At 46.2% G+C, this 71,717-nt stretch overlaps 1 protein-coding gene across 1 annotated transcript; it reads left to right on the top strand.

The window, feature by feature from the left end:
- Positions 1-50,675: 50,675 nt before the first annotated feature.
- On the top strand, positions 50,676-68,348 carry TGFA (transforming growth factor alpha). Its single transcript, XM_060116947.1, has 4 exons — positions 50,676-50,815; positions 63,304-63,453; positions 66,260-66,369; positions 68,330-68,348. The coding sequence occupies exons 1-4, from the start codon at positions 50,676-50,678 to the stop codon at positions 68,335-68,337; spliced, it is 408 nt and encodes a 135-aa protein (XP_059972930.1). The 3' UTR covers positions 68,338-68,348.
- Positions 68,349-71,717: the final 3,369 nt, after the last annotated feature.

Here is a 71,717-nt window from a genome sequence, read left to right as displayed (position 1 = left end):
GCCCCCGAACTGTACACTGAAAGACGGTTAAGATAGTAACTTCTATGTATGTTTGACCACAATAAAAATATTTATAAGGTGTTTTTAAAAAGACAGAAACAAGAAACATCATGACAAGTGGAGACAGAGAGACCAGGAAAGGAAGGGAAAAGCTTGATATTTTAGTAACTTCGAGTGCCCATTAGATAGGCACTTTTTCCCTGCTTTTTGGACAGAGGGTCCAGAGGGTCCCACATCTTCACTTTGCACTGAGTTCCCCAAAGTATGTCACCAAGCCTGCCTTTGGCCACCTTGTGAAACTACCAACTCTCCCTTGCGAGGGCCCACTCTCGAAGCCTGAGAACGTGGGCTGCTGGCCAGACTCTCACCTGTCCTCTCTTCTTCTCCTCACAGGTCTTTTGTTGGCTGTGTGCCAGGCCCTGGAGAACAGTACGTCCGCTCTGAGTGGTGAGTCCCGTCCCCTTGGTGTGGGGTGGTGTGCGGAGCGTTGCATGGCGGCAGACCCTGGCTGCCTTGTGGAGCCTGAGCTCTAAGCACAGCTGTCCCCGGCACCCTCTCTGTCCTCTGTCCCAGGGGCCCAGGGAGCGCTCCTGGGAGGTCTTAACTGCTGGCCTCAGGGCTCGCCCTCTCCCTTCTCTGATCAGACAGTCACTGTGAGCAGGGGTGCTGGAAAGCAGAGCCTGCACGACCCACAAGCTGGGAACCGTCACATTATAGTCCATCTAAAGAAGAACCCAGATTCCTAAACCCTCTTGTCTCCTTCTGCCTGGTGATTTTGTTTAGTTATTTTCCAGTTTATCTTTTGACATTTGTAGTCATATTTCCCTGGTTTCGTTTGCAAGATCCTCGATCAACAGATTGGAAAGTTGGGAAACGTGGGAGGCAAACCATTCACGGGCAGAGGATCACAGGAGGCATCGGCTTTTAGCATTTGTCCATGCGTGCTAATATTTTTATACAGTTAGTCATGATGGGGAAACTATTTGGATTCCTGCTTTTTAAATTCAAGGTTTGGAGTTGTGCGTTTTTCCATGTTGCTAGAAAGTCTTGAAATTTATCCTTTTAAAATGTCATGATGTTCCATTAAAACGGGCATATGTGGTTTAATTAGGCATTTCCCATGGGATATTTGTGTCGCCTCCAGTTTAAATTATAATGCTACATCTTGATGCCTAGAAGGTGTTTCCTTCTTCTGGATTCTTTCCTTAGGACGTATCTCCAGGAGCAAGGATAAATATATTTATGAACCTTTTAACAAGTTGCCAAATAGCTTTCCAAGTGAATCGAGCTGATTTCTACGCCAGCAATGCGTGAGTCTGCCAGTTTCACTGTTCCCTCGTTGACATGGAGTATGCTCCCATCTGTTTTGCAGTGGCCCCTGCTGTGTTTCCCTAGTTACCTCACGGAGGTGCCTGGGCAGGAGGTGGTCCTATGCATTCATAAATTCTCTAACCAACCACACAGTGTCCCTGGAACTTGGCTCTTCTCTTCTTCCAGACCTTTCCGTCCAAACACAGTGGAGGGGATGCTGCCACTCCCACTGAGTACCAGTCTCCTCTTGGAGCTGTTATTCTTTCTTTTTTTTTTTTTTTTTTTTTTTTTTTGCGGTACGCAGGCCTCTCCCATTGCGGAGCACAGGCTCCGGACGCGCAGGCCCCGCGGCCATGGCTTACGGGCCCAGCCGCTCCGCGGCATGTGGGATCTTCCCGGACCGGGGCACGAACCCGTGTCCCTTGCATCGGCAGGCGGACTCCCAACCACTGCACCACCAGGGAAGCCCCAAGGAGCTGTTATCCTTGATGCACTTGAACCATTAAGGTGTCCAAGCCACTTGGTGGCCCATGTTGCCACAGATGCCTTTCTTCCTCTGTGTTATTCTTTTCTGGGACTCAGGGTAGAAGGATCTGTCCCTCCCAAAGCAGTGCTTTTAGAGTCCAGGGTCTGCCAGAGTTTCCATGAAGTAGTTCTTTCACGTTTTAATTACTTCCCCCATCACAAAGGGCTCAGATATGCTATACAGGGAGGGGGAGATAGCTTTGTGACTCCCCCATGCTGTTTTCAGAACTGCCCCGCCCCCCGTCCTGGGATGCATTTACCCCCCAGATGCATCTCCAGCCCCTCCTGGTCCTCACTGTAGGACGTGGCAGGCCAAGAGCCGGGGTCTCCACCAAGTCACTTGTAGGTGACAGTTTGTGGTGATGGCAGATGTTGATGCCACCTCCATGGGGATGGGTACTCCTGGTTATTTTATCCCCTCCTCCCATTGCATCCATTTGTACAAGAAAGGCCTAGGGGATGTCGTACCTCAGCCAGTCCCCTCAGAGGCCTGGCGTGGCTCCTGCTGAGGCCCTTTGTGGTTTCACAGGCTCTTCTGGGTAGAAATGGGAAAACCTGTGACACTTATCCAGAAAATGACTGTCCTTGCTGCAGTAGTGACCAACCTCTCTTCCATCTTTCCTTTCTGGACTTGCTTCTGTGAGATAGTCTCAGGTCCTTGTTGATATCAGAGACATACTCTCCCTCATGATGATGTATGTTCAGAAAACAGTAGTTGTGTCATGCCCTTTTGCACATGACCCTGTAACTGGCTGAGTGCCACTCTGTAGCCCAGTGTGGTGGGTCAGGGTAGAGGCAGTGCCACACCTTCTAGTGTCCAGGGGGCCTTAAGATCTTGGAGTTGGTTGGTGATATGTGGAGAAGGGAGGTGGGCTGCCAATCTGGCCTCTGCATTGCTCTCTGTTTGATGGGTTACTTAGCTATGGGACTTGTGCCCCAGAGAGGTTAATGGAATAGTTCTTTCCATGTTTGCTTACTCTCTACCCTACTCCATTGGACCGAGACATGAGTCCAGAGAGGGCTGGGCTAGTTAGTAGACAAGTCCAAATGGTGATGGCCATGTTATAGCCACCCCTCCAAGGGCTAGGGCTTTGTGACTAAATCAGGCTGGTTTGCTCAACTTTCTCTTCTTTAGGGTGGCCTTCCTGGCTCCTAGAAGACTCCCCAGGCCCTGGTAGGCCTTGACCGTCCCATCCCACCCCCACTCTGTCTTCTCCAGACATGGCTAAAATCCTGCTGTGGATGCAGCTCAAACTGGGGACAACCCCTGCCAGCCACACTCACTACCCCAGCACTGGGGTATGTGTGTATTTAATTCTTGACTAATTCAGGAAGTAGAACTATTTGTTACTGTTTATAATAGAAATCTTCATACATAGAAAAGGAGAAATAATAGTGAAATCAATCCCCATATAACCATCACCCAGCTTCAGCAATTAGGATCACTCTGCAATTTTCCTATCATCTTTCTCTCACCTTTTTGAGTTTTATCTTTGTTGGGATAGTTTAAAACAAAGTCCATTTCACTTGTGAACACTGCTTATATCAAACAGGTAAGAACTTTAAAAACAAAACCATAGTTCAGTTACACCAACAAAAGCAACAAGAATTTTTTTTTTTGTTAGATCCTTAAATATGGAGGATGGATGATGCTGAATTCAAATTTGTGGCACTTCATTTAATTTGCATTCCCTTTGTCACAAGATTAGACATTTTAGATTTTTTTTGTTGTTCTAGATTTTTTTTTTTTTCCTCACGTGGCATGCAGGATCTTAGTTCCGCAATCAGGGATCGAACCCATGGCCCCCTGCAGTGGAACTGAGGAATCTTAACCACTGGACCGCCAGGGAAGTCCCTAATTTTCATTCCCTTTGATGTTTTCATATTTTGCTTTCTACTTATATTTCCTTTCAGGTCAACACTGCTTTTGTAAAATGTGCTCATTTATATACTGGGTGACTGACTTTCACATCTGAGCCCCTCCTATAACCCTTATGCTCTGGATGTTGGTGCGCTCATTTACTAAATCCTAAAACTCTCCATTTAGGTGTGAAGATGGGTTGTTTTAGGACAGAAGCTATGAGAGCTTCACCCATGGCATAAATATGCAGGTCTCTTCACTCTAAGAGTTGATTAGGATGAGAAACAGTAATGGACATAAGAAGGTTTTGGTACATTCCTGATTGATGGTGCTGGAGCAAAGGACTGCAGGCATACTCAGAATTAAGCTCTAACATTTTGATGGGGCAGCGTAGAGAGAAAATTGCAAACTCCATGTGCCAATCAGGAGTAGAATATGAGCTTGAAGGAACAGGGGCTGATCCCATGTGGCTTTCTTGTGCTTTTCCCCCAAAAAAGTTCAATGTTCTCATGACTTCATGGTTGCTCCTGACTTTCTTGTTGAGGTTTCATTGGTTTCTTCCAATCTTCCTTTTTATAAAGCCCCATATGTGGAGGGTAGATGATGCCAGAGGCATGGAAAACGGGCATTATTGTCATCAGTAAATGCTTTTCAGACATCTGCTTTGGGTGGGACATTGGAGGGATACATGCCTTAGGCTGAAGGTTAGGAATCCTGGGCATTGGGCCCATCTGGTCTGAGTTTTGTCGAGTCCCTAGGCAACTTATTCATCTGGTTCCTGCTTGGATCTTAGTTTCCTCATCTGTTGGCCTTGAATCAGAAATAATCTGTGAAGTTTTTCACATGATCACTCTGATGGATAGATAGAGACTACTTGGAAAGCTTTGCTGAGGATTATAAGGCTGCCTTCAGACTGTTAGGAAATATGGCAGTGATCAACTGGCGATGCCTGCCACAGGCCTCAGATAGGCTGGTGGTAGTGTGACCGCCATGTATCTCATTCTATTGGAGCCAGGTGGTATTTTACATTCAGGTTCTAACATTATAGTTACTGGGCAACTTCTGTGTCCTTGTCCCCACTACACAGGTGAACCCATAATGAGAACCCATAATGAGAGCCTCATAGTGACAGAAGGCAACCACAGCTGACTGCTTAGTGCATGATTTAGAAAATAATTGCTACAAGAGGAAGTCAGTAGTCTGGGGGTCAGGACAGAAAATTTGTATCTGGTTGGTTGTCAACTTGGAAAGCATGCAGAGAATCATTAGCTGCAGGCAAGGTGAGGGTGGCAGGCAGCACCTACAGCTTAGAGTTTCGCATCCTTCACAAAGAGTTACAACCTACCTTCAAAGGCACCTTTTAATGCCCCTGACAAGGGACAGAATGCATCCTGGTTAAGTTGTTGGGTGGCTGCTTGCTTAACCCTCCAAAATGTTGCGTAGTTCCCAGGCTGCCCACGAGGTTCTCGTTTTCGTGAGACTTGCTCTAATGACTGAGGGGTGTGGTGAGGGCCTTGCTCAGGCACCTGGGAGCCAGGCTCCCTGTGCTATCTTCCTTGCACGATCTGGGTACTCGGGGTGGCTCTTTAAACCTCTGAATTCGGCTCCTTCCTCTAGCCTGTGTCTAATGACCCCCACCGGGAACCGGGCAGTGTTGGAAGCCTTACTTAATTTAGCATCTGGGAGACTTCAGAGGCGATGATAAAAGACCATGGAAAATTCACAGTGCTGTTATTCCTGGGGAAGGTCACTCTTATCGGCTTGCTTGGGGAGATGACGGTCAGATTTTGGTGGAGACTTTGGGCTTAACTATGTTGAGAAGGGCGAGTTTGGGCTGAGGGTGCAGTGGGAGGGCAAATCCGATTATAGGGAGCAGTCTTTGAAGGCGTTACTTGTTTGGAAAACAGGTAGAACATGGATCAGCCAGCAAGCAAGGGATCTGTTTATTGCTCATCTCACCTAACAAAAGCTTTTCAGAGCTGCAAACCACTTCCCCGTTCCATTGTCTGGAGTTTTCCCACGTGGAGCTGAAGTCATTCTAAAATTAGAAAGCTCACGTGTTCTACCCAGGTACGTGGTTCACTGTTTCAAATATGTGTCTGTAGCACAAGAGACTTGGTATGACTCTGTCAGGGGCTAAAGGCACAGACAGCCGTAGGTGCTGGGACTAGCTCACTTCAGAGGACACTTAGTGGACCGTGGAGCCTCAGGAGAGAAAGAGGGACTCTTTCTCCTTTCCTCATTTTACCTTTTACTTTCTGCAGAGGAAACTGTGCTGGATCAGAGGGCAGTTTGGGGTAGTAGACAGGCCATAGGATGTGGAATCCAGGATCGTAATTCTGACTCACTAGCTGTGTGACATCTGTAGTGCTCCTAAATCTCCCTGAACCCCAGCTCCCCTTCAATAAAATTAAGGAGTTGGATTAAGGCAGTCTTTTCAAACTGTGAGTCACAAAATCACTTTAGTGGCTCACAACCAACATTTTTTAAAAGGAGATCGAATAGTTTAGACTAGAGAATTTCAGAGTGCATTACATGAAGGAAAGTCAGGTAATGTTTCATGATACTCTTTGTTTTGGTTATTCACGGATTTATATATTGGCATTCTGCATTCGTTTACTTGTGTAAGCTGCACCCATACTGCGTCCTCTGTAATTTCCATATTTGATTTCTTCAGCGTAAGAACTTAGACGCTTGCAAAGTAAGTGCTGTAAATCTTTGTAGATTTACCTGTACTTTTCCCCCCATACACCTACTCTTTTTTAGTTGTCTTGTTCACCCCTAATTTGACAGCAGTTCTTTTTTTTTTAACATCTTTATTGGAGTATAATTGCTTTACAATGGTGTGTTAGTTTCTGCTTTATAACAAAGTGAATCAGCTATACATACACATATATCCCCATATCTCCTCCCCCTTGCATCTCCCTCCCACCCTCCCTATCCCACCCATCTAGGTGGACACAAAGCACCGAGCTGATCTCCCTGTGCTGTTCGGCTGCTTCCCACTAGCTATCTGTTTTACTTTTGGTAGTGTATATATGACAGCAGTTCTTTTTATCTACTCACCTTTATCAAGTCTTTCCAGAACACTCCACTTACAATAGAAACAACAGCTCTTTCCTTATGCATAGATATGTCATTAGTTTATGTAATATGTAATTAAATTATGTAAATACAATAATGAGTGCAACTGACATAAACAGGTTTGGGAACAAACACACGTGTCCTCTTGGTAAATATATAGCTTCACTGGTAAGAACAGAAACGGTCTGGTAAGCTAGAGTAGCCAACTAATTGAGCTTTTGCACTCTGAGGACATTGGTCTAGTTGTTTTTTTGTTTTTTTGTTTTTGCGGTACGCGGGCCTCTCACTGTTGTGGCCTCTCCCGTTGCGGAGCACAGGCTCCGGATGTGCAGGCTCAGCGGCCATGGCCCACGGGCCCAGCCGCTCCGCAGCATGTGGGATCTTCCCAGACCAGGGCACGAACCCGTGTCCCCTGCATCAGCAGGCGGACTCTCAACCACTGCGCCACCAGGGAAGCCCGGTCTAGTTGTTTTAACAAAGGAATGGAGAGGATGGATTGGGTAAATCAAGGCCCTGGTTTAAGTTGAGCTCAGATAAGAGAGCATCTACCAGCTTTGAAAAAAGCAAAGCAAGTGACACAACTCCTGGATTTCTAAAAATCAAGGCCTGTAGAAGCCTACTGTTCTCCCACTTTTTAGTTTTCAACTTTTATTTAGCACACACTTATTAAGTACTACCTTATACCAGGCATTGTGCTAGGCCCTGGAGATACACATGAGAAGTAACTATGAGCGCTGACATCAGAGAATATAGGGTCAGGCAGATGATGATGATAATTTTTACATCTCAAAGTAAATCATAAACATAGACCATGTGATCTACCATATGGATTTCTTTGAAGAAAACACCTGCTTCTACTATATTCAGACTTCCCATTTTTAATCCAAGCACCAAACTGTATACTTTTTATTTTCTTTGATAAATTGCTTCGTGCTCAGTTTGGCCTGTGGTGCCGAGCTGGTTTTCCATCTGATTGATCACCCGTCTGGGCTGTGGTTGGCATCTGTGGAACTGGCAAAATCCACAGAATTGCTGAGTAGTGAGGCCCCACAGATTGTGGCCATTTACTCCGTACCTACCATGAAGATCATTCTAATACCAGTTCATTCCATCTCTGCGCCACTTAGTTCAGAGTCTCAAGAGAGAGAATTGGATCGGTTTGTCCCCTTTGGTCAAGTTGTAACCCAACAGCTGTGGCAGGACTGGGAAGGGGAAGCTGCAGGTAACAAGGTGCCAAAGATCAACAAGGATTTATTGAGCACTTATTATGTGCCAGGCCCTGATCAAAATAAAGTTTTTGTTTTTAAGAACCTTATACTCCGCTGGGAAAGATAGACATACTATTAAATTTTTATCAAATCGGTGCATTTTTGAGAATGGCAACACTGAGTGCTAGTGTGTGTGAGGTGAGACAGCTACATATATTGCTTACAGATGTGCATATTGACTTTCTAGGAAAGAGCTTAGTATCAATGGGGAACTTGATTCCTTAGTATTAGTAAGAACCTTAAAATTGTCCATGCCCTGTGACTCAACAGTTACACTTTTAGCCATCTATTTTACAAAAATAACCAGAGATGTTAGGTTATTCTCCATTATAGTAAAATATAGCCAATTTAAATGTCAGCAAGAGGGAAATAGTTATGGGACAGGTGGGTAGATTTTAAATGAAAGCCCTTTAAAATCATGCTGAAGGATATCTAATGATATGGGAGAATGCACATGTAAATAAACAGAAAAAGTAGTATATAAAATTGAATATAATATATTCAAAATTGTACAGAGAGATGCAAAAATAAAGGGCAAACATCATATGGTATTAACATTAATTATCTCTGGCTAATGGGAATATAGCTGATTTTAATTTCCTTTGTACTTTCCTTGTCTACAGCAAGCATGTTTTAATACTATAGTCAGAAATAAAAGGAGCTACATTTTTTAAAATAAAAATTTACTTGTATATTTATTTATTTGGTTGTGTTGGGTCTTTGTTGCTGCACGCGGGCTTTCTCTATTTGCGGCAGCGGGGGCTACTCTTCGTTGTGGTGCGTGGGCTTCTCATTGCGGTGGCTTGTCTTGTTGCGGAGCATGGGCTCCAGGTGCGCAGGCTTCAGTAGTTGTGGCTCGTGGCCTCTAGAGTGCAGGCTCAGTAGTTGTGGCTCACTGGCTTAGTTGCCCCACGGCATGTGGGATCTTCCCGGAGCAGGGATCGAACCTGTGTCCCCTGCATTGGCAGGCGGATTCTTAACCATTGCGCCACCAGGGAAGTCCGGAAAGGGGCTACATTTTTCAAAAGAAAGAAAAGGCTGTGGCTGACATCCTGCCCTGCAGGTCTATTGGCCAGCACAGGTTGAATGCAGGCTGCCTCGGTCTTGCTGTCCCAGGGCTGCAGCTGTCACTGAGGCTCGGGCAGTGCCGCTGTTTCTGGAGCACAGGGACCTGCCATACTGGCCTGCATGAGGGCTGCCCCAGTCCCTGCAGCTTGGCACCCACCCCCAGGGACCTCGCTATCTGGAGATGTTGACCCCAACAGGATAATTGCCAGTTCACCTCTAAGTTCTGGGGATGCTCATCCAAACTCTTCTTGGGTGACACTTTGGCTCCTAAATCCTGATCCACCTTTTTTTTGGCTTCATTGGGTCTTCGCAGCTGCGCACAGGCTTCTCATCGCAGTGGCTTCTCTTGTTGCCGAGCATGGGCTCTAGCCATGCGAGCCCTAGAGCACGCAGGCTCAGTAGTTGTGGCTCACGGGCTCTAGAGTGCAGGCTCAGTAGCTGTGGCACATGGGCTTAGCTGCTCCGCGGCATGTGGGTTCTTCCCGGACCAGGGCTGCTGATCTCCTGCATTGGCAGGCAGATTCTTAACCACTGCGCCACCAGGGAAGCCCCTGATCCAGTTTTATCTCTGGGTTTCAACAGAGAGGCTGGGCTTTTCCAGGCCCTCAGCCCTAGAGTCAGTCTCCAGAATGTGAAAACTCTGGAATTGGACAGAGTTCAGATTCTCCCTCTGCCACTTACTAGCTGTGAGACCTTAAGCAAATCACCTAACCTCTCTGTACCTCAGCTTCCTTATCTACGAAATAGGAATAATAGGACCTGCTCTTAGGGTTGCTGTGAGGGTTAAAAGATCACATGTAAAACACTTGGAGCTGTGTGCACACACACGTAGGTACTCTGCTGCTACCCCTCTTACTACATTATTGGTGATGCACATGTCGTGACGCCAGACCTGTATCTTTATGGGTGCTTTTATCACCTGCAGTTAAGTTCTAAGGCAGTGGTTCTCGTGTTTCAATGTGCAGAATAGTCATCCTGCTGACTGTGTTAAAATGCAGATTTCTGGGCCCCCGTCATCATGTGGCCCAAATCAGCACTTCTGGTCCTCAACCACATTTTGCTAAGGCCCGATGGGAAGAACCTGAGTGGTACACACCCTTGTAGGCTGAGGGGCTTTCTCCATAAGACAACAGCCCCTCCCCGTCCCTGGAGTTCTTGCTCCTTCACTGGACAGAGCCGGTTTCTGGGAGTCTGTGAAATGTTTGTGTTCCAGGACTGACTTTCTAGCATTCACCTGGAAGCTTGATGAAGACAACCCAAAACCTCAGAACTTGGGCCATCACCTCAAAACATCCTCTTTCTTGTTAACCTTGCTGTGACGAAATGATGAACACGGAAGTTTGGGGGTAAGGCATCAGCTTTGTTTTCTGAGAGCCTGACCCAAACCTCCTGCTTCTGAGTTTGGGGAACAGCCTGGGTGTCTGGTTATTTACTAATGAAGGGACCTTTAACTGTTTTGATCGAGCCAGGTTCAGATGTCCTCCTAGCAGCCTCAGTAACTTTGATTTACAGTTTCATTCTGAGTCTCTCTTCTTCGTTTCCTGTCTGGAAAGTTATTGTGCAACTTTCTTATCAGAATGTATAACAGAAGGTGATTTCACATGTTTGACCATTTAATCACTAGGTTGCCCTGACTAAAATGTTTCTTAAATGCCACAACATGCTAGCACTGAACAAGGGAGGAAATGGATAAGATAAAATAGAATGGAGGGCTCAGTTTTACTCGTGCCATGGAGCTCGGTTCAGAAGAAGGATGCTTTTCTTCTCACTTGTCATTTAGCAGCCTGCCTAGGAAGCTCTCTTTCTGGCCCTTTTTGTCCTGACTGTTGGGGGCTTGGGATATAATAAACATCTCTCCCTGCCTTACACAGTAGGTCTAAGAAGGCATTTTTTGAATCTTGAAAGTGAAAAATGTTAGCTCTTACTAGGAAATCTGGCACTAATGAATCTTCCTGGTGCTCTGGGGCGTGACAAATGGAAATATAATCATGAATCACGTAACCATCTACAGGAGCCTCTATAAAAGTCTGGGTCTAGCAGGCTTTCCACCTGATATCCTGTTAAATAACCACAGCCCAGCACAGCGAAAGGCTCTAGAAACCTAGATGCACATCTAACCAGATGATAACCACATCATAGTTGTCATTGTAGGCAGTTTCCTAAGGATTTAACCCTAGGTCGGTGCCTCCCAACATTTTTCAGAATAAAAACCCAATTTGAGGGCTTCTCTGGTGGCGCAGTGGTTGAGAGTCCGCCTGCCGTTGCAGGGGACATGGGTTCATGCCCCGGTCCGGGAAGATCCCGCATGCCACGGAGCGGCTGGGCCCGTGGGCCATGGCCGCTGAGACTGCATGTCCAGAGCCTGTGCTCCGCAACGGGAGAGGCCACAACAGTGAGAGGCCCGCGTACCACAAAAAAACCCAATTTGAACGTCAAAAGTATGTGACACCTCATGGATAGTAGTTGTGCCTTTAATATTAAATTAATTAATATATGAAAGTTGCAGTGAGAACTCAGGAACACTTTGAAGTAAATTTGTATTTTCTCGATCACAACAGAGTTCACATAGTAATGTGACCTAACACTTATAGAACTCTCACTGTATGCTGGATACTTTTCTATATATCTGCATTTAATTCCTAGAACTCTAGGAAGAAGGTACTATTATTAGCCCCATTTTACAGTTGGCAAAACTGAGGCACAGAGAAGTTAAGTAACTTGCCCAAGATCACATAGAAAGTGGCAGAACTCGGCTTTGAACCCAGGTAACAGCATTGTTGTAAGCACTTCACCACTAGGCTTGAAAAATACACACACAGATACACGTGTATCTCATTCAAACCACAGATATTACTTGAGGGAAGATTTACCAACACCTAGCATTAAATAACTCTCTAATTCTCTTTTTTTTCTACCTTCCACAAGACAAATTGGGACCAACTTTCTTGGGTTTTTAATCCTCTTTCCACTAAAAATTAGACCTACATCTTAAAACAAAACATGGGCATGTATATGTGTGTATATGCATGTGCACGTGTGAGTGCTCATGTGTGAGCATATATGTATACATATATAAGCTTCTGTTTAATTTTATATTCTTCTTAACACAAAACTGTGGAATCTTCCTTTACACACTTATTCTTCCATTCAGCGAAGACTGACTCAACCCTAGGATCTGCTGAGTCCCAGGGGAACAACTAAGACATCGTTCCTGCCCTTGAGAATCTCAGCGTCTCAGGGCAGAACTGTCTGGCTAACAGATAATCACACCCTCAGGTGGCACATGTGCTGTCGGGTGGCTGTACAAGGTGCCGAGGGAGAGAGGGAACCTAAACTTGTTCTTTGGGAGGCATCCGGGAAGGCTTCTCACAGGAAGTGACTTTTGAACTGAGTTTTGGAGGCTGAGATGGAGTGAGGCAGGCAGACTTCTGGGGAGAGGACGTGCTTGCAGGTGTGTGGAGGTGAGGTTGGAAGAAAGCGGTAGCCAGCTGAGGAAGACCGTGCGTGGACTTTGTTCTGAGGTGTATAGATTATTATCATTGTAAGTGTTTGCATAGATCTAGTCACAGAAAGGTGCTTCCTAAGGGAACCTTTTCACAGATTTACCTAAGGTGGTTGTAACTCAGCTTTTGAAACACAAGGGGTTAAATCTAGAGAACTCCAAGGTCACAAAGTCCATGTGGGTAATAACGCGGCCCTCCCACTCTTTAGCTTTGTCATGTGTGGTGGCCCCATTTGCTAGCTGCCTTGGGTGTATATCCAGTGGAAGTGGTTAGAAATTCTCAGTTATTCTTGGAGCTTCAGTTTTACTTGATTTCAGCTTCTCATTAGCAGGTGAGGGAATTATGCCTTTTCACCTACTTAAGTGTGGCTTGATGAAAAGGTGCCTAAAAATAAAAATCATAAGGCCGATAGCACAGTAGTTACAGTAGAATCTAGAGTCAGCCTGGATTCAGGTCTTAACTGTGCCCTTTGGGGACTGTGATCTCGGGCAAGTTAACTTTTCTGTGCCTCAGTTTCCCCATCTGTAAAGTAGAGGTAACAACAGAGCGTCCTTCATAGGGTCATTGTGAGGTTTAAAGAGATGACCTGTAAAGTGCACAAACAGGGCAAGGTGCAGAGTAAGGTCTGTGTATTGGTCACAAAAACCTTTTCAAAGATAGTGAAAGCAGTGATATACATGTGAGAAATGGTATTCGAAATACGGAGATGGCCTGAAGCAGTTGGTAGCCAGGACACGAGTTGAGTTTAAAGTTGTAAAGGACGGAGCCAGGGTAAGCCATATAACTCCACGCTCAGGGGCTTGCCCTCGAAACTTAAAGGACAGGTCAGAGGAAGCCCCACTCAGCCTGTTGGGAAGTGGTGTTATAGAACCTGCCACTTAGAAGATCCCAAAATTAAGCTCTCCTTTTAAAACTGTGGTACCCAACGTAGAGGAAACACAGCCTGGCCCTTCGGTGACCGTGATGGGAGACGTGGGATGTCGTGCTCTCTGCTGAGTAGTGAGATTTAGGAGGGACGTAGAGAAGCTGGAGAAACTGAACCACCATGAGAAGCCAAGGCACCGGAGGGCAGACGAGCAAGGCGGAGGTCTCAGCTCCCTGTACGGGGTACCTGGCACAGGCTGCAGAGGCACAGAGGTGGACACGGCACAGTCACATGCTTGAGGGATTCACGTTCCCGCTACGTGGAAGGCCTTTGACACCGTTGTTTAAAATAAAGTGCGAATGGGTTGCTCTCCCTCCTGTGAAGGCTTCAGGGAGAGGCTGGTGGTCCTGTGTGGGACTATTTATAGCTATTAGAAGAGAAGAGTTCAGTCCTAATTCCCCTCTTGATTCTAATGATTTCAGAGTCTAAGTGGAAGCACAGGTTAGAAATGTATAAAGATGGAGAAATAATTAGCTAGTGAAACTGAGAACATACCTAATTGAGGATTGTAAGCTATTGGGATTAAATGGCTTTTAGCTTGAGAAAGAGGATATTACACTGAAGGGATCTTTGACCGAATTTGAGTTGACTTATTTTCTTTTTTAAAAATTTTTGAAAAAATATTCACATGATTGACTGTGAGGGCTTACTACAGACAGCTGTGCTGGGCATCAGAGATGGGCAAGGGACAGTCCCCACGCTCAGGGCCCTTTAACTGGGAAAAGTGAGGAGTAAAACTGCGAACCTTACTTGAGTTAAATGACTGCCCACCAAACTCTGTAATAACCTAAATGGGAAAAGAATTTGAAAAAGAATAGATACATGTATATGTATAGCTAAATCACTTTGCTGTACACTGAAACTAACACAACATTGTTAATCAACTCTACTACAATATAAATTTTTTAAAAATTTGTAAATGACTGCCCACCAGAATTATAAATAAATCCTTATCAGGAAGGGCCAGGTGCAGGCCGTCCTCTGCCCGAGGGCCTGAAGAAGGCTCCTTAGAGGAGTGAATTCTGTGAATAATCTGTGTTCTGCTCCAAGGACAGCCTTCTCAGCTTGGAATCAGCTTCAGCAACAATAGGAGGCTTGAAAATGTGTGTTTGGAGGATCCTGAGTGGTTCAGAGTCGAGGATCTCTCGTCTGTGAACCACGGAAAAGGATACGGCCTCCAGACCATTTTTCAACAAGTGAAATGTAATATTTGTTGAGGATTCTGAAACAACGGGAAGTCTAGGCCCCCCGTTCCCCGTGTACACCTTGGTGTGCCTTGTGCCAGTCATGCCCGCAGTTGGCTCCTCTAGAAGGATGAGGGGCACCTGTGATTAGGGCACAGCGGGGGAGGCACAGACAGCCCGTTTTCACTGTGCTTGAGGGAAGGAGGTCCGCTGAGCAGGCCTTGCTTCCTACTGGTCACGTTTCAAGTTAAAATGATCAACCTTGGTAAAGAGTGTTGGTACTACAGAGCTATGCAAATAGTCACCCTTGTAAAAACTCGTGTTGGCTAATTAAGTCAAAGGAATTCTTCAGAGGTATGTTTTTGCCCATTAATGCTGCAGGTTGACTTTTTTTTTTTTTAACTTGGCTTAAATAGTATAACTTTATGAGTAAATAGAATCCCCTGAACCAGGATGTTGTTTGGGGAGAGGCTTTGACAATGTCAGTATTTTTAACTATCAGTATATTTGTATTGGTCTTCAAAGGCTTATATAATTAAAAATCTGGCACATGGAGCATGCTCAGTTCATGGTTTGCCTTTAAGAGGATGAACGCTCAATGCTCGGTGTATCCTCCTTGAAGAGAGGATGTCTTTAGAAGCCTCTGGCAGCTGTCTAGAACTGCGCTGTCCAATACAGCAGCTGCCAGTGGCTATGGAGCCAAGTTGAGATACGTTAAAATATACAATAAACACCAGATTTTGAAGACTTCTTATTCTTTTTATGTACTATCTTATTAATACCTGTTAATACCTGTCATCTATTGAAATGACACTATATTGACCATATTGGGTTAAATAAAATATTCAAATCAATTTCACTTTTTTTCCTGAAAGGTGACTTTCAGAAAATGCCAAATCACCTAAGCGGCTCCCGTTAATTGCTACTAGACAATACAAACCCCAGGGCCTTGCAGCACATTTGTTCCCACTGACATCACTTCCCTCCATCCTGGGTCTTCCCCTAAAAGCCAGCCCCTTGGTTTATCTCTCATTAGCCTCATCCCAGTATCTTGCTCCAACCCACGTGTCTAGTGCTTTCTTGTGTACCTGTACCTGTAACAATGTTCTGCTTAGGGAATGTGGACTTGGCTTTAAGATCTAAGTCATACATCTCTTCCTTTAGAAAGCTTCTCTGACCATCTTTGGGCAAGATTAATCCGTCCCTCCTCTGTCCCATCCTCTTGTTTTGAAATATTGGAAATATTTGGTTTTTTCCCCCTGCTGCCTTCTCTCCTGTGGTAATCCTTGAGGACAAGGGACTGTCTTGTTCTTCTCTATATAAGGTGAATGCTTAATCCACTCCTGACACAGCCGGTGCACAGTAAAAGTTGAATGAGTAAATGAACACTAGCTCTCTGTAACACCAAGTTCTGTATAAACACACGAAATACAGCAAGTTCACATAGCATTGGGTTTACTTCTAAAAGTGGAGGCCACAGGCTGCTAGCATAACAGTCAGCTAGAGGCTTATAAAAATTAATATTCCCAGGCTTCACTCTAGACTAACAGGTTCAGTCAGGAGAAGTTAAATTATGCTGTAGTAACAAAATTTCATTGCCTTAACAGCAAAATTTTCTCACACATTTAAAGTCCTGTGGGAGACTTCCCTGGTGGTCCAGTGGTTGCAGTGCAGGGGACACCGGTTCGATCCCTGGTCGGGGAACTAAGATCCCACATGCCACGGGGCAACTAATCCCGTGCACCACAACTAGAGAGCCCACGTGCCACAACTACAGAGCCCACGCGCTATGGAGTCTGCGCGCCACAGCTAGAGAGAAGCCTGTGCACCGAAACAAAGAGCCCGTGCGCTGCAACTAAGACCTGACACAGCTGAATAAGTAAATAAAAAGTTCACCGTGGGCCCTGGGTGACTCTGCAGGGAAACCGATGGTTCAGGTTAAACCTCCTGTGGGATGTAAGCTCTAGTGTCCACAGTTGAATGTTCTCACCAAGTTATGGGTCACTTTTCAGTGCTCACATTTCATTGCCTGAAGTAACGCATATGGCCGTACCTATACAATGGCCTGGGGAGACCAAGCCTGTGTGCCTAGAAGTCGAGGGATGCATATATTGATACACAAGCCAAATGCGAATCTTTGAGGTGGAGCTGGGGAATCCACATTTTTAACTCCTTGCTGGTCCATATTCACACTAACATTTGGGGCCCATTGGGTAGGACAGGAGTTCTCAACCTTGGCTGCACATTAGAATTACCTGGGGAGTTTTAATGACACTGATACCCTGGCCCTATCCCCCATAGACCCTAATTCACAGGGGCTGAGGGTGAGGTCCAAGCATTAGTATTTGTTCAGTCTTCCCAGGAGATTCTAGTATAAGGCCAGAGTAGAAAACCACAGGTGCAGGAAAAAGAGCAAGGGCCTTTGAATCCTGACTCCAGTACAGACTAAACCTTTGTTTGCATACCTGTCAGTGGCAGTGAAGATCAAACAAATGTGAAAGTATTTGTCAGCTACAATATTGAACAAATATTGGCTACAATTATACACTGGCAGGTGTGGACTTTTTATAAACTGGATTCATGTACATTCTTATATGCACACATGCCAGTCCTCTCCCTCCCCCACACAAAGCCAGGAGGGGAAGCAAAGCATCCTCCCCACCTTTGCATCTGCCTCCTTTTTTTTTTTTTTTTTTTTTTGCGGTATGCGGGCCTCTCACTGTTGTGGCCTCTCCCGTGGCGGAGCACAGGCTCCAGACGCGCAGGCTCAGCAGCCGTGGCTCACGGCCCCAGCCGCTCCGCGGCATGTGGGATCTTCCCGGACCGGGGCACGAACCTGTGTCCCCTGCATCGGCAGGCGGACCCTCAACCACTGCGCCACCAGGGAAGCCCGCATCTGCCTCCTTTTTACAGTCAGTAAATTGGGGGTGGCGGGGTCCCTCCTCCCTCCTCCCTCCCCCTCCCCTCTGCTTATTTTCATGATAAAAGGAAGCGAAAGAGGGGGAAAAAACGCTTCCCCACTTCTATTTTCCTCTCCCTCATCTGTTCCAGAACCCTTAGCCTAGGGCGCTTATTGTGCCGTCTCCTTTCCCAAGCCCCTCCCTTCACTCTGAGGCCTGTGCCTTATAACTCTAAGCCCCTACAACCATGTTGCCAACCTCTCCCTAAAGCTCATTTCCCACTGACACCCCAGTCCCATGCCAGGGCAGACAGCAAGCACCCTGGCCCTGGAGGAGGCCCCTTCCTGCTTTCTGATGGGTTTGAGCAGCATAGGAAATCCATATTCTCAGAAAATTGGATTCCAAGGCATTGTCCCATAGCAGTATCATTAGGACTGGCAGACTCAGCAGAACTTGAGAGATGAAGTGTGCAATAGGTAAGACCAGCTGGTCTAGCACTCTTACCCACTCTTTATAATATCTTGTTTCCTGTGGTTTAATATTTTATTTCAGGTTAGATCCTGAGATCTCACTAACTGATTTGCAACAACTTCTTGAAATGTTGCCATTCTATAACCTGGGAATGGCCTCCGAAGTCAGTTTTCTTTAGTTTTAACAATACCACATTGGCTTTCTTCCATTGACAGAGCTGAGAGTTTATGCTGGAATAAGCTGTTTTTAATTATTTTTCCTCTCATGTCTAACAATTTCCAAGGCAGAACAATGCAAGAGTACCTCTCAGGAAATAAATGCAGTACCACTTATAAAAATAACCCATTTTGTGCATTTGATGTGAATTGTTCACTTTATAGAAGGATCAAAAGCATCCATCAGCCTAGACAGCTGTGATACAGATCCTTTGAAACGATTCTTACCGGTCCAGCTAATACGGCTGAGGAACTTGTCAGTGGAGGTTTTATGTCAAGCATCAGATTACAGGCCACACTGACCTTTCCAAAAGCTGGAGCCCACTTCCTTCCTGCCCATCAACCAGAGCGTCCTCTCCACCTGAGTTCTTTCTCAGAAGTCAGCAGGGCTGAAGTGCCATGTGCCCAAAGGAAAAGAGCTCCAGGGCTCAGCTCCTTGTCTGCAGGGACTGCAGGTGCAGCTTTTCCTTATTTCCAGTGCCTCCCACATGGTAGGTGCAATTGATGTTTTTCCTTGATTTGTGCATGGTGTCAGGTCTCGTACAGACATCAGAGATTCGTTGAATTAAACAGAAATGCTTAGCAATCTGAAAATGAGCCTGCTTAGGTCAGATCTCCTTGGTATGCTTTCTTGCAAGTGAAGATAGTTGAATAAGTATTTGAGCTCTGGTTTGAATCTCAACCCAATGCAGCATCTCCCATGTCACCATCGGCTATAAGAACTGGCCACCGCAGTAGCAGCAGCCAGAGACCCAAGCCGCTCCTGCCCCACAAGGCCCCACTGCATGCAGCTCCAACCTCCCTCTTCAACTGCAGCAAACGCCTCTTTCCTCTTTCCTCTCCGTGCTCCACGTCTCTGGCCTCCTTTGTTTTCCTCAGAGGTGTCAGACCCTTCTCCATCTCGAGGCTTTTGCACTTGATCTCCCTTCTGCCTGGGATGCTCTCTCCACAGTTTTCCCATAACTGACTTGTCTGTGTCCTGAGGGTCTCAGATCTGCTTCCCCTTCTCAGAGAGCTCTTCCCTGGATGGTGACCTCCGGCGGCAGCTCTCCATCACACCTCTCTTCCTTTCCTTCGTAGCACTCACTGCTGTCTGTAATGATTGCATGTGTTTATTTACTTATCATCTGCCTGCCTTCCCCAGTCACCCTAAGTTCCTTGAGTGCAGGGATCTTGTCTGGCTAGTTCATTAACGGCTCCCTATGCCCAGCCCAATGCTGGCCACGTGGAAGGCACTTGATATTTGTGTAAGTGAATGGAGAAATGAATGAATTTGTGCTTTACGTTACCACTGCATCTTTACAACACTCACTATGGATACATGGGGAAACTGAGGCCCAGAGGGTTTCAGGGACTTGCCCAAGTTCAGAATTAGTAACAAAGAGCTGAGATTTGATCTCAGTCTGCCTGCCTGCAAAAGTTTGTACCAGAGTCAGGTCTGAGGTTATGGTTCAGATTTTTGCCTTATTCTGTACCTTCATGGATTTGTTAATAGCAAGTATTTTGGTTATTCCTGTGGCTCAAAAATTCTTGTCCATGGCCCTTGAAACAGGTCATTTCCTACAGTTTTGTGTAAAAGAATCTGGTGGAAACAAATGTTCCAGCAGAAGCATATTTTGGAGGGAGCTATAGACATTTGCTTGAGCCTGAGGATTATGGATGATTCGAGAAGTAACGCATGTCTTAAAGTCTAGGTTTTGGAAAATAAAAATAATTATGGCAGCAAATGGAAAGCAGGGCTGAGCTCCAGGCAACATTGATGATGCTTGGTAACAACACTTCCCCAGCAGCAGGAGCTTCTGAGGTTCCTCTGAGTGGTGTAGCAGCAGCTTTACAGCAGCACTGAGATCTGTCACAGCCAGACCTCTTAGACTAGAAGACTGACAGAGGGTGCCCAGTAAACTGGTTGGAAAGGAGATAAATTGCTGTCTTTAAAAACTATATTGTTATATACCTGGAAAACACACAAATCACCAGAATGCCTGTTAGAAATATTAAGAGTATCTAGTAGGGTGCAAGTAAGAAAATAATCAGTGGTTTCCTAAAAATCAATTAAAAGTGTGCTGGGGAAGGTCACCTTCAAAATAGTTATGAAACATAGACTATAGACTATGTAGGGATAAACTTTAAGAGATGTGCTCAGAATCTGTTTGAAGGATACCGTAAAGTTTTCCTTTTGAGGTAACTGATTTGACTAAATAAAGAGAGCCATGCCTCCATAGCAAAGCACAATGATATGAACTGTTACCTGCCTATTATTACCTTATAAACCCAAGGCAGTCCTAGATAGTCTTTACACAGGATCAGAATGGGGAAGGGGCAACTTGACTAAATGATTCTGAAGTTTACCTTTAAGAATAAGGCACAAAAAAATGTTGATTTAAAAGGTGGAGGGATTTGTGCCATCAAGTATTAACAATTAATATGAAGCTGCACTAATTAAAACATTATGGCACTGACACAAGAATAGATACATGCGGGACTTCCCTGGTGGTCCAGTGGTAAAGAATCCACCTTCCAATGCAGAGGATGCAGGTTCAATCCCTTGTCAGAGAACTAAGATCCCACATGCCGTGGGGCAACTAAGCCCATGCGCCACGACTGCTGAGGTCCCGCGCCTCAACTAGAGAGCCTGCGTGCCTCAAACTACAGAGCCCATGTGCTCTGGAACCCGCATGCCACAACTTCAGAGCCCACGTGCCCTGGAGCCTGCGCACCACAGGTAGAGAAGAGAAACCCCGCATGCCACTACTAGAGAGAAGCTCATGCACCGCAACAAAAGATCCTGCATGCCTCAACGAAGATCCCATGGACCGCAACTAAGACCCGACGCAACCAAAAATAAAATAAACAAATAATTTTTTTAAAAGCATTAGATTAAAAAAAAAAGAATAGATATATTCATGAGCCAGCGTGGAAGTTTCCAGAAGAGAGCCAATTACGTCTAAGAGGTTGACGTAATACAAAGTGGCATTTCACATCCCTAGGGAAAGAGGGGATGATGTCACAAATGATTCTGGGGTCACAGGCTAAACATTGAAAAAGAGACAAAGTTAGATAGGAAAACCTAATGGCATTCTAAAGTAAGTTCTAGCTGACTAGAGTAACTGTTTAAATGGAAGCAAAAAGTTTATCTAAGAAAATATAGGTGAATATTTATATGACTTACACAAAAGGAGAACTAATCAGAACACTGAAGACAGAAACCATAAAGGAAAATAGATATATATAAATCGTAATTTTCTGAATATCACAGAAAGAACACTATAAAGAAAAGTCATAGATAATACTTGCCAATCGTTAAAACAAAGTACTCTTACAAACCAATAACAAAAATTTTAATATACCAGTAAGAGAACAAGCAAATTATTTGGATAAGTGACAAAATAATAAATACCTGTGGGCAATAAACATAGAAAAGATATCCAGCCTTGCTAGTCATCAAAGAAATGCAGATTAACTCAAGATATCATTTTTATTGATCAAATTAGCTAAGGTAAAAATTGATGTACAAAATAGATAAGGTTGGAGACTCATACCATTGGGTGTGTAAGTTGTAAGTCTCATGTTTATGAGAGCAGTTTCATAATACTCATCGTAAGTCTTTAAAATGCCCTGCTTACCCAATGACCCAGAAATAACACTTCTAAGAATTTATCCTAAGGAAATAAGCGTGGGTAGATTTGTATGACTTAGCTACGATGATGTTCATGGCAGCAAGATATTTTTCAGGAAAACTCCAAGTATTGAGATGGTAAAAGGTGCTGGGGAAGGTTTAGGATTGTGTTGAAATGGTGGGCAGAGCCTGTGTCCATATTACTGGACCACACAGAACCTTTAGCGCTCAGGTCACCGTCTGAGGGGCCAAAGAAGTGTACAAGTAAATGGCAATGATGCATTTGATGGCCTGTTTTTAGGGTTTTGTTTTTTCATTTTGATGGAAGTTTTTCAGGTTTGTGTCTTTCAGGTTACTATGAATTGGGGTCCACATTTCTCATTTATAGTTTTGAACTATTGAACACTTGCTTAGGTTTGTATAGTACCTGTGGACATAGTTATTTGATTGAATTTATAACTGTGTTGGCCCTCGGATTATAATCATACAAGCAAAAAATGTAGGTTTGGACTTCCCTGGTGGCACAGTGGTTAAGAATCTGCCTGCCAATGGGAACCCTGGGACACGGGTTCGAGCCCTGGTCTGGGAAGACCCCACATGCCGTGGAGCAGCTAAGCATGTGTGCCACAACTACTGAGCCTGCCCTCTGGAGCCCGTGAGCCACAACTACTGAGCCCACGTGCCACAACTACGGAAGCCCATGTGCCTAGAACCCGTGCTCTGCAACAAGAGAAGCCACCTCAATGAGAAGCCTGCACACGGCAATGAAGAGTAGCCCCTGCTCTCTGCAACTAGAGAAAGCCCGCATGCAGCAACGAAGACCCAATGCAGCCAAAAATAAATAAATAAAAATTTATTAAGAAAAAAAATATATATGTATAGGTTTCCTTTTCCTCCCGCTCTACCAATTTTTGCATTTTAGAAGGGCCATCAAACTTGCAAATATTTTTCTGCAGACAACAGATTACTGGACAAATAAAATTCTTTTTGTTAGGTATGGTAGCTAAATAATGGTCCCCCAAGGATGTCCACATCCTGAGCCCCAGAACTTGTGCATATGTGACCTTGCATGGAAAAAGGAACTTTGCAGATGGATTAAATTAAGGGCCTTGAAATGGGGAGCTTGTCTTGGATTATCTGGGCAGACCCAATGTAATCAAAAGGGCCCTTATAAGAGAAAGGCATGAGGCCCAAAGTCAGAACAGGAGAGGAGATGCGGGAAGCAGAGATTGAAGTGATGCTGCGTCTAGTCAAAGACTAGTTCTGGCTGATTCTGGAAGCTGGGAAAGGCAAGGAAGCGATTCCCCCCTAGAGTCTTTAGAAGGAACTAGCCCTGATGATGCCTTGATTTTAGCCCCATAAGACTCATTTCAGACTTCTGACCTCCAGAACAATAAAATGATAAATTTGTGTGTTTTTATTTTTTATTTTTTTTATTTTATTTTTTTTTATTATTATTTTTATTTTGCGGTACGCGGGCCTCTCTCTGTTGTGGCCTCTCCCGTTGCGGAGCACAGGCTCCGGACGCGCAGGCTCAGTGGCCATGGCTCACGGGCCCAGCCGCTCCGCGGCATGTGGGATCTTCCCGGACCGGGGCACGAACCCGTGTCCCCTGCATCAGCAGGTGGACTCTCAACAACTGCGCCACCAGGGAAGCCCTGTGTGTTTTTAAAAAGTCACTAGGTTTGTGGTAATTTGGCATAGTGCAATAGAAAACAAATACATTTGGAAAAGGAGGAAAAATCAAACTTATACTTGAGCTGTAGTTATATATTAGTTGGTCCCAGATGAGAAGCTCAGAGACCTAGATTCTGGTCATGACTTTGGGAAGTCACCTCTCTAGATCTCATTTTCTTCATCCTTAAGGTTCACTTCTTGCTATAAAGTTCTGGTCTTCCCCAGCATTTGTTTACCGTCGTTAAATACATCATTATGATGACACTGATAAGTGTGTGAGGCTGGTGAATAAATTTTAGTTGATTTGTTTTGGAAGTTGACTACACTACTGTTAGCATTATCCTTTTTGGGCTGTGTGCCTGGGTGTGTGGTGTGTCCTCATATGGAGGATCTTGAAATATCACAGTGAGTGCTGTGTAGTCAAGTGAAGACACACACAGAGGTCAGAAGCCGTTAGCACTACAACAAATGGATTACAAAGTGACCTGAGATTGGGCATGCAAGCCTGACAGACTCTCCCATGGTGATCCGAGATCTTTCTAGGAGGATTTTCTAGATCTCGCCTACTCAGACCCCTACTCCAAATCACTGCAGAGTTTTGCACATTCAGAATGAGAAGTTTGAGACTATCATGTCACACCACGGCCCTGCCGTGGAGCAGCCCAGGTGTCCATAGTCGCTTGCCCAGCAGACCCACAGGACCTGCCCAGGAGGGAGAAGTGGGCCTTATTCATCTTCTCTCCTCACATGTGGTCTGCTCTCTGGCTCACAGAAGGAGCATAGAAGACATTGCTGAAGAAAACTGTTCAAACCATTAGCAGTGAGAGTTGTCACTTGATACTAGAGTGTATGCATGTTTAATGACTTGGTACATGGGCATTTCGGGATTTTATCACGTACATTCTTTCCTCTGCATATAAACACAAGAACCACAATCAGTATCCATTACTGTTTGAGTATGACTATATTAAAGATAAATACATACACGTAGTTTTCAAATTGAAGTTTGTTCTATGAGGGATCCAAGCTACATTTTAAATTGAGAATGAATTCGTCTTATCACCATTGGGAATGAACTACTGTAGAACTTAGCATGCACACCAGAAGTAAAGCTGTGTTTATCAGGGAATAACTTGATAGAATCTTTGTTTTCAGAGCAATTGGAAGCACAGTTGGTGATTGAGAACCATGCCGGGGTGGGGGGGTGTCGTTATAACTTGTTATCCCAACATGTGAAAACGTGAAATGGAACTGGGGTTTTGAAGTTTAACGTGGGATATCATTTCAGTCATCTAAAGGGATATCAAGGAATGTCAAGGTGAACAAAACAGCCTAGCACAGTAAAAAAAAAAAAAAAGGGAAAAAAAAATCCCTGGCTTGATTAACCAGTCATGGCTGTGCTGCCAACCAGCAGAGCGACCTTGGGCAAATCACTTAACCTCTTGAGTCTGTTTCCTTGTCTATTAAATGGGAAAAAAATAATACCTTCTTGTCTGGTGGTAGTGAGAAATAGGGGTGATGGCTGACACATGCAGCCACCCAACTTGTCCATGATGAGTGACCTCAACAGATGTACAGCCCAGCTGAGAAGATGCCAGCGTGGTGCTCAACTGACCATGATCCAAGATGGAGCTCATTAATTACTGCTCTAGAATCCTCTCCCGTCTCCCCACCTTGGCCAGGTGTGGAGAAGGAGGTGCCACACTCAAGCACCTGTCATGGCCCCGCCCGTGGTGGCTGTGGAAGGCTCCCATCAGTATGAGACAAGCTCTGTTGCTCGTCTTCCCCTTCTCTATCCCTTATTGTGTTGAGACGCAGGGTTTGCCTGTAGTCTTGCCTCCTTTCCTCTCATCCCTCTTGATACCTTTGTTTTTCTCTCCTTTGTATCAGCCCAAACTGGAGTGTGAGTAGTAACCTCACCCGAATATAAGATCCTTGAAGGTAGGGCATGACTTGCTTGTGTTTTTCTCTTCCGTACTAAGTTTTCCTGTACAGGTAAAGAGCTCAGTTAATATTTAGTTTTAAAAACTTGTAGAATTGAAGATCTCACCTCCGAGACACTGGAGAGGTACCTTTGTGCAACTCATTTCCTGGGCTGTGTGAACTCTTAGTCCATGCTGTGTGGACTGGCGCCCTGGGAGTTCCCAAGGGATGAGGGTAGGAAACTGACAGGGTCGTGGTATCTTCCACATGGCGCAGAAGATGTATACGAGCCTTTTCTTAGGGGGTCAGAGGAGAGCAAAGAAACCCTTTCACTCATCAGAGCAGAGCGCTTCTGAGAAGGAAAGTGATACCAACAGTCCTGGGCATAAGACCTTGTTAGGCCACTGTCTTCAGGAAGGGGGCCTGGCTGGCTTGGGGCAGGGTGAGAGGGAGACTTCTCACAGTATATACTTGTGTTCCTTGTGAATTCTCAAGATGAAGGGAGTGAATGTCTTTAAAAACCAACTTTCATAAAGGCCATTTCACAGGCCAAGGAAACTCACAGAAGCACAGGTGGGCTACAGTTCTCCTCTGCACATGTGTGGTGGAGTGACTTCGGGACCGCGCCACACTGGAAAGTTTGGTCTGGTCTGGGAGGTTGTTGGTCCCCTGAACGCTGTAAGCTGCTGGTCCTGGCCAACCTCCTGACACCTAATTGTCACCTTCCTCAACGTGGGTTTGTCCTGGGGGACCCCATTCCAGCACGTTGCTGACCCTGCACACCTGGGGCTGAATAGCCTGAGGGAAGCACCAGCCAGCAGCTCAGGTCCTTGTCCTCAGCCCGGCTCTCAGAGAACGTGCTGGGTTTCTGGTGGGGCATGGGAGCTAACAGTGCCTTCTTTAGGAGTTAAAAGTGGGTGGGTAGGTGGGTGAACTCTGTGCTGCCCCTGGGCTTGAAATACTGACCGTTTTTTCCACTGTCAGTTCCCACTGAATATGGTCATGTCATATGTCAAACCTGATATGATTTGGGAAACCCGAGCCAGGAGCCCCTTTATATTTTCCTGAGTCACTTTTATGAATGGCTTGAATTGAAAGGAAAGACGCTGACTGGTACACAGATATGTCTACACCTTGTTGTGCTGGCTCCAGGGCCAGATAAATGTGCAAAGTGCAGGAAGCCCTGAAAGCCGAGACTTGGCTTTGGGGCTGATGTCCTTCCTGCCTGGGTGGCTGGAACACGAGGGCAGATGCCTTTTCATAGCTCACCTATGAGTTTAAAGCAAAATAAGGCAGGAAGTCAGAGAGAGACCAATTCATACCCCCTTGATTATTTACCCAACATGATGCTGAAAGACATTTGTGTTTCTTGGAAGTTCTGTTCCCTGGCAATGAAATAAAACCTCCTTTCTAGGCTAGAAAGATTGATGTCCAGCTACATTAAAGGAGTATGTGAGTAAAAGGATACTCTGTATTCTGCCAGTGAACACAAGAACTTCCACTGTGCTTATGGGACCGTAGTGCAGAATGTGTTATCAGACCCGAAATTTGCAAGGCAGAAGTAAAATTGTTCTAATAAGACAGGAGCACAAAAATATTCCCACTTGCCATGGTTTGAAAATTGTTGTATGAGGAGGGTTTTCTTTTATTAGTCAGAAGATGGGAGAGAGGAAGTGTTACCTTTTAACTTCACCAAAGAGTATGATTCAACCTTGTTTTTATTTTTCTCTTTCTTAAGAACATCATTTATTGACACCATATAGCAAAGGCACATCACATCAGTGGTTATGTGTCCAGTTTCTTCTCAGTGAATTTTGCTTAGTTGTTTGCAAAGTTTTCTGTGGTTCTGTTTATAGTCCAGGAATTCCAGAAGGAATTTCTTAATTTTTTTCTTTTAATATATTTATGTATACTAGACCATTGGTTCCCAGACTTTACTGCATATTAGAATCACCTGGGGAATCTTAAAAAATCCCATTGTCCCAGCTGCACCCAAGAACAATTAAATTGTCATCTCTGGGGCTGGACCCAGGCATAGGTACTTTTGCAAGGTGGTTCCAATGTGTGGCCAAGACTGAGAAGTGCTGGACCAAAGCAGCACTTAGCAAACTGCAGTGTGTACACAACCCTCTGTGGGGTTGGGGAGGTCTGATTAAAATGCAGATTCTGATTCGGCAGCTCCGGGGTGGGGCCTGACACTGCATTCTAACAAGCCCCTGGGTGGTACCAGTGCTGCTGGTCTGCGGACCGACCACACTGAGCAGCGAGGTCCTAGACTACAGAAGAGGACTTACAGATGCCAGATGGCAGACACAGTGACGATAATATGCTGCTCAGGTTCCCGCTTGTCCCCTGACTGCTGTCCCCTGCTGTGTAAACAAACAGCAAAGCCACCAGAGTTCATCTTCCTTTTCCTATGAGGTTTTTTAAATTATTACTATTTGCAAACCCCAAAGGAAAAACCCCTCTTTCTCAGACCTCCCTTGACGGTTTGTCCTTGAGAACATGAGTCACCCCCGAGGTGGAGATTGGAGTCTGTCACCCCTGAGTGGGTGGCTGGGTGTCACAGTCGATAGGGTGGCGACCTGTGTTCTGTGCTCTGGTGGCTCCCCTGGTTGAGGGAACGTTCCCCAGGCAGCCCCGGGACCGCTGGTCTCGTGTTTCATCTGGTGGGGATGAGAGACCTCGGTAAACACTGCGTGGGAAAAGGAATGAAATGGGCTGAGAATGAGGTTAAGGAATGGGTGTGTGAAACACCAGGTTGAGCGATGCCAGGGTGCCTTGAAGCAGCATTCCAACGCCCGCCTCTCCAGCAGCTCACCTGCCCAGAGAGGCCGGCGGTGCCGAGCACCAGGACGCGGGTGCCCTGGCAGAGCTCTGGGGGCACGGCTGTCTGAGCCTCACTCTGGGGCCTGGGTGTGGACTGGAGGGGCAGCTCCTGCCCACGCCTCCCTGCCTGGGGACCCCACAGACGGTCTCCAGGCCCTGTCCTGTCCCCCAAGCTGGGAAAGATCATCTCGCTCTGTGTTCCCCATGCCCTCTCAGTGCCTGGAAAGGTCTGATTCAAGGCCAAGACCCCTAAATTAATTTACCTGGATTCTTTGACCATCTTTGGACCAAGGAAGTCTTAGGACCGGGCTGGACTTTCTGGACTAGGCCCCTCTATGTAGAGAGTGGGTGAATTCTGTAGAACGGCCGCCCAAGACTGAGCCAAAAGAAACAGACGTAGGAAAACCTGCTCAAATTCTGTCCACTGTGGTTTCGCTCCCCAGACCCATCCGAGCAGATCGAATGTGCCTCCCCCACCGGCTCGCCTACCTCTTGCCTCTGCACCTCTGCGCACGTGTTCCACATCGGGGGACTGACTGCACATATTTGCTCTGCCCTTCTGAAGATCCCACGTTCAAGCTCACTTTCTCCAGCAAGCTTCCTCAGACTAAACTAGCTGCATTTAAATAATCACCTTTTCTTCCTTACTCCTTCAGCATCTAAGCATACCATTATTAACAGACGTTACCTTTTCATTTCTGTGAGACTCCATCCTCCTCCAAGGGCTCTCTCATCCACCATCTCACTTTTGATAGAATCAGAATTTTAATATGAAGGGAACCTTGGGAACCGATTTTACAGAGGAATAAACTGAGAGCCAGGGAAAGGAGTGACTTGGCCAAAGTCATGAAGAGTGGGTGTCCAAGCCACCACTAGGACCCAGGCTGCCACCTCATTGTTTCATGATGCCATCCTTCCAGCCTTGGCGCACCCTTGCAGCTTCCTGCGCACAGGGCTACAGCAGGCCAGCGAGGCTGGAGGCCTTTGCAGATCCTATCAGGGACGGTTCACACCAAGCCAAGGGCATTACACAGCAGTGATGGTTGTTGTGTGCAGAGTTCCACAGAACTAGACTGCAAGATACACAAAGGAGATTTGAATAAATGGAAAAGCATAGCATGTTTGTGACTAGGAAACCGTCATATTATCCAGTTATCGCTACATTAATTTCTTTTTTTATTCTTTTTTTTTTTTTTTTTTTTTTTTTTTTTGTGGTACGCGGGCCCCTCACTGTTGTGGCCTCTCCCATTGTGGAGCACAGGCTCCGGACGCGCAGGCTCAGCGGCCACGGCTCACGGGCCCAGCCGCTCCATATGGGATCCTCCTGGACCAGGGCACGAACCCGTGTCCCCTGCATCGGCAGGCGGACTCCCAACCACTGTGTCACCAGGGAAGCCCCATTCCTATCATTTTAAGGAGCTCTTACAAATAAACAGGAAAGAACATATCAGTACAAAAATGGACAAAAGATATAAGCAGCTAATTCACCAAAGTTGAAACACAAATGCTAATAATAATATGAAAAAAAATTCAACATCATAAATAATCAAGAAAATGCAAATTTATATAAGAGGTTTCCATAAGCCTCCATGAAATTGGCAAGGAGGGAAAGGGAAGGTAATATCCAGTGTTGGGAAGGATAGGAGCATTCATCTCCTCACTGGAGCATAAATTGTTACAAATGTCCTGGAATGCAGATTGACAATGTGCCTCAGAAGTCTTAGAAATGAGCATTCCTTTGTCACACCAATTCTGCTCCCAGGAAAATAATCATAAATGTGCTTGAACAAAGGTCTATGTAGAAGGGTATTCAGTTCTGTATCATTTACAAGAGTGAGTTATTGGGAAGCTATCACAGTGTCCAACAAGAGGAGATTGGTTAGAGAAAATGTATATCAGTGGAAAACTTCAGCTATTGAAGATTACCTTGTACTATAATGTTACTGAGTTGGGGAAATGTTCATGATAGCATCATTTTATTCCTGTTGGGGACAGAGTGGGGGCACAGAATAAAGACAAAGGTTATACTCCCAAGTGCTGATACTGATAACCCCTGAGTGATGGGCCAGCAGTGGTTATCTGTAAGTGGTGGGCTTACAAGTGACTTAGTTTTTTTTTTCCTTTGTGCTTTTCTATTCTCTCAAGTTTTCTGCCTTGAACATATGTTGCTTTTGGAAATTTCAAAAGTTATTAAAACAAGGAAGACAAAAGAAAGGCAGGGGTTGTAGTTGTAAGAATCTGGGTGGGACTTGCCCAGCTGTCTTTGAGAGACTATATAAGTGGCCTGTGGTCGGGGCCTGGTACCACTAGGAGGAGTGCACCCTAGAGGTGCCCAAACCAGGATCAAAGGAGGTAAAATACCCTGCCCTGTTCCCCAGGCCCTCTTTCCCATAAGGAGCAATAGATCAGAGTGTTCGTGGTTTCACTGTCTAGGTCTACAGAGGACATTTCTGCTGCGTTGCCCAGAGGCAAATATAGACCTTCCCCATTCACACAAAGCGTCTCACAAGTGGGTACATGCAGGACAGCTACACTCCAGTGGGTAGTAGAAAGCAATGGCTTCTGACTTGGAAGGCTAGGAAAAATATATTCAGGACAGGTTAATTAAGAGACTAGTTATGTGAGCTTTTGCCTTTCAAATACCATCACCTTGACACCACCTGAAGAGCAGAAGACCCTAAGAGTCCTCAATTCCAGGAGGAAGCAGTACAGTTGTGAACTGTTACATCCTGTTGAAGGGTACAGTCTTGATCCCGGTGTAGCTAATTAGTAGGTGTCTGGTCTTTCTCATATATACGTGTGTGTGTGTGTGTATGTATGTGTATATATATATATATATATATATATATATATATATGACCATGGCCTATAAAGATTTCATCAAGAGATGGACTATAGCATGTATAAACAGGGAAGTAAGCACATGTTTGGCAAAAGAGCCCCCCAGCTAATCAGTATGTCCTTAAACAGAAATTTTGGGGTGAGAAAGATAAAGATTCAAATAAAAATATAAAGCCAGATGCTGCGGAGAGGGTGGCAAGTGTAGTTTGAAAATTAAGCATCACTAAGCTCCTTTGAGTTGGTTCTTAATTCTCAGTCACAATATTGAATTTATTTTTAAATTTCTCAAAACATTAAAGGAGGCCATACAGTTATATTTATCAATTTAGGAAGGGAGAGCTTAGCAAAGAACAAGAATAATGCAGAACACAGCATTACTATCAACAGTACTTAAAACTTCTGGTAACTGTAGTCTCAGAGCTCTCTTTGGGGGCAACGAATAAATTCAACTTGAAATTTTAATCCGGTTTATGCCATGTGGGCTTGTTAGGGGACTGTTTCTGAAAAACAAATAAATGGATGAGTCTAGTGAATTGAATGGGTGATTCCATGATGCTGTGGACATTGGAGACTTGGTGGGAAGAACATCATTGGAATAAGTGATTGGAGAATATTCCTTGACCTGGAGTATAGCAACTAGGGTTTTTTGGTTGCAACAATCAATTCTGGCTACCTTAAACAGAAGCAACCTTGTTGGAAGGCTGTTGACAGCCCACAAAATCAGCAAGAAAGCTGGAGAATCATGCTTGGAAATGAACAGTAACCAAGGTGCCTCCAGGGAGCCAGGCATCTCAGGACAGAACTGTGTTCAACACACTGCCGTTGTAATGCATGACCTCCACCCTCATTATCTCTGTGTCTTCTCAAGATTCAAATTCTGTGAGGGAGGGTAGGTGTCTGGCCATAAACCAGTATAAACCCATGGTGGAACAATTAATTCCCCAAAAGAAAATCTGGGTGCTGTTTGGAAGTGGAGAAATATTTGCCACACAGCCCTAAATTGTTGAGCATGAGCTCAACAGAGACATGGATGTTTAATTCAAGGTTATAAAAAGGGAATACCAAAAGTAATATCATCATGGGTCAATTCTATGGGTAGATGGTTTACCCAAGTAATTAACACTGCATGGATCCTGATTACAAAGTAGTCATAAGGATAGAATGTGGTTTAACAGCAAATGTCAGATTGGTACATTTTCTGGAAGTCTCAATGTGCCACAAATTAAACACCTGAAGATTTCTTTACATACCTGTCAGCTGTCGTATCACTCAGAAAGTAGAGAAGACAGGGACACCTGCTCCTTTGAATGCAGCCTTGACCAGAAAGGATAACAGGCTGGTGTGTCTCTGTGTCATTTTAAAGTTTCTAACAGGAAAGAAGGAAACATTAGGCATAGTTCAACTTCAGAAAAGCAGAGTCTCCAGAAATTCAGAGGAAAACCAAATGTGATCCCGTGAGTAGGATTCTAAAAAGGAATATGGCCTGGGGAGCTTGGAAGGCTCATAATGGTTCCGAGTTTATAGTCAGAGGGTGCATGATAAAGACAAAGAGTAAACATTTGAAGAAGACCCAAGTGCATCTGCAGAGGGAGGTCTCTGAGGTACCATTTAATAAGTGGTGCAGAGAAGATCAAAAGAAAGACATGCCCCAAGAGATGACAAAGACCAGTACTGAATGGCACTTTGTTAAGTGAACAAGCACGTTGGTGCCTCCTGGGTGCCAGGTGTTACTCTGGGCGCTGGCAGGTGTTTACGAGAATGTCAGGAAAACTGAAGGACATGAGAAACAGAGGCTTGCCCACATGGCTATTGGCCACACAAGAAAATGACTTTTTAACCCTATACTTGGGAACAGACAGGTGAAGGAGGAAGAAATATGTCCATTCCTTGGGGCAGCTGGAATGAGGTTAGTGCAGAACCAAGAAAAGACTAGTACTGGCTAAAATTTTAACTATAGATGATAAAACATAGCAAATAAGAAATAGAAAGGCAAATGAGGAACCTAGTAAGACCACCTAAGGCCATAAGTGAATTTATTTTCAGGGGTACAGATGAATTACACCTCCGTATACTGAGGACTCTTGTAGCAAAAATCTTTCTATCCCTGTCGGGAATTTTTAAGAAGTAGTAGGAAATGTAAAAATTGCTCAGTGGGGCTTCCCTGGTGGTGCAGTGGTTGAGAGTCCGCCTGCTGATGCAGGGGACATGGGTTCGTGCCCCGGTCCGGAAAGATTCCACATGCTGCGGAGCGGCTGGGCCCGTGAGCCATGGCTACTGAGCCTGCGCATCCGGAGCCTGTGCTCCGCAACGGGAGAGGCCACAACAGTGAGAGGCCCACGTACCGAAAAAAAAAAAAAAAAATTGCTCAGTAAATGAAAAAAGACAAAGATGTTTCTGACTTTAAATAAGTAAACACCTTAAGATTCTTTAGACTATAGATGAGAAAACTTGATGATACTCTCAGAAAAACTCCAGATCTAACTATTACAGGGGATAGAGAATGAATTCTTGGGCCTCTGAATGAATCCATCAAAAATGAGTTACAGCAGACCAACTTTATTTCCTTTTTGGTGTTATAGATTGATGAGGAAAATGCAGCTAGGACAGTGTTATCAAGGTAACGCAGTTTGATTTCAGCAAGGCACAGGACCAAATCAAAGTATTCAGTAGTACAAAATGGAGAAACGTGAGTTAAAAAGGTGGCTGATCAATAAGATGGAACAATGGTAGAGACCCCCTTAAGTGAGTGAATCCCCAGGCATACCCTACACAGATTCACCAGGTGAACTTTTGGGAAGGACAGGAAGTTTGTAATCAGAACATGCCCCAAAAGTGGTCACTGATGTATTCATATTGACCTGGGAGGGGGCCTCAAGGGTTTGCCAGCAAGATTTGTCCTCCTTTTCTGTTGAGGTTTTTATGAGCAACTTGAAAAAAGACATATAAGTCAAATTTATCAACTTTAGAGGTGACGAAAGCCCAGAATGATAGCTGAAGCATTGGATGATAGAATAAAGACTCAAAAGGAGAAAAAAAAAAAAAAGTATCGAGCTAGAACAATGGATCAAAGCCAACCAACCAGGTTAAATTGAACAGTGACACATTTAACAGTATCTAGGTTAAGAATAACTATTTAATTAGGAAGGATATGAGGCCAAGTCTGACAATCGTATATGTGGAGAAAAGCTAGAGGCTTTAGTTGACCACAAGCTTATATAAGCTCTAGAACTGCTAGCAAATTGATGGGGAATTGAGTTATATTATTGTAGAAATCAGATCATAGGAGATTGATTCCTGCTGTCCTCCGTTCCCATAGCCCAGAGCTTTAGGGTGTGGGCTCTGGGGTCACACCCCCTGTTTTTGGATTTCCCCTCTGCCTATTCCTAGTTCTGTGCCTTTGGGCAAGGCCCTAAACCTTTCTAAACCTGTATTCCTCATCTGTAAAATGGTTAGAGTCATAGAACTATGTCACAGGGCTTTTATAAGAATTAACTTAGATGATGCATGTAAACCTAAAGCATTTGGTAAATGTTTTTGTAATAGTTGTTGTTATCAGTGTTACCCTGTAGTGGACTATTATAAGAATGGCACTAAAAAAAATGTCAGACAGACAAAAAGTTGACAGACTTTCTCACTTAAAGAACATTTATAGGAATTGGAGTGTATATTAGTTATCAATTGCTGTGTAACAAATTATGCCAAAATTTAGCAGCTTAAAGCAGTAAACATTTGTCTCACACAGGTTCTGAGAGTCAGGAATTCCAAAGCAGGTTAGCTGGGAGGTTTTGGTTCAGGGTCTCTTATACAGGTTGCTGTCAAGATATCAACTAAGGCTGCACTGTTATCTGAAGGCTTGACTGGGGGCTGGATAAGGGCTCACTCACATAATTCTTGTCTGGAGACCTCAGTTTCTTGCCACATGGACCTCTCCTGATGACCTGGCAACTAGCTTCCCCGCCAGGGTAAATGATCAGAGTAGAAGAAAGCAGAAGTTACAGTGCTTTTTGTGACCTAGCCTCTGAAGTCACATACCACCCATATTCTATCAGGACCAATCCTGAGACAGTGTGGGAGGCGAATTCACAAAGCTATGGATACCAGGAGCTGGGGATCGTTAGGAGCCATCTTTGGGTTTATCACCACAAAGTCTCAGAGATTTGGAAACCGACTGCAGATACATGAAAGGACTGTTGTCTAGAAGAGGGAGACTTATTCTTTGTGGCTTCCAACAGTCAAACCAATAAACAGAGAGGTTTCAGGCAGGCATATGTCAACTTGGTTTAAGGAGGAACCTCCTTGCAATAAACTGCTCCAAAGAGAAGGAGTTGCCTTAGGGAGTAGTGAGCCCTGTGTATAAGAAAAGTCAAGCACAGGTGGGGTGCCCCCCTCAGGGACACCATATGGAGGGATGGTCTCTGAGCTAGCTAGAAAGTTAGATTTGAGCACCTCTATCTCTGTAACATTTCATTCCTTGGTTAGGGAAGAATCTGGGGAGATGGGACCCTTTAGGGCTTTTTTCTTGTTTTTATTTTACTTTCGATAGAAAAGAAATGTTTCATCAAAATATAAGATCTTTGTTTCTGAACCAGTGTGGCTTGGAGAAGCTATTAAGAGGTAAAGTGACCTTGGTGTTTCTGGAATCCCCTTACATTTCTCCTTTTAAGAACAGAGTTCTGATGTGGTTGATTTACACCTAGCCTGTGGAGTTAAAACCAGGAATTCCCAACTTTTTATGAGACAAAGCCTTTAGATCATGGAAGAGGCAGGAACACTGGCACTGAGTTTTTTCTTTGGGAATCCCAGCAGACCTTGGAGAGAGGGTTGAGTATGCAGTTCTGGGAGATACTGGCCAGGTAAAGCTCAAACATCTACCAGGGGGAAACCAATCCACTCTGAGCATGCAAAAGTACTTGCTGACACTTCACTGGGGATTCCATAGGGAGAACTGAGAATGAAGTTCCTGGAGAAACTTAAGGGGGTTGGTGGCGGGTGGTGAGGGAGTGTTACACTGGTCACCCATAATAGAAGATGTCTATAGGAAAATGAAGGGAGACGTGAGCATACCACTTTCACCCCTCCTTTCTCCCATCTGCCCTTGGATGCTCATTGAAATGAGTGATCAGTGGAACATGAAACTATTTCTATACTTGTATCAGTACTAGAGGCTCTGAAGAATTTCTGCCCGTGACTGTTCAGATGGGACTCATCCCCCCCCAGAACAGCATCCACCCCTCCAGGAGGTGAGGGGATTGTCAGCAGCAGAATCACACCTTGGAAGGCCAGGGTATGTAGGAGAGAGCTGGCCATGTGGCAGTGGGGTTAGGAAAGGTCCATCTGGATCCTGTCTACACCTCGGGAAAGGACACCAGCCAGGGCCACACTGAATGATGAACTCCGTCAGCTCTTACTCCTGGCATGGCATGGGTGCCTCGCAAACAAGGGAAGAAAAGAAAAAACTTCTGTCCCAGAGATAAAACCCTTTGCTGTACTTGCTCTGTCTCCTGCTTCTACCGAACAGATTCCTCAGATATTTAAAGCCAATATTTAAACTTTTCCCTTTCTCTCTTTATCTGGGCCAAAAATATTGAACAGGGCCACACGGTCTCTGACGGAACCTATCTTAACTCTCCATCATACTCTACAAAGTAGATCTTCATCTGTAAAGATGATGATGCAAGAAATTGCCACATGAAAGATTTATTGGGTTGGCCAAAAAGTTACTTCGGGGTTTTCTGTAAGATGTTACAGAAAAACCGGAATGAACTTTTTGGCCAACCCAATATTATATGAGAAGAATATTTGTGAGGAATTTCAATGACTGTCTCTACTTCTAAGAAATGGAAGAAGATGTCGAGTTATCTCTAATTCGTGTCTTTGAGAATGAAGCTGACATTGCATCTATGAAACCACATCAGGGAGCTATTAGTAAAAAAAACAACTGCAAGGAGATGAAGAATAGGGCACCTAATTTTGAATTCATAATGGACTAATGAGTAACAGATTAGATGTAACAGTAAATCAAATCAGTGTTTTGTTTTTTTTTTTTTTTTTTTGCGGTACACGAGCCTCTCACTGCTGTGGCCTCTCCCATTGGGGGAGCACAGGCTGCGGACGCACAGGCTCAGCGGCCATGGCTCACGGGCCCAGCTGCTCCGCGGCATGTGGGATCTTCCTGGACCGGGGCACGAACCCGTATCCCCTGCATCGGCAGGCGGACTCTCAACCACTGTGCCACCAGGGAAGCCCAGTGATTTTTTTTTTTTAATGACCTGGGAAATACCTCTTAGAGCTCAGAAGGACACAAAGATAAAAATACAGAGGAGAAAAATCTGAAAAACAGAATTAACTGATCCAATATACAGATAATAATCATTGCAAAAGAAGAAAGCAAACTAAGGTTGACACAGTCATCGATGAAGTAATTAAAGAGAACTTTCTGAAGCTGAAAAAGATGTGTCCTTAAGGTTGAAAGCATTAACTTTCAATGTGACTTGACAGGTTTTCATTACAAAGAAAAAAATCTCATAAGCATCTAGGTGAAAACAAAAAAAACAGGTTTCTTACAAAAGAATACAGTAAAGCTAACTTTGGGCTTCTCATCAACTACAAGCCGCAGGTCAGTGGTAGGAGGCCTTACGGGGTCTACAGATTGTGACCCAAGTTGTCATTCACGTGCAAAGCCATCAACGTGGACGAGAACATAGAAAGATATTCTCAGACACATAATATTTCATGATGTAGACATACCCCTTGCATGCCCTTCCTGGAAAAATGTCCAAAGATCCTACACAGCTAGATAGCAGCTGTATCAAGATTAAAAGTCCCCAAAATGGTAAAGATATGGTGTAGAAAAAACAGTGATGATGTGTGTCCAAGTAACTGTTGTTGATTTAGTTATATTTAGTACAAGTGTCAAAATTAATTAGTAAAATAAAAGTTACATATAGAAATAATGTAAAAGTGATATGAAATCAGGCTGTAGTAACTGGTAACTGGGGACAAGAGGAAGGAGGAAGTAAAAGTACACTGAATTCCATATCGAATGGAACATCCAATTTCATTCTTAATATTGATAATTAGAGAAAAGAAGTTAAATATTTTTAATTTAAAGATAACCATAAATAGATATATCTAAATCATTACAAGGGAAAAGAAGTCAAAGAAACATAGTCCCTTATGCAAAGGACAACAACAAAAAAGGGAAAACAACTAGAAATCATAAGCATCTATAAAATGTTCTGTGAAAGCAGTGGTTATTTCTCAGCAATGGCAAGTAATTTTCTTAGGATTTTTCTATTTTCTAAAATTTCGACAATGAATAGGTATTACCTTTTAAATAACAAACTATAAAACTCTTTCTGGGGCTGTTATAAAAAGTTGTTTTTTATGTAACACACCACCAGTATAACTAAAGCCTGGATGGAAAGCCCTCAGTGATATTGATGAGATATTATCAAGATACTCTGAGGCAGATGATTTAAGATTTTGTAACTGGTGAGATACAAGATGTGGCAATTTGGAGAAATTATAGGGCACCACCTTCTGTATCAGGAAGACTGAAGATGTGGTAGACACGTTGCTATCCTGCCCTGGTGAATTTTTTGTCTAGAGAGTTTTGATAATCTAGTAAACTCACATCAGCTGTGTCATTTCAAACAAGACAGCTGGACCCTGCCTGCTCTCAGTTGTGGCCACAGTGCTTTATATTTTGTTGTGTTCTCAGACTTACACTTGAAGAGGTAGCCTTTGCTCCATCCATACTTTGCTCAGTTACAAATGCTGTTCGCATAAACATTGAGCAAGGACAAGTCACTCCTGGCCCCCAAAAGATTATTACCAACCCTGTAGAGGTTTGTGAGGGTTGACCTGACCAGAGAGAGGACAGGACATACCATAAGCTGAGGAGCAAGGGCTTCAAACTGGAGGCTTCCAGTAAGGGTCAAATGGACTTGAGATTCTAAGTGTAGAACATGTTGGTATTTTGGGTAAGTTTCCCAGAAGGGACTATGGAAGAAGAGGAGAAAAGGAAATGATTTATTAAGAGGATTTCTCCCTCATCAGAAATTCACTAACCCCCAAACACTGTTCATACTTCAGACTTAGCACTTGAGTAACACTCCCTGCTGTAATAGACAAGCCCTGAACTCTGTTTATTTCCTGCATATTTCAAAGTCTGTGTAGGTGTTCCTGGCCTTACAGACTTCTTTCCTTGCAGTTATCCAAGGACCCAGGCTGCTTCCATCTTGTGGCTCCTCCCTCCTCCATGCCTTTGGAGGAGTTCTCTCCATTTAGCCAGCAGCTAGGGAAAGCAAAAGAGAGATCTCACTGGAGAGGTTTATATGGACCAAAGTGGTGCATATAACTTCTGCTCACATCCATTGGCCATAACCTGGTCACATGGTCACACTTACCTGCAAGGGGGTCTGGGAAATGTAGTCTGTGTGTTCAGGAGGGAAAATAACAGAGGTTTAGAGGAACTCATGGGGGTTTCTGCCCCAGACTTTTTCCTTCTTCTCATTCCCTGCCTCCTTCATAGAATGGTTTCCCAAATGTCCTCTTTCAATTAAAAACAAAACAAACAAACAAAAAAACGACCTGAGTGTAGGAGTTGGAAGTGGAGTGAGTGGATCACACAGGCCATGTTCTTTCTGGGGTTCATTGTTGTTTATAGTGGGAGCATGTGAGGTTTTTGCACCTAGAGGCCAAGCCTGAGGTCAGCTTTTACTAAACATCTTTCATCTTAGCATCCTCTGTCTTCTCTAAACATTTATTTTGTGTATCCCTCCTCCTTATGGCCCCTTTAATGATAAAACACAAGTCACTAACATGATTTATCTTATGCAGATTCAAATCTAGATTCATAAAGGCCATTTTCTATAAAACTACAGTTTTATCTGTGAGTAAAACAATGAAAACTAAAAATGGTTTAAAGTATCTTTTAACGTTGTACAGTTTTAATTTTAAATAATTTTTATTTTCAAACTCTAAATGTTCATTTTATAAAATTTGGAAAATTATGAAAGAGAAAATGATTGCCCATAATCCCACCACCCTCTCAACGTCTCGGTGTTTTCCTTTTGGAATATAATCTTAATTAAAGGGCTTTTATCTAAGGTCAACCAAAAATCATCAGTATAACTGCCAGGTTGAAAAGGAAGAGCCACGTATTTGTCATGGGACAAAGTCCCAGCCACAAAAATCACATCTATGTTTTTAAGGCTGTTGAGCTTTGCCTAAAATTTACCTCTGGATGCCTCCATTTCCTCACTTTAAAATGAGGAGTGTCCTTCATCTACCCAGACCGCATCTGCAGACTGTAAATGAACAAGGCATCTGTCAAAAAGTTCTGAGGGCATAGAGTGTTCTAGAAAGACAGTTGTCCCAGTAGTATTTACATGTACTCAGTGTGGAGGGTTTGAAGGGATTATGGTTCAAAGACTCAACAAGAGGAAGCATTTTTTCCTAAGGGTGGATTGAGGGTTTCCTGCCAACCACTTTACCTAACAATTTTGATATTAATAAAGAGGAGAACAGAGACACACAGAGACTGCAAACCTAGGTGGCCCCAGGCTCCAACGGGGCTGTTCTTCCAGCAAAGCCAAAACAGAATTCCCCGTCCAGCAGGACTCAGCTCTAGTTCCCAGAGCCGTTCACATTTTGATTCAAAGCTGGCCGATGAGAGCCAAACGAAGATATCCTTGTTTACTTTGTAAATGGAAATTTGAAATGAAGTATTTTCAAAATGCTGGTTGACACCCAAGAGGATGTAATTAGAATAAGGGGCTTTCAGGTTTGATGATGTGAAAGAAAGAGATGATCTGTCTCTTTGAAATCAAATTATTAAATTGTAAGAGAGAGGGGAGGTTTGACTTTCCGTCTTGAAAGCAAGATCATGACTGGCAATTTTCTTAATTGGTTTTTTGCTTTAAATCACTAAGGCCAAGGTAGAGAGGGAAGGGGCAGCCAGGGGGCTGGAGAACAGGGTCGTGAGGAGGAGAAGGAAGAGCTGGGTGGGGAGGGGTAATCTTCCATGTGTGGTGCCTTTCCCTTCTATTTCCATCTCATTTTAATCCTTCATGGACTTAAAATGCAGTTTGGGGGCTACTCGGGGCATCTCACACACGCCTCTCCCTTCCTCATGCGCTTTGGGGGAGGAGGTGGTGTTACTGGTGAAAGCTGGACGCAGGTAAGAGGCCAAGTTGAAATCTGTATGCTGAGCATCTTTAGATGAGTACATACACCCAGAGTCTGGTTTTAGCCCATACTTCAGATGATGTCACTGAGATTTTATTTTCGATTCCTATAGCCTCTTTGCTAATTAAAACCATTTTGCCTTGGGACTTTTAGCTCGTTTAATTCTAAAAACAGCCCTGAGAATTTCATGGTAATTCCTGATTTGTTTACTCTTCAAATGGAGGAGTTGTCTTAACTGTGGAAGGTGCCCGTAAGGATTTAACCCTCAACTCATCCTTTCTCTCTTTCGCCCTCTCCCCACTCTCTCTCTCTCTCCACGCCCCCCCCACCCCCCCCCACACACCCTGAAGCGACAATGGGGCATATTAGGAAGAGCAGGAGCTTTAGAGACTGCCAGCCATGAGTTCTGGTTTCAGCTCTGCCATTTGCAAACTTAGCAACATTGAACATCCTTTATCTCCCCTGGCTTTACTTTCCTCATCTATAGTCTGGGGTAGTAATGAGTACCTCTCTGGACTCTTGTGAGGATTAAACAGAATCCTCTGTATAAAATGCTGGGCATAGTGTTTGCATTTAGTAGACAATGTATTCATGGTAGCTACTATTCATAATAATGGTCGTCATCATCATCGTTCGCATCATCATAGTCCAACCCCAGAAAATCCACATTGGGTTAAAAACCCTAAGCCCAGTTAAAAAAACTAAGCCCGCTTTAGGTGGGATATGAACCTAGCACATTGTTTTTATGTTCATGTTACGTGATTCTCTTCTTCTCTTGGGTTAGAAAAGGATACCAAAAGTGATGCAGATTCTGTCTTTGCCTTAGAAATAAGCACAAGCAGGATGAACCCCATGGGGGTCAAATACCAGTGGTGACTTTCTCTCTGAATGTGTGTCTGTTTTCCTCTCTCTCTCTCTCTCCACCCACCCCACCACACACACACGCACGCATGCACACGCACACAGGTGTTGTGTTATTAAAAACAGTACCTTTGTGAGAAAATAGGAAATATGTTGTCTGTGTTGTCTGCTTCTTCACTGATACCTTTCTTTGAATTTGGTTCCATCACATCTGATTCCCCTTGGGTTTTACCCAAAGAGAGAAATGCTCAGAGGGAATTAAATTAGCTCAGATGCTCCCTTAGGTTCCCCCAGCATCATGTTTAAAGCTGTAAAAGTAATTTAGAGTCCATTTTAGCTATGCTCTAAGCCAGAAGCTCCCGATTTCTAGGGCATGAGCACCATGTAGCCCAGAGATTGGGGCTCTGGGGAGAGCATGCTTTGTGAGACCACTTAGTACCATCCTATGGACCAGCCCCCCACCTTACTTCCAGCTACTCCTCAATTAAGCATCATCTGTGGACAGATAGAAATATCTTTTGCATCTTTGTTTTTCAGCTACTACTCCCTTGTGGGAATAATAAGTCCCATATGTATAGTTCCCCACTCCTCCCCCAGATAAAGTAATACTTCCTCTTGCTTCTCCTAAAAGTGCCCCTTTCTGATTACTAGAAAGTAATCTAGTTTCCTAACTACCTAACAAGCTAAGAATTCCCCTTCCTCATTGCCACGTGATTTGTGGATTTTGATTATGTGCCTTCCCAGCATTTGTCTTCTTGAACTTGAATAGTATCCTAATTTTCTACAGCTCTTTACTCTTAGAATCAGAGAGACCTGAGATAAAATCCCAACTCTAGTACTTTCTAGCTACATGTCCACTGGCGAGTTTATCTAATCTTTAGTTTCCTTTTCTCATCTGAAAAACAGAGAAGAGTAATGCTTACCCCACAGGGTGGTTTGAGGTTTTAGGAGATAAAATCGTATCCGTGTTCTCAAGTGGAGGTGAAGGTATGGGTAGGGTCTAAAGTCAGTTTAAAACCAGGGAAATGTGAAGATCAAATAGGGTCAAAAGTAGGTGGTGTTGGAAAAGATTGCTTAAAAAGTAGTAAATCTGTATTCAGAGATCATGTAATAGGAAAAATATATATCTTTTAACTATAAGATTTACTCTCAGGGCTTCCCTGGTGGCGCAGTGGTTGAGAGTCCGCCTGCCGATGCAGGGGACACGGGTTCGAGCCCCGGTCTGGGAAGATCCCACATGCTGCGGAGCGGTTAGGCCCGTGAGCCATGGCCGCTGAGCCTGCGCGTCCGGAGCCTGTGCTCCGCAACGGGAGAGGCCACAACAGTGAGAGGCCCACATACCGCAAAAAAAAAAAAAAAAAGATTTACTCTCAGGAAATTGAGCATCTTGGGGTGGGGGATGGTAGTGAAAACAATAGTGCTACCCCCCCTCCACCCGCCATCCGTGGAATGGCAAGAGGAATTTCAGGGCTACTTATTTTTCTCTCATCACTTAACTAAAACAAATGACCGCTCCCTCTTAAATGATGGTACTGTGAAGCCCAACTGCTTTCAAATTGCTTTATATCTACTATTTTTAAAGTATCCACTGTCCTTAGTTTTAATAGTGAATGAGTTGAGTGCTTATATTTATGTCATACCACCGCCACACACATCCCAAATACAGCAAAATCGAACTCCCCTTGATTGGCCAGTAGGCCTGAAGAATGAGATGTGTTTTCCTACTCCTGTGAATGTAGCTGGGCTGACTCTGCTGACTTCCACTGCTCGCTTGAAACTGTCCCCTTGTTCATCAGTCCCCTCACACAGCCTCAGGAAATGCCCTTTTTTTTTTTTTTTTTTTTTTTTGCGGTACGCGGGCCTCTCACTGTCGTGGCCTCTCCTGTTGCGGAGCACAGGCTCCGGACGCGCAGGCTCAGCGGCCATGGCTCACGGGCCCAGCCACTCCGCGGCATGTGGGATCTTCCCGGACCGGGGCACGAACCTGCGCATCGGTAGGCGGACTCTCAACCACTGCGCCACCAGGGAAGCCCAGGAAATGCCCTTATTAATTGTCTTCCTTTGTGGGACGTTCCTCTCTGTGGCAAAGGTCAGCAGTGTTGCCATGCTTGATACTGACAATGCTCTTCCTCCTTGGGATCATTTATAAAACTTCTAATAGTTCTTTTTCTCACTCCCCAAATGCCCAGGGAGACCAGGGTCCCTGCTCACCAGTCTCTGGAGAGATGCCTGTGCTCTGTACCGTCCATTTCTCTAAGCCCTGGCTTAGCACTTCCGCCACCCAGGTGTTAAGCTGCTGTACTAGGCTTTCCTTCACACGCTGGCTAATGTTGCAGGTTCATGCATTGCCTCATGTAAGCCTAGAATTCCATCCCTGTAAAATGGGCCCACTGACAGCTTAAAGCGAGCCTTCTCCATCCCAGAACTGAGCCTAGACGACTTTGTGACTCTAGACTGGCCCTGGGAGCATCAGCGTGTGGATCTCAGATGCACTCAGGTCCATATGCTCTCCTAGCTTCACCGGGGCTGCTGACGAGTTCCCATCTTCGTTAAATTCATCTACTGCCTTTTCTCTTAGACATTCCAGAAGCATTAGTTGGCTTTCCCACTATAGCATCTGAAGAGAAAATACTTCATCCCAAGTCAAAAACCTGGCTGAAAGTTCCTACTAAAAAGCCAGGTGTCACTCTTAAATTGTCAGAAAGTTAGCGATGATATTTGAGGAAGTAATGAAACGCCTATAAATGGTGTAAGCTTTGCAACAGGCAAATGTGTTCACAACTTCTAACACCTGGAGAACAGAGTGAGGTGTCGGCTCCCAGTGACCATCCCAGCAGAAAGTCCAATTAGGGCAGCTTTTAAAAGGGGTGATCACCTCAGCGGTGTGGGCACCGCTCCCAGGGGAGCAGGGCTGTCAGAAGGCACTGTCCAGATGGCTGCCTCCCAGCCCTTCTGAACTGGAGAGACCCCTGCTGTGAATCGAATCTGTGGCTTCCGTGCCCCTCGATTGCTATTCCAGACCCTCTTCCTGTGAGTGGGGTGAGGGCTCCAGGCCCTGTGAGTGGGTCTGTGGTCTCTGGGCAAAGCTTTCACAGCTTCTCGGGAGAACAGTGGTGTCTGCAAGACATGCGTTTGGTTAACAAGCCGGAGCGGCCTCTCATAAATTTCAGAGCAGCAGGAACTGAGCGGCTTTGAGACTCCAGCTGCAGATGGACTTGGTATGTCTGTTCCGCAAACCAGAGCATTTGATTTTCCAGTCAGCCTGCGGGCTAATCAGACCTGGTGCCTGGAGGAGAGGGCAGGGTCCCGAGCCCGGGGCAAGGGGCAGCCCGATCCTCCCTTGCCTGGACTTCCAGGGTCGCCCCCTTGGAGTTTCCCTGTTGGCCTTTACTGCCTTCCTTTTCTAAATGAGGTGGGGTTTTTTCCATTTTAAGTGTCTAGGCCTCTCCTTCCTTCACTTTGATATTTCCTTGAGTTTTCAGAAAGAAGAGAAAGAAAAATTAGAAGGGGAAGAAAGTAGAGGAGGGTAAAGGAAGAATAGGGAGAGGGAGAGGAGGAGGAAAGGAGAGAGACAGAGAGGCTTCGAGACTCATTCTCTGGGAAGATGCTGGGAGTTGGGGCATTTCCTTATAAAGCTCATTGTTATTTAAGTTACTAGCAAATCCTCCACTTGTCGTGACCGCCTGCCCTGCCTGGATGTAAGGCCAGCATCTGGCACGTAACCCACCCTCAGAAAGTGGTGACTGTCTTCTCCCCTCCCAGCCTCCCCCAGAGTCCCTCTCCTCCAGAGCACCCCTGAAGCTTCTGGGAACATCAGTAGGACTGGGCTTGTCTGTGTGAGCTCAGCATGCTGCAGTGTTGGGGTTTTCACTGCTGATTCTAGTGGTGTCTGAGGCAAACACCTTTAAAAGCCCTAAAACAGGGCTTCCCTGGTGGCGCAGTGGTTGAGAGTCCGCCTGCCGATGCAGGGGACATGGGTTCATGCCCCGGTCCGGGAAGATCCCACATGCCGCGGAGCGGCTGGGCCCGTGAGCCATGGCCGCTGAGCCTGCGCGTCCGGAGCCTGTGCTCCGCAACGGGAGAGGCCACAACAGTGAGAGGCACGCGTACCGAAAAAAAAAAACAAAAACAAAAACCTAAAACAAGAGCAGTGCCTCCCTTGACCTGTGGGGAGCTTCACACCCTGTGCAGGGCTTTTAGGCACCTCAGCCCATGAGGCTTGCCCAGCACCTCCGGGCACAGGAGCCTACACCTCCCGCTGAGGTTGAAGCAAGCACAGAGGGCCAGGATGTGGCCCAACTGCGGACTGTGTTTGGTTCCCTCCTCCCCGTCCACTTCCCCAGTGCAAACCACATCCCCCCAAAGCCACTGAATGTGCTGTTGGAAACAGGACCCACCCTCACTATACACAATGAACCGCACGGGGTTACGGATCACGAGGGCTCCCAATGCAGAGTCTTGAACTAAATGCTCACTTTTAAGATGTTTGGGATTGTATTAGGAGGACAAGCTTGTGTAATGGAATAGAAACAGGAAGTTTACATGAGTGCGTACGTGCGTGCGTACGTGCAGGCACACAGGCAGAGTGTAGTTACATAGTTCTCCCTAAGTGGTGGATTAAAGATGGGTTTTATTCCCTAAGATGTTTTTTTATTCTACATTGGCATTTACAAAAAGTTTCCACAGTGATGTATCACTTTTGTAATCAGGAAAAAGATGTTTAAAATAAACAGCCTTTTAGTAATCCTGATCATTGACTAGCATCAAGCTCCCTTGGTCCCCTCAGCACCTGGGCTTGAGTGGGAACGGTGGGATTGTGGAGGAGGGGGAGCCCAAGCTCTAAGCATCACACTCCCCTCCTCACCCTGGTCTCTGACCGCAGGGAGCAAATCCAGCAGGCATTTGCTGCCATCACTGTGACCAGGGCAGGGAGTTTCCTCATTGCCTGGGCTCTTTGGCTCTTAGCGAGCTGTTGAACGACAGACGGTTTACATTGGCAGATGCCCCTCTGTTGTCTTCGTGGAGGATGTCGTCCACCATAACACGTGAAGTCCCCTTCAAAAGCAGCTGCAGAAGAGAAGTTGCTCTCTGACCTTAGACTTGGGCAAAGCTGAGTCTGTCCTGCAAATGCAAAATGGGTGCATTTCTACTTAATGGACTGTGTACACCCTTGCTTAGATGGCTAGGAGACATGGAGCTTCAGCACATGCACGTGACTATCTGACGTGTGTCTTCATGTGTAACCTGTTACCTGAGTTCTTTGCTCTTTTCAACCCCTGCCCTTATATTCCTTTGCTCTGCTCTGTCCTTCCCTTTCTCACTGCCTCTCTGTGTTTCTTCCTCTCTGCCCCACGCCCCTTCTCTGTCCCTTTCTCTCCCTCCTTCCCTCTTTCCCTTCCTGTCTGTGTGTCTCCTCTGCCTCCTCCCCCCACCCAATTCTCCCTCCATCCCTCCCTCTCTGTTTCTCTCTCTCTCTCTCTCTCTCTCTCTCTCACACACACACACACACACACACACACACACACACATCTTTCCCACTTGCATCTCCTTTTTATGGTACCTATTTTTATAAAGCCTCCTCAAGTCATTTATGAGATGAGGCAAAATATCCATAAATACAGGTTAAACGAGATCGTGGCATCGAGTCTACCCCTCCCCTGTCAGCTCTGGAGAGTAGTGTTCCCAAAGACAGATCCTGAGTTTTCCTTTTAATGTATTTCTATTGACCTGACACTTGACCACAGAGAACCTCAGCAGATTCCAGGCTTTAGTATTACACAGGAGTTTGAAGAGCTGGAAGATGATCAGTTCCAACAAGGATCCCTTTCAGGATCCCTGTCATTTTACCTCTCTGAGAGGGCTTTTGTCTCTATCCTTTGTTTCCTCTGATACAAGCCTGTCTCTCAAACATTAGTGCACCTCAGAATTACCTGTAGGGCAAATGGTACTGTATATCAATTCTATCTCAGTAAACCCAACTTTTAAAAAATCACCTGGAGAGTTTGTCACACAGATTACTGGGCCCCACCCCAAGGACCCTAATTCCATAGTGTGGGGTGGGGTCCATGAACTTGGCCTTCTGACAGGTTCTAGGGGGTGTGAAGCTGCTGGTCCATAGACCACATTTTAAGAAGCCCGGCTCTAAGCCCTGACAAGGGACTCCCACTAGCCCCTTGGAAGTGGTTGTCTAAATGGCCTTTTGTAGAGCTTATCAAAAGCCTTTTTTAATGTCTGAATCAAATTAGATCCACTAATCTCCAGCCACTTCATCTCTCCATATTTGCCCCTTGACGAGTTTAGTCAGCACAGAGACACCGGTTATGTGAACTACAGCAGACCCTTCCAGCTTCAACTTACCATCCCAGTGTCCGCTGTCAGCAAGTGGCCAAGTCACTCATCAGCCACCTGGGCCTGGGACTCACAGGTAGCTGTTATCAGCCAAGGCAGTCGGATCCCATGTCCTAGAGGCCCCTGCTGGACAGTGATGTGCTGCAGTCAAGAGCAGGGCCGGCCAACAGCCCTGGGTCGCCATCTCCACCTGGCTCTGGGCTCCTCTGCTTGTCCTCACATGTGAAAGTCACCATCTTTAGTAGCTGAAGGACCCACCTGGAGTTTCAGTTATCCTTCACTGAACTTATGGAGGGAGGGGGAGATTATATACTAGAGTGGTCTTGTCACGTGTGGGGACTCATTAGCATAGTGGGATTGTCAGTGATGATAACAGAAGAGCTAACAGCTGAGCGATACGTACCAGATGATTTGCTGAGCACAGTACTTAACCCGCTTGGCCTCGCTCAGCCTCAGGGCCACGATGAGGCAGTGGACTCTGCATCTCACAGGGGCGGAAGCTCAGCACCGCATCCAGGTGGCAGAGGCAGGACCCAGACCCCTGTCTCTCTGCCTCCTACACCCACACTCATAACCTCTGAGTGCCCTCTCACCCTCTGCATCATGGACTCTGCTATATTTTTAGCCTCTGCTTTTTCCACTGGAATTACGAGGTTTCCAAAATTATGACTCTTCTGGAAGCAACAGAGAGCAACATGAGTTTACTATTTCGTGGTGGTCAAAAATCCCACAATATGAAATTGGGGCTTAATTCACTCAAAGAGCAAGAACTCCAAGCACATAGTTTTTTCCCCCAAAAATACTTGAGAAAGACCCACTCCCCAAATGCCCAAAACACAAAATATAAGAGGGCCCCCTGAAAGATGCAACAGAAACATCTATCACGCCATCTTGAAATTGCTATCTACTATGTCTCAAGGGTTATTTGGACAAAACAAGGCTATTGGAGTCTAATAAAATAAATCCAAAGTGGTACCCTTTGAGCTGGCCATTAGGTCATGTGTGGTTCCTGACCGTGCTTCCAGCTGGCCTGAGAGGTTTGGTGATGCCCCCAAAACCTTGAGAGTTAGAGGTACCAGGGCTCTGAGTGGACCCAACTTTGCTGCCTCTCCCTCCCCATCAAGGCTTTCCCAGTACTGCCTGTGCCGCTCCTGGGTGGACTTCTATGCATTAAGTCATCTTCATAGCATGATCATGCCTAAATCAACTTAGAGAGGCCAGAGAGGCCCTACCACCATGTTCATGTAAATCCTTCCCAGACTTCTTCACATCTACATTTCTGTTTGTTTGTTTGTTTAAATAGAATCATACTATACAGACCACGTTGGAAATGCACTAGTTCACTTACAGTCATATATCATGAACATCTTTTTGCATCATTATTCTTCCTCAGCATCAAGTTAATGGCTTTAGAGTACTCTTTTGTGCCTTTCTTCGGTTTCCTACCTTTATTTTTAAATTTTTTTTATTTATTTATTTATTTATTTATTTATTTATTTATTTATTTATTTATTTATTGTGGTACGCAGGCCTCTCCCTGTTGTGGCCTCTCCCATTGTGGAGCACAGGCTCCGGACGCACAGGCTCAGCGGCCATGGCTCACGGGCCCAGCCGCTCCGCGGCATGTGGGATCTTCCCGGACCGGGGCACGAACCCATGTCCCCTGCACCGGCAGGCGGACTCTCAACCACTGCGCCACCAGGGAAGCCCGGTTTCCTACCTTTAAAACAGATTTTTATGAAGGCTATCTTTTAAAAAATCATCACTATCACTCTGCAAAAGTAAAATCAGGTCATTCTTGGGGAACAGGCTTTAAAAGTAAAATTGCTCTGGTGTCTCTGAATTACACTCAGTCTTTTGGAAAGATTGTTTGTTTTCTACAAAGTTAAGTAAATAAGTAAAGCCCCACTGGAAAGCTCACAATGCAGGCATCTCTGGTCCTGTACTGGCTGTTAGAAAGTTAGAGCTGAAGAGGAGGTACTGGTAGAGACCAGAAACCCCAGCCATCCAGGCTCCCTGTCCGGTAGGGTGGACCCATGGGATGTCTTGTTATGCCTTGGATCTGAGCCGAATGTCTTTTCTCTCCCCAGCAGACCCGCCCGTGGCCGCAGCTGTGGTGTCCCATTTTAATGACTGCCCAGCTTCCCACAGTCAGTTCTGCTTCCATGGAACCTGCAGGTTTTTGGTGCAGGAGGACAAGCCAGCATGTGTGTAAGTGTTTCCTGGGGTTCTGGGGTGCTGGGGCTGCAGACGCGCCAGCAACCCATTAAAAGAGCACTTCCCTCCAGAAGCCATGCCAGAGGCCCCTGAGAGCCTTGGAGCCAACGTGTTAGAGAATCAGAACAGTGGGCTAAGGGACACCTGCTTCAAACCCAGTTGGTTAAAAATCCAGGTTCCAGAGCCCTGGCCCAGAGCCACTAAGGCAGAACTCCTAGAGTTTAGAGCCTGGGGATCTGCATTTTTAACAAGCACCTCAGGTGACTCCTGGGTTCAACAAAGTCTGAAAATTCCTGGATTCACATTTTTTTTCTTTTTTTTTAATTGAAGTATAGCTGATTTACAATGTTGTGCTAGTTTCAGGTGTACAGCAAAGCGATTCAGTTATTTCTATATATTTTTATATAAAGAATATATTCTTTTTCAGATTCTTTTACATTATAGGTTATTACCAGATAGTGAATATAGTTCCCCGTGCTCTACAGTAGGACCTTGTTGTTTATTTTTTATATAGTAGTGCATATCTGTTAATCCCAAACTCCTAATTTTGGTTCAAGTTTAATTCACTACTTAGAATTTCTGGAGGGCAAGGCACTTGTTTGGAACCCTTTGAATAGCTGGAGTCTCTTAAGATGAGGTCTCTGCCCTCATCCAGCTAATAAAATAAGCCAGAAGTGCACAACAGAGGGTTGGTGTACATGAGTGGTAACAGAGCAAAACAACTTGGAAATAAAGATGCAGGCCAGGGCGTGGCATTTGCCACCTCAGGCTGAGCCTGAGCCCCCGGGGCTGCTTCTGAAAACATAGCTGAACCCCACCCCAATCCCCTGAATCAGAATCTCCAGGAATGGGACCCAGGAGTCACATTAATTAAGAGCCACCGGTGATTGCCATGGTCAGCCCGACTGGGCAAGAAAGGCCCATAAGGAAAGCTTCCCGGAGCAGGTGTCGGGGTTTGGCTGGTGGGGAGAGCAGAGAGGTTGCTCCAGGCCTGAAGTGTTGGGGGACCTGCCGTTACAGTCAGTGAGGCCACAGTAGGGAGGAGACAAGATTGGAGATGAATTGGAAGCCGGAGCCTGTTGGAAGTGAGCCTTTATTCTCCAGGCAGTGGGAGCTGTGCCAGTCACGGGAAAGGGTGTTTCAGGGAAGTAAATCTGTGCGTGGTGGAGTCCTGTTAGGTGGCCCCATAGCCAGCCTTGGCACTGTTGACTTTGGGGCTGGGTAACCCCTTGCTGTGGGAGCTCACCTGTGTACTGAAGGGTGTTAGCAGCCCTGGCCTCTACCCACTAGGTGCCAGTAGCATCACCTCCCCCCAACAGTCGTGACAAGCAAAAATGTCTCCAGACCTTGCCAAATGTCCCCCAGGATGGGGGTGGGTGGGTTTGGGGGCAGAGGAAGAATTGCCCCCATTAAGAACCACCCATGTCTATGAAGTTGCCATTTTTATAGGTCAAAAACGGTTAAAGGTCAGCAATTTCATATGATCCAAACTAATAATACCAGTCAATAATACTAAATGTTAATAAAAGCCAGCATTTATTGAGCTTTGCTTCGTGCCAGGCATCATTCTAAGCATGATCCATGTGTTAATTCTTGTAATCCTCAGGATGATCCCGTGAGGTGGGCACAGAGAAGTTGTGCCCAGATCACATAGCAGAGCTCACATTCAGACCCAGCCTGTCTGGCTCCTAAAACTGCATTCTTAACCATGACGCTTAAGGGTATCGGATGAGTAGCCCAGGAGAGACTGGGGACCGGGCAAACCGGCCACAGTACGTGGTGGTGGGTAGGGCTTTCCTCTTCCTGAGGTGCAGCTGTGTGAGCCTGGGCAGGCCCCTCGGGGTGCCTCTGAAGCCTGGAGAGGCACACTGGCCACCTTCCTCCTGGGAGGCCTGGGTGAGGCCCCCAGGCCACGTCTGCAGAGCCAAGAGCCCTCCCCACCCCTAAATACAAAGCACAGTGATGACAATAGTCCTCATCATTCATGATGATTATTCTTGTTAAAATACACATAGGAGCCTCTGGGAGGCTGATGGGATTATTTTTGATCACAGCCTGGTCATTATGGAAAAACACTGGCCCTGAAGGAAGGGTGGCTTCTTGGCCTAGATCTCAGGAAGCCTAGCAGTGCAGCAGGCGGAAGGCCCTCTCCCCTCCAGCGGTGCCCGGTGCCGGGACCTCAGGCTGCCCCGGTCTATGTGATGGGAGGGGTCTTCTTTGGAGAGAGAGAGAGGGGAGTTCTGATCAAAAGTGTGTCCAAAGTTCAGTTTTTCCACCAGATCAGGGACTGTTGTAAACTCTGAGAGCTGGAAGCCTTGAGCCTGGGTCAGCAGGTAACCTTACCTGGGGCCGAGCCCCCTTCTGCTGGCGGAAGCCTTCTGAGAGCAGGGGGTGGTGGGTCCCTTGTTCTGCTCAGTCTAGGTCCCAAGCCCCGCTCGTGGCTCAGGGAGGTCACTGTCCATCACGTTTACACACCATTATGTGCTGGTGGTCAGGAAGACCGGCTGTCTCTCTCCCCACTCATCCCCATAAAACAAAGAACTAGCCAGTAATTATTAACTATTACTGTTAATAATAATAGTAAGCTCTCCGTAAAAGCTGTAACTGTGTGCCGGGCCTGGCTCCCAGCACTCCACATACAGTGACTCATGGAGTCCTCCCATCCTCCCAGCTTCCCTCTCAAGTAGAGATTCTTGCCCTTATTGTGTAAATGAGAAAACTGAGGCTGAGAGAAGTGAGGCGACTTGCCCGGAGCCCCAGAGCCCATAAGTGGTGGAGCTGGGGTTCAGTCCCATCAATTCCAACCCCGAAACCCATGTTCTCAGCTGTTGATCCTGAGGGCATTCTGTCTCAGCCTCACAGAGTTCCCCTCAAATAGCTCTTATTTCCAGGAAAGGTGTTGGCACCTTCCCCCTGCAGGTAAACCTTCCTCCAGAGGAAGGTCAGGGTCATTCCTACACTCGTTACCCTCAGCACAGACTCTCAATGAATCCTTCCTGTGGGCTGAGGGCAGGGTCTGCAGAATCAGCGGAGACCCTGCTGCAGTGTGGGAAAGCTGACCATCTGTGGGGAGGCGTGGCCACGTGAGCCTTTACCGCCTCTTTACCTCAGTTTCCCCGCTGGATCTTGGCGGCCCAGGGGTGGTATTCAGCCCACAGGCACGTTTCATACCATGGTAGATGAGTCTGCCTTGTGCTTTGGTTGTTGTAATTAGCTGTCCACATTTTGGAAGTCAGGTTTTACATCTCCAGGCAGACACCCAGCTTCTCTGGAACACAGCCTGCCCCCCCACCCCGCAGTTCCCCAGTTTCCACCTCTTCCTGCTGGTCCCCAACACTGAAGCCAAAGTCGGTCCCCAGTCATTCCTTTTGCCTGCTCTGTTCTGCTCACGCCAGCCTGCTTTGCTCACTTCTGCCGCCACATGAGCTTGTAAGCTCAGTGAGGGCAGGACCACGCCTTATACTTTTTTGTATTTACAGTACATAGAAGAATGTTCTAATTCATTCATCCCCACCAGACCAAAAACTGTGAGTCCACGCAGAGAAAGCAAAACATGCTGTCCCCGCTCTTAGAACTACCCCAGCTTTAGGGAGCTGACACACTCATCCTTGTCAATAAAACTGACATACCTTGAAGTTAAGGCCGTGTCAGTCACGGCCTTACAGGAAAACCCACAGGGGCCCAAGATTATAGTCCGAAAAGAGGGAGCTCTTTCTGAAATACTGTCATTCTTAAGCTTTGTTTTCCATAAGAACAATAGTCCTTAGGTTTCCAGAGAACTAAAATGACATCTCACACTAAAATATGAGATAAGGAAAAAAAGTTAAAACAAATAACTAGTCAGAAATCACCAAAGGTAGTGAACATTATCCTGAAACATTTATGCTTCAGATGAACCCTAGATTGTATCTTTGGTCTCCCTTTAATAAATCCCTGCTAGGAGCCAACCACTTCAGAAAACAAATAGGGAAAGAATTTCCAAAGGTAGTAAGTAAAACCATAGAAATGCAAGGTTAGGACTCAAACACCGTTTTTTTGCCCCGAGGCAGATTCTGCAAACCTTTGGTCTGCTGCCTGCAGAAACCTTCAAACAAAGGAAAACAGTTGAAGGAAGCCACCCGGGTGACAGGTTTTCAGGGTTCCTGTGTTGGCAGCCAGTGACAACTCATCGAAGTGTCTCACCTATCCCAAAAATGCCCCTCGGTGACTGAACTCCCTGACTTTCCCACAGCAAAGTGTGAAAGCACATTGCTGTCAGCCAAGGAAAACATTCCACCTGGCTCTGGCCACAGTACATTCCAGTGGGATCTGAACAGAGTCAAACACCCAGAGGGGTGACCGCCTTTAGTGCGCAAGCAGATTGCCTGTGTGACCAAGAACACGCCTCCCGAGAGATCAGGATTGGGAGTGGTTTTCTTGTTGGTGCTTGAGCCACTTTATGTAGATCTACTGTCATCTCAGTAACCAGCAGGTGGTGGGGGGTAGGGGTAAGACGTTAAGACATCACTCACCCACAACGCCCTCTCTCTACCCACAGCGGAAGCAGGTACTGAGGGCCACACACCAGGCAGCATAACGCAGCAGTTAAAGGCATGGATTTGGACGTCAGACAGATCTGAATGACTTAGCACCGTTAAGCCTCAGTTTCTTTGTGTATAAAATGGAAAGATTAGTACTTCTCAGGATTGTAATGAGGACCCAGTGACCATAATGCATGCAGGGTTTTTGCTGTCCAAGACAGGAGCCACTAGCCATGGGTGGCTATTTAATTTATTTAATTAATTAAAATTTAGTTTTCACAGAAGTAGAGCCACGGAGGTAGGAAAGAAACTTATGGTTACCAGGGGATACGAGGGAGAGGGATAAATTGGTAGATTGGGATTGACATATACTCACTACTCGATATATAAAATAGATAAGAACCTGCTGTATACCACAGGGAACTCTACTCAATAGTCTGTAATGGCCTATATGGGAAAAGACTCTAAAAAAAGATTGGATATATGTATATGTATAACTGATTCACTTTGCTGTACACCTGAAACTAACACATCATTGTAAATCAACTATACTCCAATAAAATTTTTTTTCAGTCTCACTAGCCACATTTCAAGTACTCAGTACCTCTAGGGAGCTAGTGGCTACTGTATTAGACAGCACACATACAGACACTATTTCCATCATCGCAGAAAGTTCTTCTTAAATTTATTTTTTTATTGAAGTATAGTTGGTTTACAGTGTTGTGTTAATTTCTGCTGTACAGCAAGGTGACTCAGTTATACATATATATACATTCTTTTTTATATTCTTTTCCATTATGGTTTATCCCCGGATACTGACTATAGTTCCCTATGCTATACAGTAGGACCTTGTTGTTTATTTTATGTGTAATAGTTTGCATCTACTAACCCCAAACTCCCAATCCATCTGTCCCCCACTCCCCATCCCCCTTGGCAATAGACAAGTCTGTTCTCTATGTCTGTGAGTCTGTTTCTGTTTCATAGATAGGTTCATTTGTGCCATATTTTAGATTCCATATATAAGTGATGTCATATGATATTGCCTTCTCTTTCTAACTTACTTCACTTGGTGTGATAATCTCTAGTTGCATCCATGTTGCTGCAAATGGCTTCTTTTGTTCTTTTTTATGGCTGAGTAGTATCCCATTGTATATATGTACCACATCTTTATCCATTCATCTGTCGAATCATCACGGAAAGTTCTCTTAGCACATTAGAGAATATTGAAGCCCAGTTCCTAGCAGAGCATAAGAACAGCCACCATCAGCACGATCACCATTGTGAACAGCACATTGTTGCCATCACCACAGCTGAAGGATCCAAGTCCTGCTGAAGAAGCAGTGAAAGTTGGGCAGACCATGGAACCCAGAGCTGTACGATGAGGAAGCCCCTACTCCCTCCAGCCCACTCCTCCCAAGCGCCCCAAGCAGAGAGGTTCTAGGACTTGGTAAATCCAGTTCTTGAAGCCAAAAATGGGTAAACCCAATACAGGTGTCCTGCGACTCAGTGTCCCTACTCCCACCACAGCCCTATGGATTTTCTCCATGTTAAAGGCAAGTTGGTATAAACGTTTTTCTAAAACCATGGTCCCTGGCCCTTGGTCACCTTGGTTCTTGGCCCCCATATTAAAAACTTTATCTCGGGGCCTGTGCCAAAAGGCGTGGCTAAATATCAGAGCACTCTGCCAGAGAGAACACCATTGTTTATGAAGACAGTGTCTCTCAAGAGCCTTGAAAATGCTCCCATCCTTTTATTTACATTTTTGGCACTCGTACAGCCCTTCCTCTGTGTCAGGCACTTCACAAGATGTTAACTCATTTAATGCTCATAACTCTCTGAGGTAAGTTTTATTACTATCACGTTTTAAGGATGCAGAATGAGCGCCACAGTGAGGTTGAGTAACTTGCTCAAGATCACACAGGCACTACGCGGGGAATGGGATTCAAACGAATGACAGTTTGGCTCCACAGTCTGTACCATGTTGTGCCCACTTGCGGGATCCTGTCCTGAGGAAGTAATCTCAAATGCAAACAAAATGTGTACACAAAGATAATCCCCTGGCATTGTTTATGATATCAAAATTGGATACAGCCTAAATGGTAAGGGTTCAGTGAAGCAACTCGTGTATAAATTAATTTACAACCATTTTAAACAACTTCTGCAGTTTTCTAATGACAGAGTAAAATGGTGAAGAGATGTTAAATGAGAAATGGATGCAAAATCGTATTTTTTAAAAACCTTAACTATGTTAAAAACTACATAGAAGTAGTCCAGAAGAACTCCTTGTCAATCAGACTGCCAGTTGAGGTGGTAGAGTGTGCAACAATGTGGACTTTTCTTTGTCTTTCTGTTCTATTATATTGTGATGTATGTTCTTTCCAATTTGCTTAGAAACATTCTTTCTCTAGTTGGAGAACATTTTCCTTAAGGAAAAAAAAAACACTTATAAGAGCACAGCTCTACATGCATTATCCTATTTCTTTAAAATTTTAAAAGGCACTGTGAACCAGGTACAAAAGGGACTTAGGGGAAAAACTGAGCAACTGGACAGGACTAGAAGGTCTGAAGACCCTCAGCAGAGGAGAGAGAAAGGCATATCATTGATCATTTAATTCTTGTTAAAATGAGGAGGCCTAAGCCACAAAGTTTGCTCCTAAGAAAAGCACCAAAGCAACCTCCAAACTGAATCAGTAACAAAAATGAGAAGGTCTCAGGGACTCGCCTGGCTGGAGCCCATTGCCTTTCATCTTCAGCCACGGTGGCTCCTGCAGCTCAGACAAGCTCCTTGCCCCTCCTGTGCTACACTCTTTCCTTTCTTTCTTCAGTACTTCTTTCTTTTTTATTCTTATCTGGGGGAAACAGCTTACATGTGATTCCAGAGCCTCATTTTCAGAATTATGAAGACAGAATCAGCATTCCAGAGTCCTGTGTTTGACGATATCCACTCTCGACAGATAAAGTTGAATGGTCAAATGTTATAAGAAAATGTTCAGGCTTACACATGTGCCATTCCCCTTCGTGATAGAAAAATTCCTATTTTGCTCAGACTCCTTTCTTAAACAGAGGTGCTGCATCTCCCATTTCTCCTGCACCTGAATGAGAGGGCCCACTGTACAGCTCCCACCCTGGGGAAATGCCCAGAGAGAGACGGGCAAGAGAGGGAGGGGAAGGGGGAGGGGCAGATTTTGAATTGTTGGTTCTTGATTCTGTGTCCTTAAATGACCTTCTACCTCAGTGGTTTTCAGGCCTGGTCACACATTAGAGTCACTTGGGTGCCCAGACCAATTGGATGGGCATCTCCAAGGGTATGACCATGGCCCCGGCAGTCTCCAAAGCTTCCCAGGTGATTCTAATGTACAGCCAGGTGGGAAGCAGTGCCTACCTGAGGTAGAGACAGCAGCTGAGTCAAGCGTGATTCATTTGTGACCAGGTGAGGTGACTTTTCCCCTCATTGTGTGACTTATGCTAAATTAATTGTGTAATTAAGTCTAATATTAGTAGAAGCTTGGGAAATTTTTTTAAATGTATGTCACCAAACCTTTTCTTGCTCCCCGCCTAGTAAGGAGCAACTGAGAAGCATCCCTGTATTACAGTCGACTAGGGAGAAGAAAGGACCTCCCTCCACCCCAAGGCCAGAAAGTCTAAATTGTGTTCTCAACTTTGACTACCCATTGGAATCATCTGGGAGCTTTAAAAATGCTGATGCCCAGGCCTTACTCCCAGGGATTCTGATTTAGTTGGCCTGGGCTGTGGCCTGGACATCAGGATTTTTTCAAGCTCCCCAGGCCATTCCAATGGGCAGCCAGAGTTGAGTTCACTGGTAAACCTTCATGGTGGCTTTCAACTCGGGCTTCATCAGAATACCTTCGGCCTTTTCTTTAAGACACCCGGGCCCCATTTTCAGAGAGATTTTGATCTGGGAGGTCCTGGGAGAAGCTCAAGTATCTGGACCACAGGCTGTTCTGCCTCCCAGCTGCAGTTGGGCTGCTTGGTGCTAAGACTTGCTCTTCTTGGAGCTCACCTAGGCCATGACCTGGAGTCTCGTGTATTAGGCAGCAACCCAGGAGCTCCCCATGCCTCACTGGGGAAGTTTTCATTCAGAAGCAAGTTGAGGTCCCTAACTCAACGAGACTGGGGTTTGAGTGTTTACAGCTGTGACACTAAGGGGACAGAGGCATCTTTTTGGCCTGAAGACTTTCCTAATGGGAAAGACCTCTGCCGGGGCAGTACTGAGGCCAGGCTGGTTGTAAAGGGCCCAGAACACACATGGCAGGAAGAACATGGAAAGTCAGCAAAATGTGACCCAGCCTAGAGGGTTATCTTCCCTAGTGAGTTAAGACGGCACTGTTTGGGGGCATCTTTGCAACTTGCTACACCCACAGCAGGAAGACCTCTTTATGGGGCAATCAGCCACCCCTCTTCCTTTTTGCTGTGCAGTTTGTGAGTTTGCCATTGAATCACTATCCCAGAGTAGTATCTTCAGGATTAATTTGCATTACCCGAGAAAGATCTCCTTCACAGTTGAGATCCTTAGGTTTTTAACTCCCGAATCTGCCCGCCCCCATCTGTAAAACAAGGTAAACAGCAGCCCAGACCTCACATGCGGTAGTCATTGTTGGGATTAACAGAGATAGTTCATGTAGGAGTTTAGCATAGCCTTCGTTGATAAGGTAATGTAATTAGCACTAAGCTCCCACTATTTTATTTAAATGGGATTTCTTAGAGTCCCCAGCATTGATTTGTTAATTTATGGGGTTTCCAGAACAAAGCAGTTGAGGAGGTGTTAGAATCCTCCTCTCCCAGGGCCTGCAGGTTAGAGTAGGAACATCTCTAGCTGGGTGAAATTGCCTCCTGGGGTGCTCTTCCTATAGCCTGGACCTTTCACGAATGGCTGTGCAAATCCTCATCACACTACCCTTCCCTAGGAGGAAGCAGACTAACACCCAGCTACAGAGAAGTCTCATTGGCTTGACTGCAACTCCTGGTTAGACATCTAACAATCCATCCCAAAGCCCAGGCTCCCCAACCCTCTTCTGTTCTATGGTTCACCAGAGTTTTTGTAGAGCTAGGTCTTGCCTGCAGGAGCCTGGAGGCTGGCCTAAAGTGAGGCTGGTGGGAGAGGCAGTCAGAGAGGTGGGCATAGTCCTAAGGGCCTTCAGAGAAGGAGAGGCTAGGGAGAGCCATAGAAAGAGCTATGGAAAATGGATGGATGGATGACTGGGCAAATGAATGAGTGAGTCTTTAAATTATATCTTCTTGGAGAATGTGGGCTTTGAGATGGAGTTTGAGGAAGAAAGTGAGGAATAATATTCCAGGCAGAGAAGGTGGCAGGAGCTGAGATGGGCAAGGGAAAGGTAGTCATTCATTCATTCATTCATTCACAGGCCAACATTTCTTGAGTGCCTATGTGCTAGGCACTAGTTTAGTTGACATTGGGGGTGGGGGGACTTCTTGGGTTGGCTGAAACTTAGGTGACTGGAGATAAAGTAGAGGGGGTGGATTAGGGTCCTGCAGATAAGGAGTGTTGGATACCAAATGGAGTAAGCCCGCAACCCAGGTGGGAGCCATCCGGGTGCAGGGTGAATATTCAGGATGGGTTGGAGGAGGGACCCTGTGCAGGATTCACTGTAGACACCCACAGCTTCAATTTGTGCATCACCTGTGCCTGTTGCTTATCGCCTCTCAGTCTCAAGTTCAGTCCACCGTCAGCTTCCCCCCTACTGGGAAGGGGCCAGCGCCTTGTTTTCTCCCCAGCCTACAGGCTGAGCTGTTCCCTGAATTTGCCCTCAAAATGATTTTGTTATTAAGACCAAACAAAAGCAAACTTGCCCCTGTTTCCTAGCCCCCAGTCATCGCCCTCCTAGCCAAAGTCTGTGAGAGTCTGTGTTCTTATTCACACGTCTGTGGTCCAGATCCTTTTTCAAACAACGTCTTCTTGCCAGAGCTCCTGCATCTTCCTCCTCTCTGGAGCCTGCTCTCTCCTCCTCGGGTCTGAAGAGAACTCTGCATGGCATTTTCCATCCCAGTTGGCCCTCCCCAGCTTCCTTACTAACTGAAGACTGCAAACCCTTTGCACCCTTGTTGAACCTAAAACCTCAAATCTCCTTTACACTTTCAAGATTGGAGGCTAAACCAAAAGCCAGATTTAATCAAGAGCTGAATCTGCGGCATTCTCATCACAATCCCCAGATAGTATGCAGGGGCAGCAGCCCTGCTGAGTGAGCAAGAACCCGGACCCTGGGGTCAGCAGACCTGGGGAATGGATTTCTCTCTCTTCCCTGGCAGGGTGGGCACAGGCAAGTGACTTGACTTTTCTGTGCAAAGACTAAATGAGAAAACATGTGTCAAATGTCAACTAACCTCTAACAGAAAAGCAAGTTCAGACAAAAGAATTCAAACTAAAGAATATCTTTAAAGGAGGTACGTAACAGTTGGGCTTTGGGATAAAGAACACCAATGAGAGACTTTTCCATTAAGCAGCATTAAAGACAGAAGCTATATGTTCTGGTATCCCAGGTTGTAGCCTTAATTAAGCAGCCATTTTTGCAGTATCTCCTGTTTGCCATAACCTTAAACCCATACAGTACCTGAAAATGATTCAATTTGTGCTAGCATTGAGCAAAACCTGTACTCCAGGAAAATGCACTATATTTGTCCTGTGACTCCTTCTGGCATGTGGGGTCTGGCAGCCCGGGAGCCCAGGTTTAAGGGAATCACAAATGCAACGCCCCTGGGGCTGGCCCTGCACGAGAGCAGGCATACCAGGACCCTTAATCCCCCTTCATTTTCCTTGCCTTTCCAAAGCCTTTTAATCTAAAAGTGAAGGTGACAGTCTGGCTATTTCATCAAAAGGTAGACTCTTAAAAAAAATGTTTAACTATCATTGTCCTGTCCGAAGGGTGACGGGGAGGGACAAAAACCTTTAAATCCAGTGTGATGTTTGGTGCAAGACTGCCCCTCAAGGAAGTCCCCTGTGGGAAGGAAGCTATTCCACCTGAGAAGGCAGTGGTGATCAAACATTTTTATTACAATAAAAAAGTCACCCCAGACAAAGGGACCTGTGTGTAAGCTAAGTGTCTTCTACTGAGAAGAATCATATGCTTGGCGGGGGAAAAAAAAAAGGGCCTGCATCAGAAAATGACCATCGCTTCCTTATGCCTAGAACATGTCCTGAGAAATCACCATGCAAGAACCCCTTGTGGCCCCAGCCAGAATCTGGGTGGGGGGAGTTTTAGCATAGGTGAGGGCTACGTGGAAGAAGCAGCTTCAGCCGTCAGCTCTTAGGAGGAGGCCGCTACGGAAATGATTGATGCCAAAGAGTCTCTGAATAGTAGCAATACAAGTAATACTATCCCCTTGTGTTGGTATTGCCCTTTACAGGCTACATGCATGTTCATAAACATTTGTGCCCTTACTAATCCTCTAGCGGAGAGAGGCCAGCTGTGATACCAGATAGTGGTGCTGGCCTCTAGTCCAGTACACGGCCCACCTGGTAGATGTCTGCAGAACTAATTAAACTTGATGAAGAAGATAAAAAAGCAAACCACAGTCTTTGTCTCCTGCTGGTTTAGCATGTTGTCTTTCTCTCATCACTAGGAATTCTGAGTACACACATTTAGTTTAAAAATAACCTGGATTTTTATGAACTGCCAAAATGAGCTTCGTGTCTTGGACACACTTGCCGCCCTCCTCACTCCCCCGGGATTTGGCACAGTTACCGTAATAACGAAGTGCCTCAGCAGCACCTTCCCCTCAGATGATAAGCTGGTGAGTTATCCCTTGTTCTCCAAACAAGAGGAGCCTGTGCAGGGGAGTAGGAGAAATTCTGCTGATGCCTTTGCCTCCAATAGCAAAGGCTGGAGGGGCCCCTTTGGGCTTTTCCCCTCCGGCCCAGCCTTCCTGGGGAGTGGGGAGAATGCGACTTCTGCCTGGAGAGCACGCTGATGTTCCTGTCTTCCTCAGCTGCCACTCTGGGTACGTCGGTGCACGCTGTGAACACGCGGACCTCCTGGCCGTGGTGGCCGCCAGCCAGAAGAAGCAGGCCATTACCGCCTTGGTGGTGGTCTCCATCGTGGCCCTGACCATCCTCATCATCACGTGTGTGCTGATACAGTGAGTCTTTGCTACCCCTGAGGCCGGGACCCCCACCTGCAGGCCCCCCCGGGGCCATAACAGGGCCACCACGACAGTTTACTGCTGTGATGTCTGATTAGTGTTAGCAAAGCAAAGAGGAACTTTGGTGACAGCCAAGTTGTGTGAAAGGCACACATCCTGGCAGGTCTGCACCACACATCCTGGGAGGTGCCCCATTGGAAGCAGAACCAAAGGTGCTCTCTCTCTGCTGTGGGCTTGGAGCCTTCACCATCATCATGGGGATGTGCGGGGGTTCCAGAGGGAACTAGAAACGGCTCCCAGCCTCCCGTGGGCAGTAGCGGCCTCGCTTCCTCTCCACAGAAGGCACTTCGCGAATCGTAAAGCCACTGTTGCTGTTATGACAGGCCTCCCCTTTTCTCTACTTCTCTGCCCTCTTCCTCCTCCTCCGAAACTCAGTCTCTGCCTGGCATCTTCCAGGAAGCCTTCCTGAGCCCTAGACCAACCGAGCCCTTTTCCCGGTGTTTCTTAGCCTCCTTTGCTTGCCCATATCTCCCGACTGGACTGCTCTTCAAAGGGAGAGGCCCTAGGGCTGTATTTCCAGCATCTGGCCAGATTTATTCCCTGGAAATATCTGGAGACCTCTTAAGTCACAGAGCAAGCCCTCAGAGTATGCTACCTAATTGGACACACACAAGAAATCGACAGACTGGCCAAAGGCTGCGGTTAGCTCAGCGTAGAGTAGCTCATGGTGGAAACAGTAAGTAGACAGGCCCCTCTAGCCAGGCCTGGAGGAAGCAGTGCGTGTTCCCGCAGGAAGCCAGGCTTGAGCCCTCTGGGGTTGCCTGGGTTTTGGACAGATAAATAAGAGTCTCCGTCCCGTTTGTTTATTGGCTGCTGCTGTTGGAGCATCTAAAGCACACACTCCTGGTTCTGGGAATGAACGGGGTGCCCCTAGAGCCCCAGCTTGTTGACAGTAGCCGCAGCCCACTCACATCCTCCTGGATCAAGCCAGTGTTAAGGGTGAGGAATGAAGTCTCAGCTGGGCTGCTCTACTCCCATGTGTCTTGGGAAAACATGTTTGCAGGTTGGGGCATAGCTCAGGTTCTGCTACTTGTGAAGACCCCCTGGGGAAGCAGGAGCAACCTAATGACCACTAGCCTCGATTCTCATGGCCGGCTGGCTATGTGGGGGCGCCCATCACTCCCACAGTCCTGTTTCTGTGGCCAGGAGTGTCCCAGAGCCGTAGGAACAAGACTCGGTGCCCACGTGGGCCTCCCCAGGGGGAGGGAAAAGCTCATTTTGCCATGTTATCTGAAGACAGAAACAACCCAGGGTACCTGGGAAGCCTCTCTGATTCCCAGGGAGGAATTCCCAGGGAGGCGGCCATCACATCTCTCCTCTGTCCTTTCCAAGCCCATCCTTGCCAGAGATCAAGTTCAGAATCCCTGAGAGACCAAGCCCCCGCCAGACTGCTGGTTGCCGGGGCACGGGGTCCCTCCTGAGTGGCAGAGTTGGTTGGGACCAGCTCATCCCATGCCAGAGGGACCTAGAGGCCTTGATCTCACTGCCCTGGGCCATTCCTGTCTGGGTAGTGACTGAGGCAAGCCCTCCTGGCTAGGTGACAGCAAGACAGCAGTCACCGATAGATCTGGAGTCAAGGCCTAGGTCCCTCTCGCATGGGGTGAGCTGGTCCCAACCCGGACTCTGTGGCTCAGGAGGGACCCAGGCCCGGGAGATTGCTCTGGCCACCCCTGGCAGAATCAGCTTGGGCAGAAATGTCCCAGGGTCCCTTCTCAGCTCTGCTGCCCAAAGACTCAGGGGTTCTAGTAACCCTCCTGGGGCAGTGCGAGAGAGAGGAGCTGGGGTGGGGATCATGAAATGTCACCAGGCTCCAACAGGGAAGCACAGCAACAGGCTTGTTTCCTCATCTGTTTCCAGGCTCATGTCAGCCAGGAGACCCCTCCCAGCCCCAGACACTGGATGTATAGGTTACATATACCTTAGGGTTAGAATGAGTGGAAACAGTCCTCCATGCTATCCCAAGGGAAACAACCATCAGTGTCTGTAGGTAATTAATGTCTTAGTGCTTTCTTTTCTGCCCTTCTCTTGGGTTCTCTGGTTCCTTTTTTGTGCTAACTCTGCAGACTGTTCATTCCTGCCCACAGAGGGAGGCCGGAGCATTCATGGTCCTGATGCTTTAGGACTCCGGGTTTTGGGTTCACTGAGAGGATGAGTTTGCCACGACTAGAGAATGTTAGTCCTCAGAAAAAGATTCGAAGCCACGGAGATGCATGATTTATTCTTCCATTCCTTCCGTGGGTCCATTGCAGCCCACCCACAGTCCCAGCTTTTCTGCTGGCAATTCCTGATGGATGACCCCGTCCCTAGCCCTCCCAGCCCTGGCTAGCCTGAAGTGGTGGCTTTGGCCCAGTCCTGACAGCGGTTCTGAAGCTGCTGCAGCATTTCTGGAGTTACCCAACTGCTGCTTTATGGAGCAAGCATTCCGGCGGGGGACCGGTCCCCTCTATCAGCTGGAGCCAGGTACCTGCCTGCCAGGTTACCCTGCCAGCCCAGAGCAGAGCAGCCGAATGAGGCTGGTCCTCTGGGGCGGCCAACAGGTCCTCTCGCAGGTGGCCAGCTCCTGCCCCAAAGGCCACCACCCTGCAAAGCCCTCAGCCCCCTGCTGTGTCTCTCCCTCCGGACGCCCCATGGGAAGGCTGGGTTAGAGCCCAGAGCTGCCCAGCAGGCTCCTCGGGCAGACGCCGCACCAGCTGGGCACCCCTGCCAGGCTTCTGCCAAGACCGTGTTCTCTGCGCCTTTGCAGCTGCTGCCAGGTCCGAAAACACTGTGAATGGTGCCGGGCCCTCATCTGCCGGCACGAGAAGCCCAGTGCCCTCCTGAAGGGAAGGACTGCTTGCTGCCACTCAGAAACAGGTAAGAGGGCTGCCTCAAGGAAAGGCCTTTTTCCCTCGGGAGACACTACTGGGCAGAGAAAAGGACCACCTTCTCCAGGTCAGGGCAGAAGTTCTTAGAGGATGAAGCAGAAAGAAGGGAGAAAAAGAAGAGGATATTCATCCTACCGAGTCAGGTTTAGTTTATTCTAATGTGTGTTTTACTCAGAAGGGAGCTCTTTTACCCTTACTGGTGACTGTGTGACCTTTAACAAGTAACTTAACCTCTCTGAGCCTTGGTTTTCTTGTTAAAAAGATGTTGTGCAAATTGAATAAGTACTGATATAAAGTACCTAGTGTGTCACAGACTGTAGACATTCAACAGATGTTCATTCTCTTTCCCTTGAGAAATCATCTCCCCTTTCCCCTCTGTGAAATGAGAGATTTGGCCTGTAGAAGGTCTTGAAGGACTCTAAACTCTTAGAATCCTGTGATCTTCATTCAGTTTACCATTGTTGCTTGAATATTTTCTCCAACATCCACAAAAAAGATTGGACATCTGGATATGAGGCCAAACTCACATCTCAGGAACCCTCATCCGAGCATCCCTTGCTCAGGGCTCCTTGAGTCAAATAGCAAATATATCCAGACAGGCTCTGAAAAGTCTCACGTGAACAAGTTTCTGGAACGCTGGGTTGACCCACAAAGCCTGTCAGAAACTTAGAGTTCCTTTTTAGGAAGTAGTGGATCAGGAGACAATCACCCCAGACTCGTCCACCTGGGGGTGTCCTTCTCTAGTAAACAGTCAGCATTCCAGACGAGATCGGGCGCGTTCAGAGTGGTATGGCTGTAGCACAGTCAGCATTCCAGAAGCTCACGGTTGCATGGAGAAGACAGGAAGAAAAGCGCCTGGGAAGCTGGAATGCTGCCATGTTCATTAGGCCTCCTGGTGATCTGACCTGGAGGGAACTGAAGGCCCCGGAGCGCCGTTCACTTGGTCTTCATTTCAAGAGCCATGGTAATTGTGCATGAGCAGCTCTTTTGATTTAGGAAGGTGCTGATTCATTAATCCTCACGATAGCCTTAAGGAGGAGGGTGTGGGTAAACTGAGTCTGCCAAAGGCCTGCATGGGTGCCTCCCTGAGTCCCTGGGGGAGCTAGGATGAGACCCAAGTCCTCTGAAGGCCCCACTCACATCTCCACTACCTCAGGGGACCATCCATTGAGCTAATGAAGATAAATATTTTTGTTTTGTCTTTTAGCACCAATAGGAAAACTGTGTATGCCTTTTAAAGAAAATTTGTAGTAGATTTTGTGCAATCGGTCTGCACCTCGGCAGAGTCATTTAGGATAGAGTAAATTTCTTGTTAATGTCACTTCTCCCCTACCCACATTTGAGAGAATGTTAGCTTTGAACCTGGGGATGGATCTGGCCTTCCAGAGATGGCCACCAAGGCTGACGCCCCTCTCCTTGAGTTGACAGGTACCTTCCCACCTCCAGAGGAACCATGGGAGGGGCCAGAGCAGGAAGATGTCCAGGCTGGGCTGGACTCAGGAGCTCCTGGGGAATGGGTACACGCTGCCTCCCCGTGACAGGCACAGAGGATACCCTCAGGGCCCACCCATTGAGCAACAATGGTTCCCACCCATTCTTATATAGCCTCGGGGGAAGCCATTCTGCTGCCAGAGCCCTGACCAGCTCATGAGCTGCCCACTAAGCCACCCCTGATGAGGGAACTGGCCGCAGACGAGGTTGAATCACCTCCAGTTGAATAAAGGCCCTCATGACAGCGCACATCCCCATTCTCTTGTTTCCTTTGGCGCCAAAAGCGCAGTTTCAGGAGCTTCTGCCCCTGAGGTTGAACCAGCAGAAGGTGGACTTGTCCGCCCAAAAGAACCTGGTGACTTTGGCTGGTGCATCCCCAAGTTTCTGTCCGAAGCCAGTTTTCCCAGCCTGGCTGGGGTCTGGCCTGCAGAGCTTAACCTGTTTTTCCTTCTTTCCAGTGGTCTGAAGAGCCCAGAGGAGGAGTTCTGCCAAATGGCCTGTGGCAGCCTGAGAAAGAAAGAGCTTCTTGAGGATGGCACGGCGAGGGCTGCCTGGGACGGGCCAGCAGACCTTTCCTACTCTGCCTGCCCTCGCCTGTGTGGGCTTTTTGTCTTTTGTGGGCCTTCACTCAAAACTCTGTCCACAACTCTGTCTGCTTGGGGTTATCCAGTGTGACCTGGAGAAGAAATAAGTGGACCACAGTCTAAAGACTGGTCAGAAATGAACGGCATGGGGTGGACCTCCTGTTTACCTAATGAGGTGTGTGCGTTGGCATCTGCGTCCAGGTGTGTGTAGGTGTGTTCTGCCAGTCACGGATGCCAGGCTGTGCTTTTTTTAATGGGCCCATCTCCCCACAACAGTCTCCATCCTGCCTGACACTGGAGATTCCTATAGTTGTTACAGTTTTTTTCTTACCGCTTATGGGGGAAGAAGGTGGACAAAGGCATAACTGCTTTTTGCTACGTGAAGACACCAGTGTAAGAGGAGCCATGTCTGTCCTCTGTCCACAAAACCCTCAGCCAGCCCGATGTCTTCCACAGACACATGATGTTGAAGACCTTCCCGAGCTGTTGCCGCCCTCAGAGATAACTTCTTATTTATTAGATGGATGATGGTGTTATTTTTAATCTCAAGTCAATGTAAAAAGCACAAAACCCTTTCAGAGGTCTACATTAATGATGTATGTATTGCTGGCCAAAAAGTTAGACTGATTAGAAATGTCTGGTCTCTTTGGAACAGCTGAAGCTTGGGAAAAACCACCAGGATAGGTGGAGATGGAAGCAGAGGATGAGTTGCTGATGGGAGCAAAGATTGGGGTTCAGAGGTCATGCCATTTAATACGCAAAACTAGTAAATGCCCCAGGATACATTCCTGTTGAAAAGTTAGCAAATCTAGCAGTGGAGATCTGGCATCTTGTCAAGGAAGAGGAAGAATGCCTGTGTGTGCCTCTACATGGGGGAAACACAGGCTACCCCGCTCTGTTATTCAACATACTAACTGTCTAGTGGGCCCTCTGAGAATCTGTTTAGAAATAGAGCATTAACAGAGGGCCGCGGGCATTTGAGGCTGCATCCATGAGGGGGGACCAGTCACTTATTTTCCATGTTGCTCCTCAGTTGATTTGTTGTTTTATTTTGAAAGGGAGAAATTGAACTTTCCTATTTATTTTTAAGCATTAGGAGAAATATTCCAGTGACATTTTTTTTTCTTTTCCATCCAGGATACCTTTTTTTTTTTTTTTTTTAACAAAATCTCTAACAAGCCATCTCCACCGTGTGGGTCTCACTTTTCCCTCAGGGAAGGAGAAATTGTCCTCCTGGGTGCTTTCCAACCCAGTGGGTCTGCCTGTGGGAAATTTCAGTTCCCTCCAACTGCATGGTGGGAGCTCATCCCTAGGAATTGTCACTCAAATTTGGAAACGGGAAAACAATGAAGTAATATGTAGACTCCATATGTGAGGGAACTCTTATTCACTAATATTTGAAAAATGGAAGATTTCTACCTATTAACCCTTCAGTGCCTGTAGCGCCTCACATCGTGAAAGGGACCTTTAAAATATGTCAAGTTGGCTTGAAATTCCTACCGGGTCATTTTGTCTTCCTCGAATTCTTCTGCCCCAGTATGTCTCCTTCAGTGAATTTTCTCTGTATTTCTTACAGTTGAGACAATTATAGGACACGTCTCTTAATTCTGGCACTTTCATTGAATGATGCAGCACCCAAAGCGCCCGTAGCAGAAATGGGATCCGTTCGCCAGCAGTGTAACTGACCACAGCTCCCGGGTTTTAGTCATAAAAGAAAATACGCCTAAGTTTGCATTCCTTAGGCTGGTCCTACAGCAGCAGATCTGTGGGCTGAGGCTTGACCATAGGAGACCAATGCAGTTGACACTGGTTTGTGGACCCCAGTTTGCACTCACTTTTCTTATCAGGCTCTACTGAAAGTCTGATTCCGGTTCAGAGAGACTAATGAAAGTGGAGTAGCGTCACTTGTTTTTAACTTGATCACATTTTTACTTTAGGACAATCTTGACTCCGTCTTTTAGAGACTATTTGAGGTCTGGTTGCCTTTAAAGAGTATGAACTGATGTTGAGAATGTCTTGTGGGGCTTTGTTCACCTACTGAGTGGGAAGATCAGTGTCCAGTCTTTAGGTGTCCAAGAGCCTTTGCAGAGGGGTGAGAATATAAGGATGGAAGCAGAGGGAACCTTCTTTGTTCCCTGTGGGGACCTCATATTTAGGGTCTGTGAATGCTCCAGTCCAGCAAGTCACGACTGCCAGTGCCCCCTTCCTTGTGCCTGTACAACCATGCAGTGAATGGGCTCAAATGTGTGCCATCCTAGAAGTACCTCTCAAAACAGTCCTCTGTAAACCAGCATGTCTGAAGAGAGTTGGAAGCAGAGGTGGGGTCAAGGCAGGCCTGGTTGGACCTTTTTCCATGCTCCAGGATATGAGAACCTTGCTGCTTTAGTGATTTCTCTCTTAGAAATCAGATGACCAACAAGCATTGGATTCCTATGCCATTAATGGCATTGGTACTTCTTTGGCATTGGTTAGCTGTAAAAACGCCCCCTTTTCAGGTTAAACATCATCTCCTAATCCATCTCCGTAGGTTCCCCATGTTTCCTTGCTTTTTAGAAAGCCAAGTTCATTACGATCAGAGAATCATTCCCAAGATCTGACCTGGTAAGCAGCCACACACCTGGGGGCAGGGAACACAGCCGTTTCCAATGTCTGTCTCAGGAGAAATGTAAAGCCCCCGTTTAAAAAAAAGCGGGGAGGGGGTGCTTCCAAACCTTTTGTGGGGCCTGGATTTTCCCACTGCTCTACAGGCTGCGACTTCTTTAAGCATACTGGCGGGAAACGTCTTCTGCTAATGAAAGGAGAGACAGCAACCAGTCCTGATCTGGAAGACGCATCTGGATACACACGCCACCAAGCACGATATGAGTTGGCTGTTGTGTGCCAGCAGAGAAGGGGGGCAGAATGTCCCCAGAGTCTATCTGCCATGAAAGGAGATGGCGGGATTGACATTCCCCCACCCATATTGATGAGGGAGGAGGTGTGCTTCCAGAGCTTCTTGGGAGCCTGGTCTGTGCAGGTGGACAAAGTGTCTGGCATCTTCAGGTTTCCCAGGTCTGGGCTGCCTCGGTGCACAAGAACCGCTGGCTATGGCTACTCTTCCAGGCAGTTTTGGCAGGAACAGTGCTCAGGAGACCTCAACCCCTTAGTAGGATCTGGGCTTTGATTCCTCCCAACCTGCTCAGCTGAGGAGGGGTCAGGGGATGATTCAAAAGCCCAGGACCGAGGGGGGCATCACAGAAACAAGATGAACACCATGTTTGTT

The sequence above is a fragment of the Mesoplodon densirostris genome, chromosome 14, assembly GCF_025265405.1.
Source record: "Mesoplodon densirostris isolate mMesDen1 chromosome 14, mMesDen1 primary haplotype, whole genome shotgun sequence".
In the NCBI taxonomy this organism is placed as follows: Eukaryota; Metazoa; Chordata; class Mammalia; order Artiodactyla; family Ziphiidae; genus Mesoplodon; species Mesoplodon densirostris.
Note: the sequence above shows the minus strand (reverse complement) of the source record. Positions and strands in the feature narration are given on the sequence as shown.

Coding starts and splice junctions, on each gene's coding strand:
- TGFA (XM_060116947.1), top strand. CDS start 50,676: ATGTCTTTTCTCTCCCCAGCAGACCCGCCCGTGGCCGCAGCTGTGGTG. Junction 50,816..63,303: donor GAGGACAAGCCAGCATGTGT/GTAAGTGTTTCC, acceptor TGTCTTCCTCAG/CTGCCACTCTGGGTACGTCG. Junction 63,454..66,259: donor ATCACGTGTGTGCTGATACA/GTGAGTCTTTGC, acceptor GCGCCTTTGCAG/CTGCTGCCAGGTCCGAAAAC.